Here is a 72,089-nt window from a genome sequence, read left to right on the forward strand (position 1 = left end):
TAGTAACGGTGACACTGTCATTGTCACATCATATTGTCTATGCCATGTGGCACAATATCACATTGACACGTGTCAATTTTTATTTTAAAAAACAAATCTAAAAAAATTTAAAAAATAAATAAATAAACCATGTGTTAACACGTAACACATAATTAACATCGTTAATGTAATATCAACGGAAAGGACCTAATTGTAATGAATTTTTAAGAATAAAAACTCAATTAAGTCAAATAAAAATTAAGAAAATTATTTGAAATTTCACAAAAAAAATAAAACCTTTAGAATGATTTAATCTTTTAAGAAAAGAATAAATAAATTCCAACAAACAGTAGGAAGTATAATATTTATTTCAAAATAGCAGTTACTGTAAAAAGAGTCAATTAACAACAATTATATTGTCAGGTATAAAATTGAAATATAAAATGTATACATAAAAAACAAGAGAATTTTCTTTATATATTGATATAAATATATAAAAGATATTTAAATATAGATAATTATTTGATAAAGTGTATTTAATTTAATTTATATTTATATAAATTTTATATGTTTGTAATTTTATATTTTTTATTTATTTGTATAAATATTATTTATATTTATTTTCAATTACACATAAATTTTATTTATTTTAATTAATTTATTTATTTATTTATATTTATACTTAATAATACATTAATTTTATTTATTTATTTATATTTATATTTAGTCACATAAAAAATTTTATTTGTTTATATTTTTTTTACTTCAACATTTACTGTTTTAGTGTTTTATGATAAATATGATAATAATAATTTATTTTTTTAACAATAATAAAATTTATAATATACAAATATTTGAGAACATTATCATGAGATCTTATCTCATATCTTACTATTATAAATAATAATCAATACAAAGTAATTATTTTTCAAATTATAATTATATTAGTGTTGTGTTTGTTGTGTTTGTTTCTAGATAAGTGTTGTTCACCGAAACAAAAAAAAAAATTATCGACGTGTTTAATTTCATTGATTTGTGATCTGAGTTGTAAATTTTAACCGTCTCTATAATAAAGAGAATTATAATGAAAAGACACATCATTACGTTAAAATTACTAAATAACTATGTGTTTAATCCATTAAAATTCGATTATATATATATATATATATATATATATATATATATTATAATAGTAGTATATATTATAATATATATTATAACGATAATATATAATAATTATTATATATATAGATATTATAATAATTAAATATATATTTAATTAATATTTAAATTTCGTTTTGTAAATGAATTAATTATAACATACTCTATGGAATTTTTCTTGAAATTGTAGCTCAATCACATTTCCTCATAATCCAAATTCCTACAATTTCACCACTCATGCTATCAATCACAACAATCCAAGCATATCATAGGCTAATTTCACATTTTGACATTCAAACATATAATTTTATCTATTAAAACAGAGAATTGCATTGGTTCTCGCTCAAGCTAGAAGATTTCGTCCCGAGCGAGAGACTATCTCGCTTAGGTGGATTATTCTTGTCTAAGCGAGGTTTCAAACAGAGAGCAACTCAAAAATTTGAGCGAATTCTCGGTCAGGCTAAGCCGTCTCACTTAGACGAGAGTGTCTCTTGCTCAAGCGAAACCAACTCGCCTAGAGAACAATTCGCGCAGGAACAAGGATGAGTTTTTTGTGTTTTCACTCAGGTGAAAATATTAGAGTTTTTGACCTGTTCTCGCATGCAAATTCAGTAATCAAGGGAAATTATCAAATCAACACATGCATCAACAAATAAAAAAACAATTCATCACTCAATTACAGAATTTACAACCATCAGAGAGGTGTTTTGTGCAGAAATTCAAGAAATTAGGTTAGTTTCCCTTACCTCTAAGCAATCACTGGCTTAGCAGAGAAGAAGCTCCAAAAAGGGACACCATTACTGCTTAGAACCTAAGGAAGGGAAATGCAGATTCACAAAGCAAGCGAGACTCGAAATTCTAGCTCGGAAATGGTGAAATTCTGGTAATTTAAAGTTGAAGCTAAACTTACGGGGAAGAGGAGGAAGCTCAACTGAAATGGAGGGTTCTGCATTGGTCCCAATTATGCCTACTGCACAAGGAAGAAGTGGGAGTGATAAGGTTGATGGTAGAAGTGGCTTCTGCTTTCAAATAGAGAGGAAATTAAAAGAGAAGGAAGGGGTCTCACAGTAATTATATAATTTAATCTTACAACAAAATTATTAAATTTTTATGATCACATCATGTCTAAATTTTTATAAATTTTACACTCATATCCATTCAAATCATATTATTTTTTTCTTTAATTCAAACAATCCCAATTTTACCTACAAACATTGGCGAAAGATAGTTGGGACTAAGGAGAGTTATGGCTCCCCAAAACTTTTTAATTTTATATTTTATATATAATTTATAATTTATATATGTATTTTATATATTATTATATTATATTATATATATATATATATGTTAAGTTTTGAAAAGTTTTTTTATCATTTAAATTATATATTATTTATTGATGTTTTTTTTATTGTTTAAAAAATAAAATAAAAAATAATTTGATAGAAGTTTGTTAATAAAAAGGAATATAATTTTGTTTATGTATATAAGAAAGTATGAGAGTACAAAGAAAGATTAAAGAGATTAAAGAACAAAGAGACATTATTATAATATATCTCATAAATCAATATTAGTATTCTATTATGATTTATGTATCTTAAATTTATGATTCTCCTGTTCTTATTATTATGTTTCTCCCAAATTAAGTTTTTTCCATATTAGTATGAACTCTAATCAAGATTTTAGGAATTCTTTTATAAAATTAGCATGAACCCTGATTATAGTTTTTCTCATATTAGAACAATTATAAATTATGAAATTTAAGGATTTTGTGTTTTTGATTTAAATTTGTAAAATTTTATGAATGTATCTGAGTTGCATTACGAATTTTGTTACACATAATAAATTAATTAAATAGTATTAAATTTTAATAGAGTGAATTAATGTGGAAAAATTATTTAAGTAGAGAAAATGAAAAATTTATTCATTTAATTAAAAATATTATATATAAAAATTTTTAGTTTGATACCCCTGAAATTTTTATCCCAGTTCCGTGGGTGCCTACAAATCAACTCAAAGGAAATACACTCTTCCAACTCTGCACCGCATGCCAAACACAAGTCAAACTATATTATTAAACATGAACGTTAGTGAATGTTAAAGTTTTTTCTCTAAAAGTTTTCTTATTAAATTTGTGTCCTTAATTATAGATTAAATGTGAAAAGAGGGGACCATGCTTGCATCAAATATGCAGTGGCTATAAAAGGAGAGAAAGTTTGTGTGTATTCTCATCCTTTCTCACTCAACACAGATATACGCCAATGGTCGGCTGAATTGAGTATGTTTCTTCTCTATTTCTATTTCTAATTCCTTATTCATTTGTATCTTTTTCTTTCTCCCAACAATTTTCTATTGCTTTTCTTTTATAAGAATGTTTTATTTCCATTCTTTCGTACATAAGCTTGTGTAACAAGGTTAAAATTCCAGTTACCTCGATTTAAAAATTGAAAACCTACTGAATAAACCATCACAAACCATCACAAGATTTTTTATATTTTTCAAACCATCACAAACCATTATCTCTAATTAATTCTATCGGTTTGATTTTAATTATTATTTTTTATAATGATTTACTTGTAATATCACTGTCTACGATTTAAATTCTCTATTGATTTTTTTTTGTTATTTTTCTGTTGTGCTTTTAAAATACGCTGATTATCATTAATTTTAAAATTTTAAAATATTAAAATTATTTTCAAAGTACCAAAACAGTATATTTTTAATGCTCAGCACAAAACAACACAACAAAACTCAACAAAGAAACTTGACTCTTACATTTTGTGATATCTATAATTAAGATAAAATTGATGAAGTTTTAAACAATTTAATTAAAACATACAATATCAATGAATTATAAATTTAAGTCACATTTAAAGTTGACATTATTTTCAACTTAAAATTTTAAAAGTAATAAATGAACAGAGAATGTTAACCAGTGTCTTAAGAACATATTTAAGGTGTAATTAATCAACATTTAATTTTGTAAAAGTTCATAAATAAATATAATATTAAATACATTATGACCTTAATAATTATTAGTGCATTCTTATTTTATTTAAAAGACAAAAATGTCTATATAAGTCTGTAACTAATAATTTATTTGATACATAAAAAAATTAAAAAATAATAAAACAAAAAAATATTATATTTTAATGTTATTAAAAATTTAAATGTAATTAAATATAGAAAAATTAATTAACAAAAAATAAAATATTATTTTTTTATACAGACAATGTTAATTATTTTGTATCTTCTTTATTAAAAAAACAAACAATATTTTATATTTTGTTAATTTAATTTTTTTACGTTTAATTATATTTTAATTTTTAACAACTTTGAAATATAATTATTTTATTACTTAATTATTTTATAACTTGTTTTGGTTTGTAATAAATAAATAATCAATTAGAGTTATATAATGGTTATGACAGTTTTGGTGTGTAATAACTTTATTAAAATCACACTTTATTACTAACTTTTATAAAATACAATAACTATTTATAATAAAAATTTACATTCAAAATAAATGTAAACTATCTACAATAAAATTATAAAAATATTTATTTATTTTTAATAGTTATAAACTTATTATCCTTTTTATCATAAAAAAAAAACACATCACATCTGTCAACCACAACAATTGACAAAAAGAAATCAATAATCTAAACATAAAAAAATCACAAAACCAACCTTTTAGCACATTTAATTTTGCTTGGAAAGCGACCCGTTATGCATTAGTGAATAATAATATATATTAAAATTACTTTGTTGTGCAGATTAGGATGGTGTCTTCTTATTAATGTATATGTCTATATGTTTGTCTTTACTTTTTTTAACATTATTGTTTCTGTTTTTCATTCCCAATTTGCTATGTATAAGACTTTATGAATACTTCTATTTACAATTTCAATTCTGCAATGTGTTTCAAATGCACACTTACTATAGTATGTTAATAGTAATAAAGTTAGTGGCATTTCACATTTGCTAAGACATTAAATTTACTCACAGGTTGAAAGAGGTTGAACACACATTCATCGTTTTTGTGAAGATTACTAAAGATGAAGACTTTAGGGTTGTCGCATCTCCTACAAATTCTTATATGCATTCTGCTACTCACTCCGTCATTTTCTAAAGATGATCGAAAGGTAAATAACATATATGCAATATCCTTCTGCAATAAATTACTCTTCTTGCAAACATATATATCCCATATACTTTTGCAAACATATACTTCATCTATATTTTCTAAGTGTGTACAATACTTCAGAAACTATATCTTTCCATAAATTACTCTTACGATCTTATATTATTATGATTTTTTAAACAATTATATGATTCTTTCAAGTTAAGAAGAGCTTTGGATTATTGGTCCGCAACTTGCTTTCAAGTACTAATTTATATATCCTACACCAAACTCTTTGCTACTCAAACTTTATCCTCCAAATGCTTTATCTTTTAATTTTCCTTTTATCAGTTACCTCAAATCGTAAAGTTTTTAAACATTTATAGGTTCCAATCCGAAATGAAAACTCTCACATCTAGTATTTTATGTATCATCCATAACCAAACATTTGATTGTGTTATATTAAAACTTCGCAATTACTTCTATCCATTATATATACTTTCCAACTTTACTTTTGTTTTTCATTTAAATTAAATATATAAAAAATGCCAAAAATGTACACATAATGATCTACATAACTAACCCCTACCCAATTATCACATAGACCCTAATCTGACCTAACATACAATTAACGTTTTCTCTATTTGCTTACATAAATTATACAAGTTGCTATTCCACTCCAATCTCTTTATGGGTTAAATTTAGCTTTGTTTGGATTTCTTTGATCAACGCTTTGCATTTAATTTATGTTGTTGGTACTCTAATTTAATACAGATTTACATAGTCTACATGGGGGAACATCCGAAGGGCATGGAACGCATAGAGTCCCTTCATACTAATATGGTTCAAAGTGTCATCAGCAGGTCATATATTATTACACAATTCTTGCTCCCCTTTTTCAATAGAATATTCATCTAAATGACTACACTACATGTATTCGCTTCTAAAATACTTTTGTTAAAATTCAAAACGGTATCCATGTAGCAAAGTTGCAGCAGATACTTTGGTGCACAGCTACAAGAGTTTCAATGGATTTGTGGCCAGGCTGACCAAAGAAGAATCAGAAAGAATGAAAGGTAGTTTTAATATGATTGTGAATCTATAATTATGATGTATACATTTTTTGAAAAATTGGAATGTTTGGCAGGAATGGATGATGTGGTTTCTGTTATTCCAAACAGAGTCCACAGTATCCAAACATCAAGGTCCTGGGACTTCATTGACTTCCCTGAAAATGTGCAAAGATCAAAGGTAGAAAGTAACATAATCGTTGGAGTACTGGATACTGGAATTTGGCCTAATTCCTCAAGCTTCACCGACGGAGGTTTTGGTCCACCACCACAGAAATGGAAAGGAACATGCCAAAACTTCACTTGCAATAAGTAAGTTATGTTTGGTATAACATGCTACAACACATATAAATAAGAGTATGTCTGGTTTATTAAAAGATAAAACTAACCATTGATTCACTGATGATGAATACTTGCTCCATGATTTGTTTATAGCAAAATATTTTCGTATTGATGGTGATTTCGACAAAGAAGACATCATATCTCCGATTGATACGATTGGTCACGGGTCACACACAGCATCCACTGCTGCTGGAAACTCTGTTAAAAATGCGAATTTGTTTGGGCTTGGCGCAGGAACAGCAAGAGGAGGATTTCCATCAGCTCGCATTGCTATGTATAAAGTGTGTTGGAAGAGTGGTTGTAAAACCGCTGACATTCTTGCAGGATTTGATGCAGCCATTATCGATGGTGTTGACATTATTTCTGTTTCAATGGGACCTAGTGACGTCACATTCATCAATTATTTTGAGGATGAATTTGCAATAGGAGCCTTTCATGCAATGAAGAGAGGCATATTAACTTCTAAATCTGCGGGCAATGCGGGTCCAAAGCCTTCCACAACTACAAATACTGCACCCTGGATGATTTCTGTGGCTGCCACCACTATAGACAGAAAGTTTTTCACCAAACTCCACCTGGGCAATGGCCAAATGTTCCAGGTAGTTAACCCTTTAAATTATTTATTTTTTAAAATATTAAAAGAGAAACATAAAAGATTTCCCTCAACATATATGCAGGGATTGTCATTGAATACGTTTAGTCCAACAAAAAAAAGTTATCCTTTAATTTATGCGGGAGATGCACCAGCTGCTGGATTTAATAGTTCCACATCCAGGTACCAACATTTACCAATATGTCTTTTTAATTATAGGGTTAAATTTCTTTTGGTTTTCTTTCTTTATTTATAAAATTTTGTTCTGGGAAAGAAAGTTGCAATTCTCCTCGACCAGTACAAATCTTCAGAATGAACGTGAATTCTTTAGGCCAAAAAAATATGTCCTCCCTAGCCATGAGAGTGTGTTGTTTATTTATAGAACAACAAAATGTACAAAGGATATTTCTTCCCTAAAAAAATAGGGATATCCATGTGGTTAGGATTTCGGTTGACCTTCTCTCTGCTTTTGTAATGTGGTGATATTTATCTCAGGGTACAGGCTTGTTGATACCTTCAATCGATTCCTCTATGATGGGTTGCTGGACCTCGGTTACCGACGAAGGGATGTTGAGTGAGATTTAGTCTACGTGAATACCTTGTCCTCTAACCTAACTGTTTTCTAAGCAGCTTGTTCTTTGACCTAACTGCCTTCTGGGCAACATGTCCTCCGACCTAGTTGTCTTTTAGGCAACTCGTCCTCTCACCTTATTATTTGAGTAGTTTTGTTAGTAATCTTCCCCTCTATCACAACTCAAAACTCCATTCCATCAGCATTGCTTAGGTATTGCCGTGGAGATTCTTTGGATACAGCTAAGGTGAAACGGAAAATTGTTTTGTGCGATGGCTATTCTTCTTCTCCATCTGTAGGATTTGCTTCTGGCGCTGCTGGTCTTATATTCAGTAGTACATTGTCTTTACTTACGGGAGCTATATTTGCATTGCCAGCAATTCACATTAGCGCAAGTGATGGGAGTTCCGTATCTTCTTATTTAAAGTCAACACGGTACAAAACTTTTCTTCAAGATCATACATAAGTGCTGTGTAATTTTGTCCAATTAGTCTTCAATTATCTGATTTATATGTCATGACACCGATTATTGTAGTAATCCAGAGGCTACCATATTCAAGAGTTTCGAAGAAAAAGATTCATCAGCCCCTTACGTTGCTGCTTTCTCTTCAAGAGGTCCCAATATTGTCACTCCAAACATTCTTAAGGTAACATCGTGCATGCTACAATGTAACATCATGCATATATTTGCTTATATCTAAGTTCTGTGTTGATGGTGTAGCCTGATATAGCAGCTCCAGGAGTTGACATTTTGGCTTCATGGTCTGCGCTTTCTTCAATTTCTGGTGTTAAAGGAGATAAAAGAGTATCCAATTTGAATATAATATCTGGAACTTCAATGGCATGTCCTCATGTTACTGGAGCAGCTGCTTACGTCAAATCTAATCATCCCAACTGGTCTCCTGCTGCAATCAAATCCGCGTTGATGACAACTGGTTATTATATAATATAATGTACTTATCAACCTCTGCATACTATAACCCTTCAAAGAATTAATTAATTTTAAATTTATAAACATGAAGAGAAATTATGATAACCTAAAACCATTTGCACTAACAACACCTTAAACATTTCTGTCGGGAAAAAATAGATTAACTTCAATTATTTTATTGTACAACTTAATTAATAGTTAAGGACCAAATTTGTTGGTTGATTATTTGCAGCTACCCCTATGAATCCTGCACGTAATCCAGACGCTGAATTTGCTTACGGTGCGGGCCAAATCAATCCTTTGAAGGCGGCAAATCCTGGAGTTGTTTATGATGCTGGTGAAAATGATTATATTCGTTTTCTGTGTGGACAAGGTTACAATTCATCATCGCTGCAAAAAGTTACAGGAGATAACAGCACTTGTACATCAGCAAATAAAGGATCGGTTTTGGATCTTAATCTGCCGTCTTTTACTCTATCAACCCCTCGCTCAAGCCACAACAATGTCACTTTTGGTAGAACGGTCACAAATGTTGGATCAGCTACATCCACATATAAGGCCACAATAAGTGCACATCCATCTTCTTTAAACGTGGAAGTAGTGCCAAATGTTTTGACCTTCTCATCGTTGGGTCAGAAGCTGTCCTTTACCCTTAGGATTGAAGGAAGCATTAATGCAGACTTTGTTTCTTTTTCCTTGATTTGGGATGATGGCACTTTCAAGGCAAGGAGTCCCGTTGTTGTTTATGTTCCATAAATTTAACAGCCTAATAGTGTAATGAACTATCCAACAACGGTTTATTGAGATTGCGATACGCTATACATGATTCATAGTCCATAATCACGAAATTTAAAAACTAAAACAGCGTCTTACATATTCAAATTGGCCATTGATCACACTATGTATACAAAACTAACTGTTAAAAAACAGAAATCTACAAAATAGGAATTAAATTAGTAATAGAAGACAGAAACGTTTCATACTAAAAACCAAAAAAAAAATGACAAAAGCTTTTCTGTCTATGCTCCTGAAAACCCCATCAACATTAGGAAATGGCTTCATCAAGAGTGATAGAATTCGTTTTATATTATAATAATGTATATATTATTTATATCTGTATTACAATAATAGTATATATTAAAATATATATATTATAACGATAATATATAATAATTATTATATGCATAAGGATATTATAATAATTAAATATATATATATATATATATATATATTTATTTATTTAATATTTATATTTTAATATTAATAATAGTTATTATTATAATTATTATAATAATTTGTATTATATAATAATAGTATTATTATTATAATATTTGTATTATTATTATTAATGGAAAATACAAATTTAAATAAATTTGGTAAATGAATTAATTATATAAAATTAAATAAATTTAAATAGAACTAAAAATATTTTGTTTATTAAACTATATTTTTCTGATTTTAAAAATAATTTTAATTTCATTTTAATATCATTTTTTATTTATATTAAAGGATAAAAATTGTAATTAAATAATTTAATTATATAAAAAAAATTTATTAAATTTTTTCGATGACATCATATTTAAACTTTTACAAATTTTAACTCATATCCACTGAAATCATATTATTTTTATATCTACAAGTCAACAGAAATTCATTTCCCAACTCTACACTGTATGCCAAACACAACATAAAAGTCAAATAATTCAAATTATATTATTAAGCATGACCGTTAGAGAATGTTAAAGTTTTTTTGTTTAAAAGTTTACGAAATTAATTTTTTTTCCTTAATTATAAATTAAATGCGAAAAGAGTGGACCATGGTTGCATCCTATGATGTACAGACACGATACGTGTATAGGATACGACACGTATCTCGTGGATATGTTTATTTTTAAAATAATAGGATACGATACGATACGTGATAGATACATGATATATATGAATAATGAAAAGTGTACAATAATTCTTACAAACATAATAAATATATGATTGTTAATGTGTGAATCCAAATTTTCTAATTAGAAACCAATTATTTTGGTAGTCAAAACCTTGTAGCTAATGTTAATGACCAATTTAATAATCAATTCATCATTGAAACTATTTTAGTTATCAATTTAGAGACCGATTATAATTTTTTGAAACTATTTTAGTTGTCAATTTTGTCACTATATAGTGACTAATTATTTTTTGTCACTAAAATTGGTCATTATTCAAAAATTTTATTGTAGTATACTACTATATAAATGAGATACTTTATTGATAAATATAGTTAAAGTATCATAAAGTATCAGATACAATACATGTCAAATACAGATACGTGACACAAGTTGAAGTATCGGTGTATCAAAATTGTGGCTATAAAAGGAGAGAAAGTTTCTGTGTATTCTCATCCTTTCTCACTCAACACACATATACGCCAATGGTCGGATGAAGTGAGTATGTCCCTTCTCTATTCCTATTTCTAATTCCTTACTGCTTTATATCTTTTTCTTTCTTCCAATAACTTTTTATTGTCTTCTTCTTTTATTTATAAGAATGCTCTACTTCCCTTCTTTCATACAAAAGATTGTGTAACAAGGTTAAAATTCCGGCTACCTTGATTTAAGAATTGAAAACCTACTCAATAAACCATCACAAACCATCACAAGATTTTTTATATTTTTCAAACCATGCAAATCGGTTCAGTAAGTGGTCTTACTTGAAAAGTGACCCAAAACTGTAAAATCTATAATATATATTCTTATATTATTTTTTATTCAGTATTTTAATTATTTAATACAAAGTTATTTAACCTTTAGCATAATTATTTTATTACGAATTTGTAACTATAATTATATAATATTTGACAACATTTAATAGGAAATATTTTAATTTAAATTCATTTCTTATTAATTCTTAAGTCAAAATAATTGTTCAACAGTACATAATAAGATTATTTTGATTTTAGAAATAATGACATAAAATTGCAGACATTTTTTTTATTAAAAACTTGGACTATTTTCATTTCAAAATGAATCAAATGATATATAATAGCTTACTCTTAATTTGGGTAAACATTAAGCGTTAACATTATCCCTAATTAATTTTATCGGTTTACTTTTCATTATTATTATTATTTTAGAATAGTTTACCCGTAACATCACTGTTACTCTACCTGTGCTGTGCGTTATTGTCGGTAGAACCGTCAAAACCGGTTATCGAGTCCCGTCCACTAATGCTTAGTTTAGTGAGAACCTAATTTGGTTCATTAAATAAAAAATATTTAAATTTAATCTGGTTTTTATAGATTAAAGGAGTTAACTCACTCACTCACTTAATCGTAAAAAATACAATTTATTTTTTCTTTCATTCCAAAAAAACTAAATTTTAATTGTAATTAAAATCTAAATAAATTTTATTAAAATTCAAATACAATTCAAAATAATGTTCAACCCCAAATACAAAATCATAAAAATATTATGTTTGCATTTGTCAACCCAATATATTTGTTAAAAAAAGATAGTACATATTGAACTACGAATTCAACTCAGATAAATCAGACCAAAAATTAATTCGTATTAAAATTTTAAAAAAAAATTCAACTAAATCCAACTCGAACCAAACTAGACCACAAAGACCCATTTTGATAGTTTTAACAGTTGATTTAGTCCTTTGTTATGCATTTAGTATTAAATTTATTGTTCAATATACCAAACATTGAATTTTGTACTTTTGAATGCACTTCCTTAATACCATACTTTAATAATACCATGTTCTGCTTTAATTTATAACTTTTATTTTTGTTGTAGTTTTATATTTATGACAATTAAATTTTGTGATATCTAATTAAGATAAAATTGATGAAGTTTTAAGCATTTAATTAAAACATACAATATCAATGAATTATAAATTTAAGTCACATTTAAAGTTGACATTATTTTTAAATAAAACTTTATAAATAATAAATATATGGAGATGCTAACCGGTGTCTTAAAGACATCTTTAAGGTGTAATTGATTAACATTTAAATTTGTAAAAATTCATAGATAAATGTAATATTTAATAGATTATGATCTTAATAATCATTAGTGTATTTTTATTTTATTTAGAAGATAAAAATATCTAAATATCTAATTGATAATTTCTTTGATACATAAAAAAAGTTAAAGAATAATTAAACAATAAATATAATATTTAATGTTATTAAAAATTGAAATGTAATTAAATATAAAAAATAGAACATTGTTTTTTTTAAAAAAGAAAACAATATTATGTTAATTATTTTGTATCTTCTTTATTAAAAAGAAAACAAACAAAATGTATTTTTTGTTAATTTAATTTTTTTTACATCTAATTATATTTTAATTTTTAACAACATTAAAATATAACTATTTTATTACTTATTTTTTAATTTTTTTTAGTGTGTAATAAATAAATGATCAAGAGTTATATAATGGTTATAGGCAATTTTATTCTCCGAACAAAGCAAAATTGTATTACTCATATCAAAATTTATTTAATATTACATTTCTCTAACAACTTTTACAAAATTCAATTTTCATTGATTTCACTTTAAACGAGACCTAAATGTATATTAGTTCAACTTTTTATCTATTCTATATTATAAAGAGGATTCTTCATGATGTTGTACATATTATTTTTCGAAGTTTATCTTTTATCAACTTTACCTTTTATTTTTATTTAAATTTAATTAATATTTTTAAATTCAACGATTTATTTTTAAATTTAGGGTTAAATATGTTTTTGGTCCCTCAAGTTTCAGTAAATTTTCGAATTAGTCCTTCTATGAAACTTTATGGCAATTTAGTACTTCATCTTTAGAAATACGTGGATTTGGTCATTTTTACTAAATTTTGTTAGGTTTATTTGACATTTTAAACGTATTTTATGATAATATTTAAGTTAATATTGAAGCGAAAATGTGTCAAACGGTATAAACAATTCAAATATTATCATGAAATGCGCTTGAAACATCAGATAAACTTAACAAAATTTTGTTAAAAGAACTAAATTCACGCATTTTTAAATATGAATGACTAAATTGGTCAAAATTTTTGAAGAGGGACTAATTCAAAATTCCACTTAAACTTGAGGGACCAAAAACATATTTAATCCTTAAATTTAATCAGTTTTAAACTAAAATAACTATTTATAATAAAAAATTGCATTCAAAATGAATGCAAACTATCTACAATAAAATTATAAAAATATTTATACTTTTTTAATAATTATAATCTTATTATTCCTTTTTATCATAAAAAAAATAAACACATCACATGTGTCAACCACAATAATTGACAAAAAGAAATCAATAATCTAAAAATAAATAAAAAAATCACAAAACCAACCTTTTAGTACATTGTAATTTTCTTCGAAAGCGACCCGTTATGCATTAGTAATTTGTAATATATATTAAAATTACTTTTTTGTGCAGATTAGTATGGTGTTCTTCTTATTAATGTATATGTCTATATGTTTGTCTTTACTTTTTTTAACATCATTGTTTATGTTTTCATTCCAAATTTGCTATTTATATGACTTTATGAATACTTCTATTTACAATTTCCATTGTGCAATGTGTTTCAAATGCACACTTACTATAGTATGTTAATAGTAATAAAGTTAGTGGCATTTCAGATTTACTAAGACATTAAATTTACTCACAGGTTGAAAGAGGTTGAAAACACATTCATCGTTTTAGTGAAGATTACTAAAGATGAACACTTTAGGGTTTTCGCATCTCCTCCAAATTCTTACATGCATTCTGCTACTCACTCCGTCATTTTCTAAAGATGATCGAAAGGTAAATAACATATAAGCAATATCCTTCTGCAATAAATTACTCTTCTTGCAACATATATATCCCATATACTTTTGCAAACACATACTTCATCTATATCTTCTAAGTGTGTACAAACTTCAGAAACTATATCTTTCCATAAATATTACTCTTAGGTTCTTATATTATTATGATTTTTTAAACAATTCTAATGATACTGTCTTTTTTAAAAGAATGTTGGATTTCTTTCAAGTTAAGAAGAGCTTTGGATTATTGGTCCGCATAACATGCTTTTCAGTGTCCCTTCTAATTTATATATCCTACACGTAACTCTTTGCTTCTCTAACTTTATACACGCAACTTTGCTTCTTTTATCAATGTACTCAAATCACAAAGTTTTGAAACACTTGTCGGTTTTAATCCGAAATAGAGAATGTCACATTTAACATTTTATCATTCATGCATAACCAAGCATTTGATTGTGCTATACTACAAATTTTCTCAGTATCAATCTTATCTTGTTTAAATCTTGTGTTATTTCTATGCTTTCAAGCATGTCCATTACTTATCCATAATACTTTTTAGACTTTATTTTGTTTTTCATTTAGACTAAATAGATAAAAATGTACACAAGATAGATTATGATCGACAAAACTATAATACCTACCTACTTATCACATAGACCTAATCTGACCTAACATATTATTAACGCTTTTCCTATTTGCTTACATAAATCATATAAGTTATTTATTTCCACTCCAATCTCTTTATGGGTTAAATTTAGCTTTGTTTGGATTTCATTGATCAGCACTTTATATTTAATTTATGTTGTTGGTACTCTAATTTAATACAGATTTACATAGTCTACATGGGCGAACATCCGAAGGGCATAGAACGCACAGAATCACTTCATACTACTATGCTTCAAAGTGTCATCACCAGGTCACATATTATCACACAATTCTTGATCCCAGTTTTTATTATTCGCTTCTAAAATAAGTTTGATTAAAATTCAAAATGGTATCCATGTAGCAAAGTTGCACCAGATACTTTGGTGCACAACTACAAGAGTTTCAATGGATTTGTGGCCAGGCTGACCAAAGAAGAATCAGAAAGAATGAAAGGTAGTTTTAATATGATTGTGAATCTATAACTATGATGTATACATTTTTGTGAAAAATTTGGAATGTTTGGCAGGAATGGATGATGTGGTTTCTGTTATTCCAAACAGAGTCCACAGTATCCAAACATCAAGGTCCTGGAACTTCATTGGCTTCCCTGAAAATGTGCAAAGATCAAAGGTAGAAAGTAACGTAATTGTTGGAGTACTGGATACTGGAATTTGGCCTAATTCCTCAAGCTTCACCGACGGAGGTTTTGGTCCACCACCACAGAAATGGAAAGGAACATGCCAAAACTTCACTTGCAATAAGTAAGTTATGTTTGGTATAACATGCTACAACACATATAAATAAGAGTATGTCTGGTTTATTAAAAGATAAAACTAACCATTGATTAACTGATGATGAATGCTTGGTTCATGATTTATTTGTAGCAAAATAATTGGAGCAAAATATATTCGTCTTGATAGTGATTTCGACAAAGACGACATCATATCTCCAATTGATACGATTGGTCACGGGTCTCACACGGCATCCACTGCTGCTGGAAACTCTGTTAAAAATGCAAATCTGTTTGGGCTTGGCGTAGGAACAACAAGAGGAGGAGTTCCATCAGCACGCATTGCTATGTATAAAGTGTGTTGGAAGAGTGGTTGTAAAACCGCTGACATTCTTGCAGGATTTGATGCAGCCATTATTGATGGTGTTGACATTATATCTGTTTCAATTGGACCTAGTGAAGTCACGTTGATCAATTATTTTGATGATGTACATGCAATAGGAGCCTTCCATGCAATGAAGAGAGGCATATTAACTTCTAAATCTGCGGGCAATGCGGGTCCAAGGCGTTCCACAACTACAAATACTGCACCCTGGATGATTTCTGTGGCTGCCACCACTATAGACAGAAAGTTTTTCACCAAACTCCACCTGGGCAATGGCCAAATGTTCCAGGTAGTTAACCTTTTAAATTACTTATTTTTTAAAATATTAAAAGAGAAACATAAAAGATTTCCCTCAACTTATATGCAGGGATTCTCATTGAATACGTTTAGTCCAACAAAAAAAAGTTATCCTTTAATTTATGCGGGAGATGCACCAGCTGCTGGATTTAATAGTTCCACATCCAGGTACCAACATTTACCAATAAATCTTTTTAATTATCGGGTTAAATTTCTTTTGGTTTTCTTTCTTTATTTATAAAACTTTGTTCTGGGAAAAAGTTACAATTCTCCTCTACCGGTACAAATGGAAGAGAGTTCAGAATTAACGTGAATTGTTAAGGCCAGAAAATATGTCCTCTCCTAGCCATGGGAATGTGTTGTTTATTTATAGAGCAACAAAGTGTATAAAGGATATTTCTTCCCTAAAAAAAAAGGATTTTGCCCTTATAACAATCTTCTACTCCTATCCATGTGACTAGGGTTGCGGTTGACCTTCTCACTACTTTGTTGAATGCTGATATTTATCTCAGGGTACGGGCTCTTTGATACATTCTGACCCTAGTCTAAGATCTGCTATGATCGTTCAATAGATTCCTCTATGATGGGTTGCGGGACCTCGGTTACCGACGTAGGGATGTTGAGTGAGATTTAATCTACGGGAGTACCTCGTCCTCTAACCTAACTGTTTTCTAAGCAGCTTGTTCTTTGACCTAACTGCCTTCTAGGCAACATGTTCTCCGACATAGTTGTCGTTTAGGCAACTCGTCGTCTGACCTTATTATTTGAGTAGTTTTGTTACCAATCTTCCCCTCTATTACAACTCAAAATTCCATTCTAACATCAGCATTGCTTAGGTATTGCCGTGGAAATTCTTTGGATACAGCTAAGGTGAAACGGAAAATTGTTTTGTGCGATGGCTATTCTTCTTCTCCATATGTAGGATTTGCTTCTGGGGCTGCTGGTCTTATATTCAGTAGTACATTGAATTTACTTACGGGAGAAATATTTGCATTGCCAGCAATTCACATTAGCGCAAGTGATGGGAGTTCCGTATCTTCTTATTTAAAGTCAACACGGTACAAAACTTTTCCTCAAGATCATACATAAGTGCTGTGTAATTTTGTCCAATTAGTCTTCAATTATCTGATTTATATGTCATGACACCGATTATTGTAGTAATCCAGAGGCTACCATATCCAAGAGTTTCGAAGAAAAAGATTCATCAGCCCTTTACGTGGCTCCTTTCTCCTCAAGAGGTCCAAATATGGTCACTCCAAACATTCTTAAGGTAACATCGTGCATGCTACAATGTAACATCATGCATATATTTGCTTATATCTAAGTTTTGTGTTGATGGTGTAGCCTGATATAGCAGCTCCAGGAGTTGACATTTTGGCTTCATGGTCTGCGCTTTCTTCAATTTCTGGTGTTAAAGGAGATAAAAGAGTATCCAATTTGAATATAGTATCTGGAACTTCAATGGCATGTCCTCATGTTACTGGAGCAGCTGCTTACGTCAAATCATTTCATCCCCACTGGTCTCCTGCTGCAATCAAATCCGCGTTGATGACAACCGGTAATTATATAATATAATGTACTTATCAACCTCTGCATACTATAACCCTTCAAAGAATTAATTAAGTTTAAATTTATAAACATGAAGAGAAATTATGATAGCCTAAAACCATATGCACTAACACCTTAAACATTTCTGTCGGAAAAAAAATTAGATTAACTTCAATTATTTTATTGTACAACTTAATTAATAGTTAAGGACCAAATTTGTTGGTTGATTATTTGCAGCTACCCCTATGAATCCTGCACGTAATCCAGACGCTGAATTTGCTTACGGTGCGGGCCAAATCAATCCTTTGAAGGCAGTAAATCCTGGATTAGTTTATGATGCTGGTGAAAATGATTATATTAGTTTTCTGTGTGGACAAGGTTACAATTCATCATCGCTGCAAAAAGTTACAGGAGATAAGAGCACTTGTACATCAGCAAATAAAGGATCGGTTTTGGACCTTAATCTGCCGTCTTTTACTCTATCAACCCCTCGCTCAAGCCACAACAATGTCACTTTTGGTAGAACGGTCACAAATGTTGGATCAGCTACATCCACATATAAGGCCACAATAAGTGCACATCCATCTTCTTTAAACGTGGAAGTAGTGCCAAATGTTTTGACCTTCTCATCGTTGGGTCAGAAGCTGTCCTTTACCCTTAGGATTGAAGGAAGCATTAATGCAGACTTTGTTTCTTTTTCCTTGATTTGGGATGATGGCACTTTCAAGGTGAGGAGTCCCGTTGTTGTTTATGTTCCATAAATTATATAGTCTAATATATATATATATATATATATATATATATATATATATATATATATATATATATATATATATATATATATATATATATATATATATATATATATATATATATATATATATATATATATATATAGTGAAAGTGAACTATTTAATAACGATTTATTAAGGTGGCGATGTGATATACATGATTTAGAGTCCACATTCACAAAATTAAAAATAAAACAAAGTCTTACATATTCAAATTGCGCACATGATTTAGACTTTTTTTCTTTTCAATTGGTTTGTAGAGACAGATTTCATTTTCTTTTGGTGTTTGGCCTAAGTTATGTTGGTTATAGATGTATCGTTTGTTCTCAACTTATTCACAGAGGATTATGATTTTTAACAATTTTATTTTTTTCGACAAAATTTATTTTTTAAGACGTCAAACTTTTATCAACTCCTTTATAATTGCATTTATTAAAATATTATTACGTATACATTATCAAAAAATAATTACCAAAGCCTTGTTAAAAGATAATTAAAAATATTAAAATTGCCAAAAACCGACCCAAATGACAAAAAAACTCTACAAGAAGTATATCTGAAATGCCATCTCCTCCAATTTGGTTTTACAATTACGGCGCACACAGATAAAGCTGCTGGTATGGGGCATGGTCAAAGACTCACGCATGACGGACACATTACACTCGGTTTAACACTTTCGAATGGGTTTTAATGGAACTCTAATAATATCTTTTCTTTTTCTGCCTGTGAAACCTATACTAAATACTTAGTATAAATATTAATTAATTATGTTTTAAGTTAAATTAAATATTAACAAGCCTAATGTTTTAAGTTATGTCACCAAAAACTAGGTTAAGAGACTGACACCATAAATTAATTATTAACTTAATTAATTAATTATTAACTTAAGTTAAAATCTTTTAATTGAGTCTATATTAAACTTTTTTTTATGTTTTCTGAATTTTCAAAAATTTATAACCTTTTCATTTAGTCGTTATGTCTATCAATAGTTTATCTCTTTTAAGAAAATAAAATGAAAATTTATCTATTCTAATTGAAAAATAAATAAAAGTTAGAAAAGCTTTTTTGCAAGTCATTAATGCTTACAGTACCCTGTAAAATTCAGATATTACGTAGATAATTGTAATGGATATATTTGAATAGTAGCTACGATTATTTTAATTATGGTGACGACAATATCACGTTTTCCTATCTATAGTTATATTAATAATTACTAATATATTTTATTTTATTTATTTTTTAAAAAATAATGATCAAAATAAAATTATATGTGAAAGAGGTAATAATTATAGAAGAATGGTTTAAAATTTAATTTTATATACTTTTATTTTTTTTCTTAGATATATGCTGATGAAGCAATTTTGTAAAAGTTATTTTTATAAAATGTGTATTTTCAAACTACTCATTAATATTTTATTTTTTAGAAAGATCAAATTTATTTCTATTAATATCTTACTGAATAATTTAATTTAAATTGTATTTTAAAATTAATTTTTTAAACTAAGTTTATATTTTAAAGTTTATTTTAAAATGATTTAATTTAAAATTTAAAAATTAAAATTTAAAAATATCTATATTTATTTATTGATATTTACAAATTTAAAAAAAAAATTGATATTTTCTCACGTATATTTAACAATAGGCAATAGGTCGATTTGGGTCGGATTCGGGTTTAAGGAGACAAATCTCACCCAATCCGAGTTTAATGTTTGGGATTCATATCTGACCATTTTGCTTCTCGGTTTAAGTGGGTTCGGATTTATTCGGATTGGTTAAAAACGGATGGATAACAGATTACCCGAATAAATAAATAAAAATGTAAGATTGATAGGGATAAGTAATTTCCAACCTAGTTTCAGAGACCAAGTAGACGCCACTGCGCCGTAACCCACGAACCAGATCGACGAAGATCAGACCATATCACAGCAGATCGAACCAGATAGAAGCATAGTAGAGCAGATCGAGCAAGATGGAAGCAAACCAAAGCACATCAGAGCAGATTGGTCCACCGCACGCACTCACCTGACACGTCGCAAGCTTCGACTGCCTTCTAGGCACCCCTTCAAAAACAAAATCATTTCTGCAAAATTATTTTTCAGAGTTAAGAGAGGTACTTACAGGTTGAGATGAAGGAAAGGATGAGACGAAAGATGAGAAAACGATAGTACTTATGGTGTTCCCACAGGACCAGAGGGATTTGGAAGTTCCTTTTGGATTTCAATCATATTGGAGATGCAGAAGAATAAGGAATGGCAATAGGAAATTAGCAAATTAGGGTTTGAAAATTTAGAATTAATGATACTGGGTCGGGTTGGGTATCCACGAATGTTTAATTTGATACTCGTATCCGACTATCTGTATCCGTATTTATCCAAATATTTTTATCTGTTCAATTCGAACCCAAATTCATCAAACCGAATTCATATTTTCTCTCTCGGATTTAACAGTTTCGGACGGGTCGAGTAATTTTGCTCGGCCTAGTTAACAAGTACAAGTAATGACACTAACTTGTTGAAACGAGACAATGTGAGATAATGGGGCAGGTAAAACGAAAGAAGAGGGTTAATTTGTTTTTTACATTATCCAGTCTGTTTCTTAGAAAATAATGGATAAAGGTTAAGTTGTGTTTTGTGTACACGACTTCATTTGAAGACTTTTTTTTGTCAAATGTTAAATACCAGTGTCCTGGATCAGAGGAAGTCGGTTTAAGATAGAGAGGAGGAAGAGGAGATGTTGCCTCGGTATGGTGCCGAGAGTGGATACGGTATTAGGAGGAGTTGGAGTCAAACCGAGGGCATGAGAGGCTGGCATCTCGGTATTTCGTCTCGGTATGATGGCGAGGGGGAGGCATCGATCAGTTTTATATTTAGTGATATCTTTTGTTAGTAGAGTGGTTATTATATTTTTTAGGTGTAGAAGATAGAAGATAATGCCGTTTCTGAAGAAAAGTGGTTATTTTTATGAAATATCTTAGAATTAGATAAGGGGGGCTTTTTAGTTATTATTTGCTGAATCTTGGAGATCAATATTTTGTAACTGATTATAATATAAATAAGAGTATTACTCTCATGGTCAAGGGACAGAGTTTTTTTGGCCTAAGCAAGTCATAAAACTTTCTTTTTGTTTTGGTGAGGAATTATCCCGTATTTTTCTGAACCAGAACAACCAGGGGGCGGGTACGGGTATCATGATCCCATCCCCATCCCCATAATAAAAATTCATCCCCATCCCCAAACCCAACGGGTATACAACTTTTGACCCATCCCCATCCCCACCGGGTAACGGGTATTTTCTTATACCCATACCCATACCCATTTTTTTATTGTTCCATATATCAATTAAATATTTTTTATAAAAAAAATTTAAAAATCACACCAACGGAATCATGATACTATCAAAATATTCAATATTAAAATAACATACTCTTTTTGATTTTCATGATGTCAAATATTAAGAAAAATATTATAATAGTATAAATCTCAAATTAAAGTATCAAATAACAACTAAATAAAATTCAAATAATTATATAAAAGCTAAAAAATTACACATTACTAAAATTTTATAATAACCAAAATATTTATTAATTTTACAAATGATCAGTAGTTTCATTTGCATTCGATCCACCTACACATAGAAAAAAAATGAAAAATTAGATATGATATAATAATTGAAATTGAAAATTTTAATTACTAGAATATAATGTACCTTCTTCATCATATTCATTTTCACTCATGAGAACATCTTTTCCTTTTAATTTTTTAACACCTACAAACACCAAATGTAGAATATTAGATGAGAATTCACAAAAAATACTAACAAAAAATATTAATAAATTTGAGTAACTTACCTAGATGGTTTGAGTTCCATATCCAACTTCTTGTACACATCAAAGCCTCTATAGTAAATAATTAAACATTATCATGAAACAAAAAATAAATAATAAATAAAATTATCATAAAGGAGTAAAGATAATTAAATGTGTGACCCAAATTTGAGAATATCCATTTGAACATAACATAACGGAAAAAAAAATGTATAATTAAGATTATGATAAAAGGAAAAGTACCTTGAAGATCTGCTTAAACCTTAAAGAACAAGCCAAACAATTAAAAGAGAGTCAAAAAGTGTATAACCAAAGTAACAAAAAGAAGAGCTACAAAATAAGAGTCAAACATTTTCATGAAAATAAATAAATAAATAAAGATAATCAAATGTGTAACCTAAAAATTATTTCATAGAATGAAATTGAGGAACACCTATTTGAACATAACCATGTACAGAGAGTAAAAATTATGTAATAAGAAGAAGAAAAATTACCTTCAAAATTAAATCTTGAAAAACAAACCAGACAATTGAGAGAGTAAACAAAGTGTATAACAAAAACAAAGAGAATGAGAAATATGTTATATATATATATATATTATATTATATTATATATTATATTATATTACTATGTATATATATATATTATATGTGTGGATATCTTATGTTTATATATATATAATTATTTATATATATTATATTATATTATATATTATATTATTATTATTATGTATATATATTATATGTGTGGATATCTTATGTTTATATATATATATATATATATATATATATATATATATATATATATATATATATATATATTTTTATAGATATATATTTATTTTAAGTATATATTATATTATATTATATAATAATATAAATATAATAATATATATTATATTATTATGTATATATATTATATGTATATGCGTAGATATTTTATGCTTTTATATATATATATATATATATATATATATATATATATATATATATATTTCTTTTAAATTTTTATAAATTTGTTATGTTATAAATTTGTTTATAAAAGATCTCACTAGTTAAATGATTAATTTGTTTTATACGTATATATTATATATATTATATTATATTATTATGTATATATATTATATGTATATTATATTATATTATATTATATTACATGTATATGTGTAAATATATATATATATATATATATATATATATATATATAAGTATATTTTATTTATATGTATATATACTATATTATATTATATTATATTATATTATATTATATTATATTTTATGTGTAAATATATTATTTATTTATATATATTTTTTAGATTATTTAATAAATTATAAATAGTTTAGTAATTTAAGCGGGGACGGGTATTTGGGCGGGTATATATATATCCCCATCCCCATCCCCATCCCCAGTTGAAAATTTCGGGTATTACCCATACCCAGTCAAAGCGGGGATTCCCCGTCAAAACGGGGACGGGTTCGGGTGATACCCACGGGCACGGGTAGAGATGGCAAATAAACCCGTCCCCGTGGGTATTGCCCGAACCCGTCCCCGTTTTGATGGGGAATCCCCGCATTGACTGGGTATGGGTATGGGTATGGGGAATCCCCGACTTTTTCAGTTGGGTATGGGGATGGGTATGGGGATGTACATATACCCGCCATAATACCCGTCCCCGCCATATCTCCATTCTCGTTTAAATTATTAAAATATTCACAATTAATTAAGTAACTCCTATATATATATATATATATTCTATTTTTTTTTCTTTTAATTATTTCATTTGTCATGAAACTCATTCTCATCTCCAATATATTTTTTATCTTATCATAACCTTTATGTAATTATGTTAAAATGATGTATGTTAATAAAAAAAAATATTATGCCTCACATTTGAATATTTATATTATTTTTTAATATTTTTATTTATTATAAATTTTCCTTTCACATGAGAATGTTTATACTCTCAATTTAAGATAATATAAAAAAATTCTTTACTTATTATTATTATTATTATTATTAATTTTTGTTTAATTTGAAGAACTCTTTTGTTTCATTGAAATAATTTTCGTTATTTTTCAACCATTAAGTATATATGTTGATATTTGAAAAGTTTTCTTAGTTCTCTAAGATATTTTTCATCTTATCATACCTTAGTTATACATTTGATTTCCTTTGTGTGATTTTTTTCGATAGTCTCTCAAATTATTTCTAAAACACACATTTGTTAGTTTTTTAATATTTTTATTTATTGTTTTTATTTTTATCATGTAGAATAATATTTCGATATATTCTATCTAATTATTTTTTATTTTATAACTCATTGTTAATCATAATGTAATTTTTTCACTTTCAATTCTGTTTGAAGTGGTTAAAATTATATATATATATATATATATATATATATATATATAATGATATTTAGGAATAGTATATGATAATTCACTACAAGAAAAATATGAAATGGTGACTGATTTAGTCAGTAACCCATATCAGTCACTATTTTTCATCATTGGTGGTAGTAGTTGATTTATTGTCTGAATCAATGACTAAATTAGTGACTGATTCAATGATCGAATCGATACTTGATTTAATGACCAATTTAATTACTAATTTATTTGTAATTTAATGACAAATTTTTTTGTCACTAATGATATTTCTATTTAATTTTAACCACTTCAAACATAATTTAATAAGTAGTTCTCTAATGTATTTTTTATTTTATCATACCTTAATTATACATTTGATTTCCTTTGTGCGATTTCTTTCGATAGTCTCTCAAATTATTTCTAAAACACACATTTGTTAGTTTTTTAATATTTTTATTTATTGTTTATTTTCATCATGTGGAATAATATTTCGATATATTCTATCTAATTATTTGTTATTTTATAACTCACTATTAATCATACTGTAATTTTTTTCACTTTAATTGTATAAATAGCTTTTATTTACTACAATATAAAAATTTAATGTAATTGCTATGAATATTTTTTTGTCACTATCCAACATATATTGAAGTTCAAAAGATACAAAATCTATGTCAAAATTTTATTATTATGTTTATTATTTGTTCTTTGTGTCATTTTGATCAAGTGATGTATTATAACTTTTATTAGTGTATAAAAAAGAGATTTATTATAATTTAAAAAATTGAAGTAAACAAACATTTAAAATATATTTTAATTTGAATATTTTTTTTCCTTTTATTATTATGTTTATTATTTGTTCTTTGTGTCATTTTGATCAAGTGATATATTATAACTTTTATTAGTGTATAAAAAAGAGATTCATTAGAATTTAAAAAATTGAAGTAAACAAACATTTAAAATATATTTTAATTTGAATATTTGTTTTCCTTTTATATTTTTTTGAAATATTTTTTAATTTTATCAACTAAGTTCATCAATGTTGTAGTTTGCAAATTTAATAAATGTTTTGGTTCACATGAAATTTTATTTGGTATTCTAATATAAAATGTAAACAATTATAATTTATTTTAAGGTATTTGGCATCAAAGAAAATCCTCCTAATATTGAATATTTCATAATATTATGTTTTCTTTACCGTAATTTTTTTTCTTTTATAAAAATTAATAGTGAAGTAGTTAGAACACGGGTACGGGTATGGGTACGAGATTATACCCGTTACCCGGTGGGGATGGGGATGGGAAAAAAGTTTGATACCCGTTGGGTTTGGGTATGGGGATGGGGATGAATTTTTTATGCGGGGATGGGTATGGAATAGCGAAACTCGTCCCCGCCCCGCCCCGTTGCCATCCCTAGGCACGAGTTTATTTGCCATCTCTAGAAGTGGCCAATACTAAATACAATTTTAGTATTTTTAAGATTGGTTTCTTTAATGACATTGAGGATTACAAAATATTGAAATTGTGTACATAAGGTACTAACTTAACCGCTATATGTAATTTTTAAAAAAGTGGACCCCAATTAGTAATAAAGAAAAGAAATGAACCTCTTTTAGTAAAATATCCAAAGAAGAGAGATAAACATAAGAAAAATATGGAAAAATCAAAAAGAAAAGAAGAAAAAGAATTATAATTTATATTTTTATTTAATTACAATGTAGAAATGTAGGAAGCATTGGTATTGCATTTAGTATTTTATTTATTTTATTGATTTATTTTATAATTATCAATGAAAAAAAAATTGTGTAAATGTGTGTTTACTCATTTTTTCATAATAAAATTATTATTATTATAAATAAATTTTTATAATTTTCTTGAATAATTTTTATTTATTTTGTACATAATTTTTAATTAAAAAATTTCAATTCAAAAAAATGGTTAAATTTAAAGAAACAAACCTTTAAAATATAAAATAATTAATTTAATTAAAAAATTTATTTAATAGATAAAATTAAAAAATAAATGTAGACTATATATATATATATATATATATATATATATATATATATATATATATATATATATATATATATAACTAATGGAAATATAGGTGTATCCTCGCATTATTTTATGTTTAGAGTAAAATAGTTTGAAAGTATCGGTAAAAAGTAATTGAATATTAACTTAGATACTATAAATATAATAAAAAAAGAAAGGAAAATAATCTATGAAAGTTTAATATTTATTTTCAATTACACATTAAATTTATTTATTTTTATTAATTTATTTATATATTTATATTTATCATTAATTGTACATTAATTATATTTATTTATATATATATTTAGTAAAATATAAAATTTTTATTTTGACATTTACTGTTTTGGTGTTTTATGATAAATATGACAATAATAATTTATTTTTAAGAATAATAAAATTTATAACATACAAATATTTGATAACATTATGATGAGATATTATCTGATATCTTACTATTACAGATAATAATTAATACAAATTAATTATTTCTCAAACTATAATTATATTAAAAGTAAAACTATATTATTAAACATGGACTTTAGAGAATGTAAAAGTTTTTTCTTTAAAAGTTTACGAAATTAAATTTTTGTCCTTATTTATAAATTAGATGTGAAAAGAGTGGACCATGGTTTCATCCAATGCAGTGGCTATAAAAGGTGAGAAAGTTTCTGTTTATTTTCATCCTTTCTTGCTCAACATAGATCCACGCCTATGGTCGTCTGAACTGAGTATGTCCCTTCTCTATTCCTATTTCTAATTCTTTATTCATTCATATTTCTTTTCTTTTTTCTCCAGTAATTTTCTAGTTTTTTTTTTTTTTTTGTATATTTATAAGAATGCTCTATATCCATTCTTTCATGCATATGCGGGTATAACAAGGTTAAAATTCCAGCTACCTTAATTTTAAAATTGAAAACCTACTGAATAAACATTGTCAAATTGTATTGGATTTCTTTTTTTTTTTTCAAACCATGCAATTCGGTTCAGTCAGTGGTTTGACCTGAAAAGTGACCCAAAACTGTAAAATGTATAATATTTTTTTATATTTATTCTTTATTCAGTACTTTAATTATTTAATACAAAGTTACTTAACCTTTCAGCATAATTATTTTATTATGAATTATAATTATAATTATATAATATTTGTCAGCAGTTAATAGGAAATATTTTAGTTTAAATTTATTTCTTATTAATTATTCAAGTTAAATAATTTTTCAACAGTACATAATAAGATTATTTTAATTGTAGAAATAATCACATTTTGTTTTTATTAAAAATTTGGAATATTTTCATCTCAAAATGAATCAAATCATATAGAATAGCTTTCTCTTAATTTCGGTAAACGCCAAGCGTTAACCTTATCCCTAATTAATTTTATTAGTTTACTTTTAATTATTTTGTTAGAGTGGTTTACTCGTAATATAACTGTTACTCTACTTGCGCCGTTACTGTTGGTTTAGTGATTTATATTTGTTATGCAACTAGTATTAAATATATTGTCTTATATACCAAACATTGACTTTTGTACTTTTGAATGCACTTTCTTAATACAATACTTTAATAATACCATGTTCTGGTTTTATTTGTAATTTTTATTTGTAGAAGAAGGCTAATCAGTGTCCTAAAGTGTACCTGTTAAAAAATAATAAATGTATTTTGGTATCATCATTTTTATATTAAAAGTTGAAATAATTAAATACAGTAATTAAAATAGTATAAATACACATAACAAATTTTATAAAGACAAAAATATTTTTTTAATTTTTTAGACAATAACATACTATTACAAAACAAGGACTTTGGAATTTGTAAGGTCTTTACTAAAAAGAAAAAAAAATTAATTAAGTTTCAAATTGACACTTTAATTGTTCTTTTTCTTTTTTCAACATTTGTAGATGTTTAACAATAATTTTTTTGTTAATTTATACTTTCTTATGTTTTTTATTTTTAAGTTTAACACTATTATTTTTGTTGGTTTTTCTGTTAATTTAAACTTTCTTATATTTAATTATATTTAATTTTTAGCAACATTAAAATATAGTTATTTTATTAAATAATTAGTTTTTAACTTTTATTTGTGAACATTAAATAAAATATTAAATACAGATGTACAATATTTATGGGTACTTTTGTTCTTTAAAGAAAATAAAGTTGTATTAATGATTATTAGGTCAGATTTTATTTAATATTACACTTATTTATGTACTTTTGTAGGATCCAATGTAGATTAATTATCCTTAACCAGTACCCTTAGGACACTGGTTAGCAAGACCCTTATTTTTATTGTAGTTTATATTTATGACAATTAAATTTTGTGATATCTAAATAAGGGTGTTGCTAACCAGTGTTCTAAAGATACTGGTTAAGGATAGTTAATATACACGAAATCTTACAAAAATACATAATTAAGTGTGATATTAACTAAAATTTGACCTAACAACTATTAATATAATTTTATTTTAATTAAAGGACAAAAATGACCATAAGTATTGTACATGTGTGTTTAATATTTTATTTAATATTCATCAATAAAAATTAAAAAATAATAAAATAAATATATTTTAATGTTTAAATATAATTAAACATAAGAAATTTTAAATTAACAAAAAAAATCAGAAAAAAATAGTGTTGAACATGTAAAATTATAAAAAAAAGAAACAACTAAAGTATCAATTTTGAGTAGAGACTTTAAAAATTCCAAAGTCATTGTTTTGTATTAAAAAAATAGTCTAAAAATTAAAAAGATATTTTTGTCTTTAAAAATTTGTAATATGCATTTATACTATTTTAATTAATGTATTTAATTATTTCAATTTTTAATGTAATAATTATAATACCAATGTACATTAATAATTCTTTAACCGGTACCCTTAAAACACTAATTAGCATTCTCCTTAAGATAAAATTGATGAACTTTTAAGCAATTCAATTAAAACATACATTATTAATGAAATATAAATATAAGTCATATTTGAAGTTGACATTATTTTAACCTTAAAATTTTTAAAGTAATAAATGTACAGAATTATTTTTTAAGGGGTGTTTTACTGTTAAGATGTAAACAATGAACATTGAATTATGCAAAAATTAATAATTAAATATAACATTAAACAGATTATGACTTGAATAAGAATTAGTGTGTTTTTACTTCATTTAAAAAACAAAAATATCTATATAATTGATAATTTATTTGATACACATAAAAAAAAGTTATAAAATAATTAAAAAATAAAGTAATAATATTTTAATGTTATTAAAAATTAAAATATAATTAAACATAAAAAAATTAATTAACATAAAATAAAATGTTGTTTGTTTATCTAATACATATACAAACAATATTATGTTAATTATTTTTTATCTTCTTTAAAACAATATTTTATTTTCTATTAATTTAAGTTTTTGTATGATTAGTTATATTTTAATTTTGGGCAACATTAATATATAGTTATTTTATTATTTAACTCTATTAATTAATTACATTATAAACTCATATAACAAATTTTACAAAAACAAAATTACTCTTTAAAATTTGTATGCAATATCTCTTATACACAAAATCATCACTTTGAAATGTTGAAGGTCTATGCTAAGACGCAAGTAAAAATATCTATTTGACACTTAAGTGTCTTTCACTAGGAGCTTGAAACATGAAAATTTGAAACTTTTAAAAGATATCATTTTTAATTCTCTTTTAAATCTTTAGTAATATTAAAATATAGTTATTTTATTATTTAACTCATATTTTAATTTATTTTTTAACTTTTTAGATGTTTAACATTATTTTTTGTTGGCTTTTTTGTTAGTTTAAACTTTTTTACATTTAATTATATTTTACTTTTTAACAACATTAAAATATAATTATTTTATCATTTTTTAACTTTTAGTTAATGTGCATCAAATAAAATATTAAACAAAGTTGTATTATATTTATGACATTTTTGTTCTCTAAATAAAGTAAAACTGCATTAATGATTATTAGATCAAAATTTATTTAATATCATAGTTAATTATGAACTTTTTTATAATTCGATAGATGTTAATTATTCTTAACGGACACTGGGGACACCGGTTAGCAAGACACTTATCTTTTATTTATTTTACATGTAACAAATCAATTATCAATTACAACTGTATAATATTTATGGACACTTTTATTCTCTAAATAAAATAAAATTGCATTATTAATTATTAAAGTCAGAATTTATTTAATTACACCTGAGATGTATATTGATTCAACTTTTTATCTATATTGTAAAGAGGATTCTTGGTGTTGTTGTACACATTATTTTTCCAAGTTTATCTTTTATTAAGTAATAAATTAACAATTCAAACGTTTTCTTTTTAAATTTAATCATTTTTAAACTAAAATAACTATTTTTAATAAAAAATTACATTCAAAATAGACGCAAACTATCTGCAATAAAATTATAAAAATATTTATATTTTTTTAATAATTATAATTTTAATATTCATTTTTAAAATAAAAAATAAACACATCACATCATGTGTCAACCACAACAATTGACAAAAAGAAATCAATAATCTAAAAATAAAAAATCACAAAAACAACCTTTTATTACATTTTATTTTGCTTCGAAAGCGACCTGATCCAAATTGTTATGCATTAGTAATATATATTAAAATTACTTTGTTGTGCAGATTAGTATGATGTTCTTCTTATCAATGTATATGTGTATATGTTTGTCTTTAGTTTTTTTTTTTTTAAATCATTGTTTCTGTTTTCCTTCCCAATTTGCTATGTATATGACTGTATGTATACTTCTATTTACAATTTCCATTCTGCAATGTGTTTCAAATGTACACTTACTATAGTATCTTAATAGTAATAAGGTTAGTGCCATTTAACATTTACTAAGACATTGAATTTACTCACAGGTTGAAAGAGGTTGAATACACATTCATCGTTGTTGTGAAGATTACTAAAGATGAAGACTTTAGGGTTGTCGCATCTCCTCCAAATTCTTACATGCATTCTGCTACTTACTCCCTCATTTTCTAAAGATGATCGAAAGGTAAATAACATATATTCCATATCCTTTTTTTTATCTCCAAAAAATTACTCTTATTGCAAACATATATATCTTCTAAGTGTGTACAATACTTCAGCAAGCTATATCTTTCCATAAATTACTCTTATTTGTGTTTGGATAAAGTATTTCAACAATACCGAGAAATTGAAATACATTGTATTTGAATTGTTTGCAATTAAATTCCCTTAATTTTCTAAATAACTTGTTTGGATAAAGAAATTAAAATACCTTACATTTCAATTTCTTATTTGGATAAAATAATTGAATTTCTTGTGAGATAAAATTTCATTTTTACAATATTTATTTTAGGCTTAATTATGTTTTGAGTTCATGATAAATTTGGAAACGGGTCTCAAGCTTGTCGGGTCAACAGGTCAGTCGAGTCGTTGGGCCTGCTCGACAAGTTTGCGTCGTCAAGCCCGCCCGACACCTTTAGGTCATCTGGCCCACCAAACCCGTTTGGGTCGCCGGGCTCGCTCGTCCTGCTTGAGCCATCGGACCCGCTGACCCGTCTTGGTTGTCAGGTCGGTTCAGACTATCTCTGTCTTCGAGCCCACCCGACCCGTTGGGTTGTCAGTCCTATTTGGATCGTCGAGCCCGCCTGACCTGTTTATGTTGTAGGGCCAGTCCAGTCCGTCTGGGTCGTTGGGTCAGCCCGATACATCTTAGTCGTCGGGCCTACCTGGGCGGTGTGGGTTGTGGGGCTTGGTCGACCTGTTTGAGTTGTCAAGCCCGCACGACCCATATGTGTTATCAAGTCACTCCGTTTGTCTTGGTCGTCGGGCCCGCCCAACTCGTCTTGGTCGTCGGGTCCGCTTGACCCGTTTGAGTCGTCAAGCCCACCTGACCCGTCTGGGTCGTCGGGCTCACTTGACCCGTTTGGGTCATCAGGCCCGCTCAACCCGTTTGTGTCATTAGGTTGGTCCGATATGTCTGGATCGTCCCAACCTGTCATGGTTGTCAGGTTTGTTGGGTCTGTTTGGAATTGAGTCCAGAGTGTGAGATTGAGTGAGAAGAATTTCAAATTTTACCTTTTTTTAGGGTATTTGAATTTCTTCTAATTTAGCTTATTAAAATACTTTTAAAAAGTGCATGCATTTTAATTGCTTTTTAATTTCTTTATCCAAACAAATCATTTCATTGCAAAAAATTTCAAACTCTTCAAATAAATGAATCACCCTTTTGAATTGTCTCATCCAAACACACCATTACGTTCTTATGTTATTATGATTTTTTTTAAACAGTTCTAGTGATACTTTTTTTCTTAAAGGAATGTTGGATTTCTTTCAAGTTAACGAGAGCTTTGGATTATTGGTCCGCAACTTGCTTTTCATTGTCCCTTCTAATTTATATATCCTACACCAAACTCTTTGCTTCTCTAACTTTATCCTCCAAACGCTTTGCTTCTCTTTTCAGGTCCCTTCTAATTTAAACTCTTTGCTTTCACAAAGTTTTTAAATACTTGTCGGTTTTAATCCGAAATAGAGAATGCCGCATTTAATTTTCTCAACCACAACCAAACATTTGATTGTGCTATACTAAATTTTCTCAGTATCAACCTTGTTTCGTTTAAATCTTGTGTTATTTCTATGCTTTCGAACATTCCAACTATTCATATTTAGACTTTATTTTATTTTTCATTTAGACTAAATAGATAAAAATGTGAAAAATGTAAACAAGATAGATTATGATCTACAGAACTAAAACCTACCTACTTATCACATATAGACATAAACCTAAATTGACCTAACATATTATTAACTAACGTTTTTCCCTTTTGCTTACATAAATCATATATAAGTTGCTATTCACTCCAATCACTCGATGGGTTAAATTTAGCATTGTTTGGATTTTATTGATCAGCACTATACATTTAATTTATGTTGTTGGTACTCTAATTTAATACAGATTTACATAGTCTACATGGGCGAACATCCGAAGGACATGGAACGCACAGAGTCACTTCATACTAATATGGTTCAAAGTGTCATCAGCAGGTCACATATTATCACACAGTTCTTGATCCCCAGTTTTCATTATTCGCTTCTAAAATAAGTTTGATTAAAATTCAAAATGGTATCCATGTAGAACATTTGCACAAGATACTATGGTGCACAGCTACAAGAGTTTCAATGGATTTGTGGCCAGACTGACCAAAGAAGAATCAGAAAGAATGAAAGGTAGTTTTAATATGATTGTGAATCTATAACTATGATGTATACTTTTTGTGAAAATTTGGAATGTTTGGCAGGAATGGACGAGGTGGTCTCTGTTATTCCAAACAGAATCCACAGTATCCAAACATCAAGGTCCTGGGACTTTCTTGGCTTCCCCGAAAATGTCCAAAGAACAAAGGAAGAAAGTAACGTAATCGTTGGAGTACTGGATACTGGAATTTGGCCTAATTCCTCAAGCTTCACCGACGGAGGCGGTGGTCCACCACCAGAGAAATGGAAAGGAAGATGCCAGAACTTCACTTGCAATAAGTAAGTGATGTTTGCTATAACATGCTACAACACATACACATAAAGAGCATGTCTGGTTTATTAAAAGATAAAACTAACCATGGATTTACTCATCCATGAATGCTTGCTTCATGATTTGTTTATAGCAAAATAGTTGGAGCAAAATATTTTCGTCTTGATGGTGATTTCGACAAAGAAGACATCATATCTCCGATTGATAATCTTGGTCACGGGTCTCACACTGCATCCACTGCTGCTGGAAACTCTGTTAGCAATGCAAATCTGTTTGGGCTTGGCGTAGGAACAGCAAGAGGAGGAGTTCCATCAGCACGTATTGCTGTCTATAAAGTGTGTTGGAAGGGTGGTTGTAAAACTGCTGACATTCTTGCAGGATTTGATGCAGCCATTATGGATGGTGTTGACATTATATCTGTTTCACTGGGACCAAAATTCGTGACATTCATCAATTATTTTGAAGATGAATTTGCAATAGGAGCCTTCCATGCAATGAAGAGAGGCATATTAACTTCTAAATCTTCAGGCAATTCGGGTCCAAAGCGTTCCACAACTGCAAATCCTGCACCCTGGATAATTTCTGTGGCTGCCACCACTATAGACAGAAAATTTTTCACCAAACTTCAACTTGGCAATGGCCAAATCTTCCAGGTAATTAATTACCCCTTTAAATTTCTTATTTTTTCAAATATTAGAAAAGTAGAGTAAAAGATTTCCCTCAACATATATGCAGGGAATCTCACTAAATACGTTTAGTCCAACAGAGAAAAGTTACCCTTTAATTTATGGTGGAGATGCACCAGTTCCTGGATTTAAAGGTTCCTTGGCCAGGTACCAACATTTACCAATATCTCTTTTTAATTATATGGTTAAATTTCTTTTGGTTTTGCTTCTTTATTTACAAAATTTAATATCGTTCGTCTAATTCTTTTTTGTTTTCGATTTGGAAATTAAATTTTCTGATGAATTTTTTTGTGTTTGTTTCTCCGTTATATCTATACACTTAAAGATTTGAATTAATGAGTTAATACTTTGTAACGATTTCAAATCTTAGTTTACAAACTATGTTAGGAATCCAAGTGTGACTCTAAGTCCCACATTGACCAGAATTGAGAAAGTAGAGTACCATATAAGGATCAAGGCCCATAAATCCATTGCCTTAAGGTTTTGGGTTGAGAGTGGTGTCACTGGCTCAGATCTCATTGGTGTTGTTCTCCCTAGTGAAATCCCCTCTGTAAAACCTAACAAACTAGTTAAGATTTAAAAAATCATGACTATAATAATATTATAATTTATTTAAAAAAAACACGATGACTTTTTAAAATCGGTTACTATAATAAATTGTAACTATAGTTTAAAAAAAAAAATTCAAGTTTTATTTTTAAATATAATATAACTATAAAACTTTCATCTATTTTTTAACACATGATATTAGTGTATTAAAAAATAATAGCGTTTAAATGGTAATACCTAGTAATATATTTATATTAATTAGTGTACACACATGTGTTGTTGTGTTTGTGTGTACACATTTTTTAAATATACATATGATATTATATTAGTAAGTGATGATAATGTAATATTATTAAGTTAATATATAAAATAACATTATATTTATTAAAAATAAAGTGAAATATATAAAAAAAGATGAGAAAATAATTGTTGATAAATAAAGAAAAAGAGAAAAGCAGAAATAATAGACGATTTTATAAAAAAAATTGTAAAAGTAATGGTTAATTTTCAAAAATTTAATAAATAATTATATTTTAAAGAGTAAAATTTGTATTTTGAAATATAAACACAAAAGAGAGAATATCTTTACATATCGTTATAGATCGTTTGATTAACGTAATAATTTAATAATATATATAGTATCATATTTCTACTGTTAATAGTGCAAATAAGTATACTATTAATAAAGAATTTATTGAAAAATATATAATTTTAATAAATAAAACATTATTAAATAAATATTGTAGTGCTTTAGTAATTGCATCTATGTATAGTTTAGATAGTAACAAATTATAGTTTAGCATATTCTTGGTCAATCAACTGGATGGAGAAGACAACATTTGATTTTTGATTTTTGTTAGAAAATTAAGTGATTAAATTAAACATCTAGAGAGGGAAATAGACTTTTATAAATAATTAAAGGAATTTAAAAAAAAAAGTAATTTAACCTTATTATTTGGTAGTTTGTTAGTTAACTTCCCTCTATTACATTTCAACACTCCATTCTAACATCAGCATTGCTTAGGTATTGCCTTGAAAATTCTTTGGATTCAGCTAAGGTGAAAGGAAAAATTGTTTTGTGCGATCGCTATTCTCCTTCTCCAAATGTGGGATTTGCTTCTGGGGCTGCTGGTCTTATATTCACTAGTACACTGACTTTCCTTACGGCAGATATATTTGCATTGCCAGCAATTCACATTAACCAAACTGATAGGAATTCCGTAACTTCTTATTTAAACTCAACAAGGTACAAAACTTTTCTTCAATCTATAAAATATCATACATAACTGCTGTGTAATTTTGTTCAATTAGTTTTCAATTACCTGATTTATATGTCATCTCACCGTATATTGTAGTAATCCAGTAGCTACCATATCCAAGAGTTTCGAAGAAAAAGATTCATCAGCCCCTTACGTTGCTGCTTTCTCTTCAAGAGGTCCCAATATTGTCACTCCAAACATTCTTAAGGTAACATCGTGCATGCTACAATGTAACATCATGCATATATTTGCTTATATCTAAGTTCTGTGTTGATGGTGTAGCCTGATATAGCAGCTCCAGGAGTTGACATTTTGGCTTCATGGTCTGCGCTTTCTTCAATATCTGGTGTTAAAGGAGATAAAAGAGTATCCAATTTGAATATAATATCTGGAACTTCAATGGCATGTCCTCATGTTACTGGAGCAGCTGCTTACGTCAAATCTAATCATCCCAACTGGTCTCCTGCTGCAATCAAATCCGCGTTGATGACAACTGGTTATTATATAATATAATGTTCTTATCAACCTTTGCAGACTATAACCCTTGAAGAACGTAGGAAAAATGAGGCTGCGAAAGAATTAATTAGTTTTAAATATATGAACATGAAGAGAAAGTAAAGTATGATAACCTAAAACCATATTCCCTATACCACCTTAAACATTTCTGTCGGGAAAAACTATTTTGTGATACAACTTAATGGTCAAGTATACATGTTAATGATCAAATTTGTTGGTTGATTATTTGCAGCTACCCCTATGAATCCTAAACGTAATGTAGACGCTGAATTTGCTTACGGAGCGGGCCAAATCAATCCTTTGAAGGCGGCAAATCCTGGACTGGTTTATGATGCTGATGAAAATGATTATATTAGTTTTCTGTGTGGACAACCAGGTTATAATTCATCAACGCTGCAAAAACTAACTGGAGATAAGAGCACTTGTACATCAGCAAATAAAGGATCGGTTTTGGACCTTAATCTGCCGTCTTTTACTCTATCAACCCCTCGCTCAAGCCACAACAATGTCACTTTTGGTAGAACGGTCACAAATGTTGGATCAGCTACATCCACATATAAGGCCACAATAAGTGCACATCCATCTTCTTTAAACGTGGAAGTAGTGCCAAATGTTTTGACCTTCTCATCGTTGGGTCAGAAGCTGTCCTTTACCCTTAGGATTGAAGGAAGCATTAATGCAGACTTTGTTTCTTTTTCCTTGATTTGGGATGATGGCACTTTCAAGGTGAGGAGTCCCGTTGTTGTTTATGTTCCATAAATTACATGGTCTAATAGACTAAGTGAACTATTGAACAAGGGTTTATTGAGTTGGCGATGTGCTATAGATGATTTAGAGTCCATATTCACAAAATTGAAAATAAAACAACGTCTTACATATTCAAATTTGCCATTGATCACACTATGTGCACAAAAACTAACTGCTAAAAAACAGACAGCTACAAAATAGAAACTAAACTGGTAGAAGTAATAGAAGACAGAAAGGTTACTAAAAAGCAAAAAAAAAAAAAAGAGAAAGTTTTCCCTGTCTATGGTCCAAAAAACTCCATTACGAGTAGCAAATGGCTTCATCATGATAGGCGTGTCCAGTGACGTACCCAAGATCCTGAGTTATTGAGAATAATAAATAAATATATTTTGTCAGTAGTGATACAAATGGAAAGGGTGAAGAAAATTGATAGAAGTTTTTTTTCTTTGAGAACAATATCCCTGAAGAATAATATCGATATGAAAGACTCTATGCGCGATTTTCTCGTCAGTGACTTTTTATCTCGAGAAATATTAAGTTAAAACAAATCACGATGAGATAAAAAGATTAATGATAATATATATGTTTGGAGCAAGATAAAATTGAGACTTTCATTTTGATAAAAAAAATATTGTAGAAATACCAGAGAAGAATAACCTATTTGAATACACAAAACACGAATTATAAGATAGAAAAAGAATTGAAGCAAAAGTTATAAAAAAGAAAAGTGTGGGAGAACAACTTACTACACGTACATTCATAAATGATAACGAGTAAACTGTCAACAAATTCTAAAGTAAATTTTTAAGGGAAACACAAAATTGGACAAATAAAATGAGTTTGTTCTTATATTTTTATTTATTTAGTGGCCTTTTAATTTGTACGAATTTTATATAAATATATCAGAAACCCCAAAAATAGATATAACTGATGTTTTTATGCTCTTAATACACTAAGTAATTCTGAAATGTTTGCATTGAATTTTTATATTTTATGTAACGTTATGTTGCACAGAAATTGCAAAGTTTCAAGATCATTAGTCTAAATAAATAAAAAATTCATAATTTATAATTTCTTTTGAATTAAATAAAATACTAAATCTAATTTTCACCTAAAATAATATTATTATCATATAATACATAAATTGGCCACATTGGCCAACAATATCTTGGGCTGTCAATATTCAAGTCCAAGTCCAAGTCCAAACTCCGTATTCAAACTAACCCAAACAGTGGCAAACCCACGCGAACAATATTATATATATATATATATATATATATATATATATATATATATATATATATATATATATATATATTTTGCACTTATTATAAAATTTATTCTCATTTCTAAGATTTTTTTTATTTTATCATAATTTTTTACAATTATATTCAAATGATGTATGTAAGTTAAATAATTTTTATGTCTCATATTTGAATTTGTCTCTCTTTTAATATTTTTATTTTCTTTTTACATGAGAATGTTTAATACCCTTAATTTAAGTGTTTAATAGCATAAATCATTAATTTATTAGGTAATATAAAACAAGGCTTAATTAGTGATTTAGTCTTCTAGTTTGTTGATTTGGTTCATTTTGGTTCTCTTATTTTTTTTCAGTTCAATTTGGTTTTCTAATTTCTTTAAAAAATGTTCAATTTGATTATTTCCGTTAAGTTGACATTAATGTCAAATGTCATTTTGAGAAATTTTCATTTCTTTTAAGTTTTTTAAAAAAATTAAAGTACCACGTATCAATTCGTAATTTTTTTTCTATTTTTTAATTTCTTTTAATTAAAAAATATTTTCACGTGATAGGTCATGGTTGTACCACGTGTTAGCCTAACAATGATTATTTGCAATTTAGTCCCCTATTTAAAATTTTGATTCAATTTAGTCTCCTTTTTTTTTAAAATGATTCAATTTTGTCCTTTTCAATTTGAGACTAAAATAATAATTAAGCTTAATTACAACTTATATGTAAATGTTAAAAACTCTTAAGAATTTATACATATCAAATTACTCGACCTAAATATTCAAATTATTTTTGTTTTTTACATGTATAAAAAAATTAAAGCGTAAGAAATAAAATAACATGAGTATTTAGGGAGTGATTTGATGTATAAATGATAAAATTATTTTAATATAAATTTATAAATTATAATTAAGCTTAATTACTAATTTAGTTACAGTTTTAAAATCGTTGAAAACAAAATTGAATTAATTTAAAAAATAGGTGATTAAATTAAATCAATTGTAAACCAACTAAATTAAAAATAATTATGGTTAGTGTGACACGTGTACCAACCATGACTTGTAATTAGTATAATAGTATAACTTGTAATTTTCAATTAGATATTATCTTCTTTAACTTTAAATACCTTTTTGGTCCTCATTTTCGTAGTGTTTGTTGCGGATGGTCCTCATTTTCATAGAATTTTTAAAATGGTCCTCATTTTTACCGAATGTTTAGAATGGTCCTCATTTTCGCAATTCGTGTTTTATTTGGTGTAACGTCGTTTAAATCATTAATGGAACATCGTACAGGTGGCACGTTTGTATTAGGGTGTGTTACGTGTACTGTAAATTAACGTTAATTTTTTAATTTAGGGGAAATTTAGCAAATAGGGAAATTTTTTTATCTTCGTCTTTCTTGAGTTCAGATTTGCAGAGGAAGCAGCTAATACTTGTCATTTCATCATTGGATTGCAGTTGTACTCTTCATTTCAATTTTTTAGTTAATCATCATCAACGAGGTTAGTGGGTTCAGGGTTTTCTGGGTTGTGTTTGCTCGTGGGTTAGGGTTTTCGTAATTCTATTTTTGGGTTTGTTTGTCTTTCGATTGTTGTGATGTTCTGCATGGTTTCTAAATTACTTTCATGATTTTGTGTAGTTTGTGTCTGTAGGTGGGTTCAGTGGGGTATTATTTTAGTTGGTTTGTTTGTCGGTTGTCGATGTTGGTGTAATGGTTCCCATTATTTTATTTGTAATTGATTGTAGCACTGGTTCCTCAAAGTAGGCTTAATAATACATCTTTTTTATCTGTTTAATTTACTTTAGAGAAGATTGCAGCAATACCAATCGGGAATGGAGGAACAAGATTGTCAAAACTCACCAACTGCCCAAACATTCCCTACCAAAACCCTAACTCACTTATTTATCCTCAAATATATAATTAAGCCACCTGTACAGTACACATAATACACCCTAATACAAATCGTGCCACATGTACAATGCTCTGAACGGCCTTACAGAAAAGGACCAAACTAAACCTTCAGTAAAAATGATGACCATTTTAAACTTTTTGTGAAAATGAGGACCATTCGCAACATACACTACGAAAATGAGGACAAAAAAGGTATTTAAACCTTCATATTTTATTAAGCTATAAATTATAAGTTTTTCTTTTCATTTTTTTTGTCAAATATCCATATCTCATTTCATCATATTTCTTAATAATTATAATAATAATAATAATAATATAATAATAATAAAGATAATGATAGTTGATAATAATAATAATAATAATTATATAATAGTTATAATAATAAAAATTATAACTGATAATAATAATATAATAACTGATCATTAAAACAATAATAATAACTATAACAACTATAATAATTATAACAATTAATAACATAATTATAACTATAATAATTGTAGTAGTTAATAACATAATTATAGTTATAATTATAATTACAGTTATAATAACAATAACTATTATTATAATAATTATAGTTATTAATAACTATTTAAATAATTATAATTTTTAATAATTATTATTATTATTGTTGTTGTTATAATCATAATAATAATATAATAATTAAAATAATTATAATTAATAATAATAATAGTAGTAATAATTATTGTTTGATAATAATAATAATAATAATTATTATTATTATTATAATTTTTGATAATAATATAACTTTTTTTGGAATAATAATTTTTTAAATTAGGTATGATGGTAGGAATATATTATACGTGACACTTTTCTTGATTATTTAAGTTGGTAGAGATACTTTTGTCATTTTAATAATAGTTGAAGGTAAAATTACAAAAAGAATTAATGGAATTGACATGTGTTAAATAAATAAAATGGATATTTTAAATATTTCAATAGGGTATTACCTTTTTATTTTAGTAGATTTAGTCATGTAATGGGATTCCTAGCTATTTAATTAAGGCACGTGCATTCTAAATAAGAGTCCGGCGGCCACATGCAGGAACCGTGGAAAGGCACAATTCCAACATAATTGAAAGAAAAACAAAGAAATGGAATAATGTAGTCTCATAGAGTAAATTTTCAATTGTTATTTACCAAACTTTCAATTAGGATTCTAACAAAATAAATAAATAAATATGAATGGAGAAGCACCAATATTAAGGAATCTTAAATTTCATTTCGTTTTCTGAAGTCTTAAAAATAATAGTAATTAGAAATTTGTAATTATACTCATTTGTTACTGTACCAACTATATAAAGTGTACATACCCTGCCAATAAAGAGTTTTTAAAACCATTAAAACTCGACAGTTTCACAATGAGAATTTAAGTCTTTTGTTTCTTCTCTTTTATGGGTGATTATTTGTCATTGATTTCATATGCTTCATAAACAAATACTTCACACAAACATTATAAAAAGGAGTTCGACGAGGGCAATTTACTACTTTCTATCATAGCTTTTTTTTCCTTTCTTATTGGTTTGAACGTTGAAGAATTATATGCAAATAGATTTTTCTCGTCAACATCAACGTGTTGCAAAGCCATTTTGTGGATCTTGTTACCTGCCCTACAAATACCAAATCAATAAAATTATCAAGAAACCACTTTATAACTAATGGGCGCTATCCTCTCACAAGTGTTTAACTATTTTTTAAATATGCATAATATTATATTAGTAATGTACAAATATAATAAATGTATTAGATACAACAAATATATTTAATATATCGATAAACTTATTTTAAAAATAATATGATACGATTACACAATATGAGAATGAAAAATATATAATAATTCTTAAAAATACAACAAATATATAATTGTTATTGTGCGAATTCAAATTAAAATATTGTTAGTTAATGTTAGTGATCAATTTATAAAATAATTTATAATAGAAACTATTTTAGTTAACAATTTAAAGATCAATTATAATTTTTTGAACTATTTTAGTTGTCAATAATGTTTAGTTTATAAACTGATTATAAACTAATCACTGACTACTTATTTTTTGTCATTAAAATTTGTCATTATTCAAAGATTTTTTTGTAGTCTAATATGACTTTATAAATTAGATACTTCGTTGATAAGTATCAATAAAGTATCTTAAAATATCGGATACGGATACATGTCGAATATGGTTACGTGATCCAAATTGAAGTATATATATATATATATATATATATATATATATATATATATATATATATATATATATATATATATATATATATATATATATATATATATATATATATATATATATCATGGTTAGTAAGTGATGATGTTATTAAATTAATATACAAAATAAATTTATATTTATTAAAAATCAAGTAAAATAAATACAGACAAGATAAGAAAATAACCGTTGATGAATAAAAAAACATAAAAAAATAAACACTTTTATAAAAATATGTAAATATAATTATTAAATCTTTTAAACTTTAACAAATAATAATACTATAAGGAGCAAAATTAAAATTATGAAAAGTAAACACAAAAAAACACTATTTCTCTTTATGAAGTGTCAAGAAACTGCTATAAAAGGGTACCGATATCACCCATTTGATGCAGAACAGAACACATTCTCGGACTACTTGGGAAAAGATTGAAGTTCACATTACCAAGTACCACAATCAATTCTGTAACATGACGAACAAAATGAGTGCAGTGTTTGTGATGGGATTTGTCTTCTTAAGCCTTATCTCAATTACATCTGCTATCTCTGGAACTGCAACTAACTACAAAGTTTACAAACGTAAGTAGCAGCCACTATTCGTTATGCATTCTGCATAATTCATTCATTCTGTCATATAAAATGCATCTTAACCATGAACTTCTGTATAAGTATCAAGAAAAAAAAAAATTACTCTTGAAACTTCACTTTGCAGTATAAAATGCATCTTAACCATGAACTTCTGTATAAGTATCAAGAAAAAAAAAATTACTCTTGAAACTTCACTTTGCAGCATTATTTTTTTCATATGGATGGTCATTAAGAGATTGTGATTCTGTATAGTGTTAGGTTTTTAAGGAGAAGTATCACTAAAAAGAACAAATACTAATGAGATCTGAGTCCAACTACATAAAACATTTGTACCACTCTTAACCCAAAATCTTAAAACAATAAATTTATGGATCTTTATTCTTATATAGTACTCTACTTTCTCATTTTTAATCAATGTGAGACTCAGACTCACACTTGAATTCCTAACATCTGGCCACTTGATTTCTGTCACGTAACAATTGATGTCATCCGCAACATTCAGATCAAGATCACTCAATTGTTAATAAGAATTGAATTCAGAACCTCTCTCAACTTCCCTTCCAACTCTTACCATTAGATGAATCTTAGAACTCCTCACTTTGCAGCTTCTGCATGCTACGGCAATCAAGACGAGGGAACGATGATAGCTGCTGCAAGCGACGCAATGTATGCGAACGGGGCTGCATGTGGCCAAATGTATAAGATCTCGTGCACAGGTGCCACCAACCAAGGTGTGCCTCAGCCATGTAAGGGTGGCAGTGTTACTGTGAAGATTGTTGATCGTTGTCCTTCCCCAGGTTGCCAAGCCACCATTGATCTCTCTCAAGAAGCTTTCTCTGCAATCGCTGACCTCAATGCTGGAAAAATTCAAATTGAATACAACAGGTAATTGATTACATCTTAAGTGATTTGCATCTCCTTGTGTTAATCTTGTTTATTTATGCATACTACTAAATAACTTTGTTTCTTTATCTTTTGTTAATTATGTTCAGGGTGTAACACTCCTTCAAGATCGAGATCAATAAACGTGCAATTGCAGGAATTGACATTATCACCGAATAAATTTGAATATTATATATATATATATATATATATATATATATATATATATATATATATATATATATATATATATATATATGGATGGGAATAACTTGCATCAATATGAGATGTACATTCCGTGATGGAAAATAAAACGTATTCCATTGCAGTTGTTGTATCAATAAGGTAGTATCAAAATATTGTTTCGGTGATCATGAAAGTATCTATCGTCGTATTCAGTTTTTTATATTTCAATATTAATTAATGGTTTAAATACATATTTGGTCCCTATTTTTGTCAAAATTATTCAATTTGGTTCATATTTTCGTTATTTGTTCAATTTAGTCCTTATTTTGGTAAAATCGCATTCCATCGAGTCCTTTTGACAAACAGAGTTAAAATTCTTAACGGCACAGTGATACAATGTAACTGTTTGGGTTACGTGTCAATTGTTTGAATACGTGATGGCACACGTTGCCACAGTGTTTCATTAAAAAAAATTGGGAAAAAAAGGTTGAATAAAGTAAAATGTTAAAACATAATAAAGTGAAAAAAATAATTAAAACGACGAGAGCAATCAGTTGAGGGTTTACGGCAACGAGAAGCGAGAACTGAAATTGAGCAATCAATTGAAGAATTAAAATTGTGCATTAGAGAGGTCGAGAGCATTCAAGAGGTCGAGAGATGGGGAAAAATTAGGGTTCGTGAGAAAGGGGAAAACTAGGGTTTTTGGGTGCATCATTAAAGATAACATCAGTTAGGATTCGTGAAAACGTGGTGGGAGAGTGATTTGCAAGTGAAGCTTCGACATTGCGCTTCGAGATTGCGCTTGGAGGTCGGCATTCGAGATCGAAGCGTCAAGATTCTTCCCCAACTGGATTGGCCACAGTTTTGCTTCAAACCTCTCAAACCCTAAATTCTTTCCTCAAATCAATTTCACTAGCTTTTAACCTTACAACGGGCATAAAATTTCACTGTGTCAACGTCACTGCCAAAAGATTGACACGTAACCCAACCCAAACAGTTACACTGTGTCGTTAAGAATTTTAACTCTATTTGCCAAAAGGACTCGATTGAATGCGATTTTACCAAAATGAGGATCAAATTGAACAAATAACGAAAATAGGAACCAAATTGAATAATTTTGACAAAAATAGGGACCAAATGTGTATTTAAGCCTTAATTAATTAAATTTTATAAAATAATTAAAAAAATAAAAAATAAAATTATCAAAACAATGTATTATATTTTTTTTAATATCAAATATTTATATTAAATATTAAATAAATAATTTATATTATTGAATAGTTAAATCGAGATTAAATATTATCCTGTAAAAATTAATAAACAATAAATAAGAATATTAAAAAGAGTAAAAGTACTACAAAACTAAAGATTAAGAGTAACACACACTAGCTCTTTTACTTTTTTAATATTTTTATTTATTGTTTATTAATTTTTAATACACATAAGACGATTTAATAGATTATGAATATTTTAATTATTTAAATAATATTTTAATAATTAAAAAAAAAGAATGAATGTTAGGATAAATTAAAATGGATATGTACATCCTCTTTCTATACCTAATTAAAAATTTCGAATATTATTCGATATACATATCCATACTCAATTAATAGAAAAATTTTCTAAAAAACAAAACAAAAGCAAGTTTAGTCAATATTCACGATAGCATATTTATTTGTCATCCCTTTACTTAAATAACTACACCAATGTATTATGAAGCATATGATATTGTATGTGACATCAATTGTCTCGTGAAATATGCTAAATATATGTTTAATGATTTTTTGACTACTAAATTTTGATAACTTTCTCTTACAATTTTAGGTGTCATCATCTAAGTGGTTTTTCATTTCACCTTTTTCTCATTCTCAATATTTCAAAACCACTTACAAGATGACACCTCATGTTATAAGAGAAATTGTCAAAATTTAGTAGTCAAAATATTATTATTCTACATCTTATATATTTTATCGACTACTATAGTTCACGGGATACATTTTGCACGAAAAAAACAACCAGTAATTTTCTACAGAAATAATTGAATACATTACCAATTTTAAGTTATTAAATGTATTTATTCTTTTATTTATAAATATTTATAGATAATGTTTCATTTTTCATTTTATCAATATAATTACAAAACATTAATATTATATATATATATATATATATATATATATATATATATATATATATATATATATATATATATATATATATATATATATTGCATCCTTATACGTTCTTTGTAATGCATTTATTATTTTTTTGAGAGTTGAATTCTAATGCTCTTGTCTTTTACCACATAAAAGAACATAGAGAAAATTAGAACCCCCGTTTTGTGTTCATTTTTGCCTTTATGAAATTAACACACGTTTAATTGAACTTTAATATACAAAAAACATAGACAAGCATGCTTCAAAATACGATTTCAACGTAAGATATAGGTTGATATAAAAATCGTGTTTTCTAAAACGCGATTTTTTTCATCGTGTTTCCAAACACGATTTTTTTAGTGTTTTCACTTATTCTTTGGTTATTCTTGTAACTTTCTTCAAATTTATTCTTATTGATAATTTAAAAAACAAAATAACACCAATGTCTTTTTTAAAAAAAAAAAAAACTTGTTTCAACGCAATAACCAAATTTAATAATGTGCTTATTTGCATTGATTTTTCTTCATGAACTTAGAATTAACCAAATTTAACATCATTAAACTTTTATTTCAAATGATTCCATCTTATTTCACGCACTTAGAATCGATCAACCTACGATCCCATACACTACAATTGGGCTTCTAACTTGATGATTTCCATCATCCCAAATCAGAGAAGCAGAGAGTATTGCCACATTAATTCTCCCTTGAATTATCACATAAAATGACTTTTTCTGGCCAATAGATGTGAAGGAAAGAGTCCTGGGTTTCACTTGAATATTTAACAAAGATGGAGCAATTACTCTGGCTTTGTACGTAGATGTTTTGGATCCCACGTTTGTAACGGTTCTTCGATAAGCACTACTAAAATCTGAGCCATTTACAAAGAGAGAAAATGATGGAAGGTTTAATTCATACACAGCTTTCTTGCTTGCTTGTCCTTTGCAACTACTGTGATCTTCAGTTAGGACTCGAAGCTGTTTATCTGTGAACCCTTCTCCACACAAGAACTTAACATAATCTGCTTCATTAATATCATACACTAAACCAGGATTTGCGGCCTTAGCAGGATTAATAAGCCCAGCTCCGTATGCAAATTCTGCTTCAGGGTTAAGAGTACGACTCATTGGTGTAGCTGTCAATAGTGTGCAAAAGAGTTGGTCAATTTCACTAACTAAAGAAAATCATACTCTTTGTATAATTCATTACATATCACACGTATGTTTGGTTCGGCGTTAGAGAATTGATTTAGCAACTGAATCAATTATCAAACGCAGAAGTAACAATGAGTTGTTTCTCTTTCGACGTGAATTTTTAACCTTATAATGGATTTTGAAAATCAAACACATATTGATTCTTAGAAAATCAATTCTAACCGATTTTACATCATTTTGATACAGAATTATGTGATATTTATAGTAGCAAAGTGATTACCGGTGGTCATCAATGCAGACTTGATCATGGCAGGAGACCAATTGGGGTGAAATGATTTGACATATGCAGCTGCTGCAGTGGCATGTGGGCAAGCCATTGAAGTGCCTGAGATTACATTATATTGTACTTTTCTTTTGTCACCTTTAACATCTGAAATAGGGTCAATTGGAGACCATGCAGCTATAACTTCAACTCCAGGAGCAGCAATGTCAGGCTACAATATCAGTTATTAGTTCCAATGAGAAAATGATATTGGAAAATATGTTAGATTGATAGTATATATATAGCATACAATATGTAAGGTTATACCTTTAGAGTATTTGGTGTGATTGGATTTGGACCTCTTGAGGAGAATGAAGCTATGAAAGGAATTAGTCCATCGTTTACTTCTTCACTCTTAAATATTGTTGCTGTTGCATTTCTAGTAATTGGTAGAACAATAAATGAGAAAAGGTTTTAATTCAGTAAATTTTAAAAATTATTTTGAATCAGTGCTGTTGCATTTCCTTCAATTAAAGTATATATCTGCATTTTTTTTATCTAATCAATGAGAGAAAGAAACTTGTCTTGCTTTTTATGTATGTTTTTTATTTTTTTTGAGTTCAAAAACCTTTATAGGGAGGATTAACTGAGTTTCAGAAACTTGTCTGTTAATCTCCAAACACATTACAAAAAGTCAGGTTGAACCTTTTTTCTTGAAAGAAAAAAGTTAGGAAGGATTAACTGAGAGAAATGGGAATTGTCAAGGAAGATTCCACCAAAAAAAGAGAAAGAATAATGTATCATTAGGTTTCATATTTTACATCTTTAACAACTAAAGCATCTCGAGTGGATAACCTATGAACTCTTTTTGTTGGATTATCCAAAACTTTGGATGTAGTGAAAACCCAATTTAAAAGTAAAATTTCAACTAAAATATTTGATAATATGATAATTTTCTATTTAGTATTATATTTATCATTCACTTTTTGAAAACAATAAAAGTATGTACACAAAAGTCTATAGATTCCTCACATCTAGATATATACATTTTAAGTATAAAATTAATATATGGTTTGATAGCAGATGAAATAATATGTCTAACAAATAACAAATTTTATTATAATAGATTCTAATAATAACTTTGATACGATGTTAAGAAATAAATTTTAAATTTAATTCAATTTTATAAAATTAATTTGTAAAGTAAAGTTGACATCCATTTATATATTTTAAGTTGTTCTTGTATTTAATCCATGTGGGATTTCTAATAATTTTAGGAGAGAAAAGTGTATGTGTTGTGTGTGACATGTTAGTGAGAAATATATAGTTGAGATGATAATAATACAGGGAAGACAAAAGTGGATACAATCATTGTTAGCATAGAAAAGTATATGGCTGTGGCATGAGGTTAATTAGTGACAAATATATTTATGGTCACAATGCATTATCTCAAAAACATAAAGGGTTGAGTTTATGTGTGTCGGTAAGACTACTTTATCTTACTCCATCGGAGAAACTCTTGGAGTAGGCTTAAATTTATTTTCCAAAAGAAAAATAAAATAAAACATATGTAGAATAATACCTGTTTGACTTCAAATAAGAATGTATGAGTCTTTGATCCCACTGAGTAATCTCCAAAGCAGGCAATGCATATGCTCCAGGCAAATCTTTAGGGTAATTATTTCCAAATATAACACCAGCTGCCCCAGATAAAAACCCTACATCTTCAGAACTCTGAATGCTTTCACACAGAACAATCTTTCCCTTTACTGAATGTTTATCCAAAGAGTCCTTTTCGCAAAACCTGACCAACAACCAACGTATCGAATAAAAATCCAATTTTTTCCATTTTCCTTAAAAAACTTAGAATTCATCTGTTGATTATACCTGGATGTCGAGCTGTTATGTCCACCAGCAACGTTAGGTACATCCCCACCATACACAAGTGGATACGCTTTTCCCTTAAGATCAAATGTGTTGATCGAAACCCCCTGAACATATATAAAAATACTCACTCATCAATAAAACTGAAGCATTTATTTGAATATTTCGAGTTAAGATCAATTTAAATACAGAAATGATACCTCATAAACCGCGCCAGTGCCCAACTTCACCTTGGTGATAATCTTTCTGTCGAAAGCGCTAGCAGCCACAGAGAGTAACCAAGGTGGATAATTTGTCATCGAGTAAAGACCAGGACCCAAATTATTGGCAGAATTTGAGGTTAGTATCCCTTTTTTCATTGCATGAAAACTTCCTATGTTATTTGAATCTTGGAAATACGGAATGTGGACTATTCCTCCGAGTCCTGTTGAAATAGAAATAACGTCTACTCCATCACTAATAGCTTCATCAAATGCTGCAAGCGTGTCAGCATCGCCACAACTCCCTGTCTTCCAACATACTTTGTACATGGCGATTCGGGCAGATGGCACTCCCCCACGGGCAGTTCCCGAGGCTAACCCAAATACACTCACTGAGTTAACCGAGTTTCCGGCAACTGTGGATGAACAATGCGATCCATGACCTTCTGCATCTCTTGGAGATATTATATCATCTTTTGCAAACTCGTTCTCCAGATTGAAGTACTTTGCGCCAATTATTTTGCTGCATAAAAGTATTGACTCTCTTTAATAAAGAATCTACCTTTTACCAAGTAAACATATCTAATTACTCTACGCCGGAATATTCAAGTCGGAATATGAGATTGTAGTGAAAGTGGAGAAAAAATAGTAAAAAATGAGTCTTTTTACTTGTTGCAGGTAAAGTTATGACATGAGCCTTTCCATTTGGCTGGTGGAGGACCAAACCCTTTGTCACTGAAGCTTTCAGACTCGGGCCAAATACCACTGTCTATGACTCCCACAATTATGTCACTCTCCGAGGTTTCTCTGTTAACATTCTGGGGAAAATTTAAGAAGTTCCACGACCTTGTTGTGTGAAGACGATTCTTGCCGTTTGGGAAAACAGAGACAACGTTCTCCATTTCTGTTGCAATTCCAAAGTAACAGTATTCTGTGATTTATCTTCCATGAACATATTAATCATGAATTTTAGAGGGGTAGAAAGGAGATTATATATCACCTGCCATTCTCTTAGCCTCCTCTTCTGTTAACTTCATCACGAACGCATTAAAGTTCTTGTAGCTGTGGATTACAGCTTCGGGTTTGAAATCGCTGGAAGCAAACATGTTTGAGAATAGTTAATTATTAATCTTTCCGTTTATTACCAACAAAATCAATCTAACTCTATTTATTGCAGTGAAGTTACTTTGTTCAGTAGCAAAGATAATTAAACTGTGCTATTTTCAGAACCTGCGAACTAAGGTTCCGACAGAAATTCCATGTTAATGTTGGAAGTTATTATTGGAGCAGGAGTTGTCATGAACGAGAATATGATCATCAAACATGGATTAGAAAATAGACATAATGTTGAACCTGCCAAGGACTTTTTGAGCCATGGTGGAATGAAGAGAAGGTACGGAAGTGAGGTCCACGCCCTTAGGGTGATCACCCATGTAGACAATGTAAGTCTGTGCGGAGAAAAAAGATATATATCATATTAAAGGAGTTGAAATTCATGCACCATTATCGTCTAAACAAGGTAGATAGATACTAAAACAAAGATATAAGAGGATATTTGCCTTCCTATCATTGTTGGAATGTGCATGTTCAATAATTGTGATGCAGAGAAGAATGAAAAGAAGGCATAGCCTTAAAGAGACCATGTTTGTGACTCCTATGAGATGAAATGCGTATGTTCCAGCAAAGAGTATTTATGGTAGAGGAAAGTGAAGTAGTATTGGGTCATGGCTACTTTAACAAAAATCCAATACACACTGGGCACACTTCATTTCACTCGTGAAACATTCCCACCACTATTTTACCAACCATTGTGATGTTTACTTTAATGACATGTACATTTTGTTAGTGGGAAAAGATAGATAGCACCAAATGAAAGAGAAAACTTTTTTTTTTTTAAGAAAAAATATATGATATATATTTTTAAAATTAAAATATGAGAGAAAATTTTGACGTGATTTGAAAAGAAGAAATTTTTAAAATTTGTCAAAGTATTAGAATCATAATCTTTATAAGTGTTGATGAGTGAATATAAATAATAATATGAAAAAAAATGTTAAGGATGAAATTTAAAATTAAATATTTATAACAATTAAAAACATACTAAGTTTATAAATACTAGGAACTTGTTTACATAAAAGAATATGTAATTGTAAAGATAAATGAAAGTAGTTTTATTAGTTATTTTAAAATTGTTTGTGATTAAATAATATAAATAGAAGTTATATTTAACCACAGTGCTCCTCTTTCAAAAGTACATTTTTCGTCAACGAGTGTGTGATTCTATGCTATAAGAGGGATGAATGCATCATGTTGGTGCGGAATGATAAATTAAATGTATAAAGTAAAATTAATAATTAATATACATAAGAAAAGTTTGTGTTTCTTATACTTTCGATAAAGAAAATGCACGTTTTGTATGTGGAATACACATACCCATGAAAGAGTGTTGTGAATAGTGTTATAGAAGGTACAAGATGTTTATATTATATAGTCCAGACAGACTGGCATGTCTGCCGTACGGGGCACAGGATTTTAAAAATTTAAAAGTATAGCATATTTTAAATTAATTTGAAATTATGAAAGTATGACTATATTTAATACAAATATTTTATTTATAGAATTAAATAATTATTTTATAATAAAAATTTATTTAAGTTATTTATATATTTTTAACAAAATATATTATATATAATTATTTTATATAATATTAGTGAAAACACATGTTCGCAATTTTTAAATTTTATATAAATTTGAGTTAAAATTAATAAAAAAATATATAATTGTTAAAATTAAGAAAAATAAAATATGTATAGAAAATATTTTTTTTTAAATAATTGTTAATGAGAAAAAAGTATTTAGAATAACGGTTAAAAATAAATTATTTATAAAATAATTAATTTTTAAAATATTAATTAAAAATAAAATTGAAATAATAAAATGTATTTAAAAAAAAGAATATCACTTTTTATATTGTTATAAATATTAAGATTAAGTTAATTAAAATTAAGAAATTAAATATAAAATAAAAGAAAATACTGAATAGACGATGTAAAGAAATATAATAGTAGATTTTTTAATAATAAACATAATGAATAATATAGAAATTGTTGAGTAGACCATATTAAAATATAAAAATTAGATAATACAAAAAATGTAAAAAATAAACGATATAAAACTAGAAATGATATAATGTGAATATAAATTTAAATAATATATTCTTTAAATAAATAAATGTTAGATTATACAAATAAAATATAAATAGTAAATTATCGAAAACTATAAAATATAGAATGAAATATAGACCATACAGAAAAAATATAAAAAAGTAGACTTTGCAAAAATACAAACGTTAAACATACGGTGAACTCCTCTATTGATGTCGTTTCTCACATTTTTTGGATTTTAAATTTTAAATTTAAACCTTGTTATCATATTTTTATAATTTAAAATTTAAAATTCAAACTTTATTACTTTACATTTTAAATTTTAAATTTGGCAATATATATTTTTAATTTAAAAAAAAATTATTGAAATTGAAATTATTAATGATTTATATATCTTTAAAAATTTTAAAAATTTATAATTTTCATTTTATAATTATATACGAATGTATATGTTATAAAAATTATTTTTAAATTATTATTTAAGCTTTTTTGAAATGTCAAATATATAAAAGTTGCTTAAAAACATTTAAAAATTCATTAAAAGTTTATAGATTTTTATGCTAAATTTTAAATTTAAACTTTGATATTATAATTTTTACTAGTTTTTTTTATTTTAAATTTTAAATTTAAACTTTGTTATCGTATATTTATTTTGAATTTTGAATTTTCTATATCATTGACAATATAAATGTTAGTTAAAACAAAGTTCATTATACCTTTTTTTATATTTTAAATTTTAAATTGTAACTTAACTTTTAAAATCGCTATAAAATGTAATTTATCTTTTTTTCTATTTTTTTATATTATGTAGTCTAGATAACATTGTAAGGAATTTATATACCAAGACATTTCATATAATAGGTAGACTTAGTATGCTTATGGGTCTTATTTCAGCTTATATAAATTTGTCCTTTTGTTATTTTTTCTTCTCTGGGTAATAATGAGATTTAGGTTTTTTGTACCAATTAGTTTATTCACATAAGTTTGGTTTCATCTTTATACTTATGTTCTTTTATTTTACTTTTATAAAAAAAAATTATATAGTGAATGTTTGAGGTGTTTTGAGATCTTATTTTAATTGAGATGTCAAAATAATTGGAAAATAATATTTTAACCTATTTTTTTATTTATTTTTAATTTATTATTTTAATCATTATTAGATTATCTTTTTTAATTTTTTTAGTCATATGATGTGATAATCTAATGATGATTGAAATAATGAGTTAAAAGTGGGTAAAAAAAATAATTAAAGTACCATTATCCTATATAATAATACTTAATCTAAATTTGAAAAAAGAAAAAATTGTCGAATATAAAATAATTAATTTATACTTATAAATGATAAAAACAATGACATGAATATGATTCTTTAATAAATTTGTTAATAACTTTATTTAGTACTTTTAAAAGTACCTTCTTTTGAGATTTTTTAAAAATGATTTTAGTTCTAAAAAGGATTCCTTTTGTTGAATCATAATATTTAATACACAATGTTTTTCGAAATACAATATCACATAAAATGGGGTCACCGAAAGAAACTTTCTTTTTCATAAAAGAAATCATAAATAAAGGCCAAAGGACTAATTTAACTATTGTTCCTGACAAGCCATTATTACTTTTCTTTTGATAGTCATTAAAAAAAACAGCGGAGTAATCTTGCATGTTCTTAAACTTAAACTATTGTTGTTTTTTATTTTTGTTTTTGACAAATCTAAGACCGTGTGAAAACCCCCCATGTGCTACTTTTGCTTTTGGACAAAAAGAAAAGTTAAACTTTAGCTAAGAAACCTTGTTTATGTTTTTGTTTCTATTGAAAAAGTAATAATATTTTCAAAACTAATATTAACTATATAAAATCAAATATTATCATTCAATTTGAATTTAAATATTATTATTATACTTAAAAAATAATTTTCGAGAACTTTATGTCCCACTAACGATACATCATTGAATATAAAACATGAAAGTGAGATCGAAATGATCATCTTTGACTGTTTATTACATCTATCATTACAATAATGAAAAAAGAAAATAATTGAATTTTATAAAAAGAATAACAGTATTTAATTATAGATTAACTATTATACATTTTATTTATTTAAATTTACTTAATTATAAAATCATAATATAAAAGTTTTATTTTTTTTAAAACCTTCTGTCTTTGAATATCTAAAATAAAAATTGCTTAAATAAATATCTTGCTAATAAAAATAACATATCGTAAATATAAAATTCTTAAAACTAAAACCATATTTTATATAAATATTTTTCTTTAATTTTAGATAACTTATTTTATAATTTTTATTTAAAATATTATTTTTTTGATAAAAAAATCATATTTTCTTTCATTAAGTATATTTGAAGTCTTAGAAAACAAAATTTATAAATTTATCAAAAAAAATTTATTTATATGAATTGAATCAAGTGTAGAAATAGAAGAGACTTGAATAATAGATGACACGATAAATCTTAGACTATATTAAAATAGTAAAATTTATGTCTAATTCAATATTATTAAATTGGTTCAATAAGGTGAGATTTTTTCTTATTTATATATTGTAAATTAATATTATTTTTTGTTAAAGTGGGATTTCCAATACACCCTTCACACTGAGGATATCAATCCTAGGAATCAAGAAAAACCGATAGAGGGTGATACCATAGGTCAAAAGCTTAACTATAATAAATTGATATTTTTAATGATTATAATATCACATTAAGAGAATGAAATTTAAACATAATTGAGTCCTACTAAATTGACTTAAGGTGGAGTTTGTGGTCACTTGTATATTATAAATTATTCTATTATCTTTAGTCAATGTGAGATGTCTAACACATTCTAAAAAACATTCAACATTAAAATTGAGAGAGACTTGATAAATTCAAATCTCGATTAAGTTAGACTATGAAGACTTTGATATTATATTAAAGTAATAATTAAATGTAATCATCCTTATTACTGACTAAAATTATATTTATTCTCATCTATATGTTCGTTTATCGAGGAATTTGATTCGACGTTTTTTACAATGTTATTCAATGAATCTAATCTACTCGATGTGGACTCACTTATAAGTTAGCAAACTTATAAGCTTGTCAATATGTTTTAAAGTGTTTGAGTGTTTTATGCATCCATTATTTGAATAACTTTGATAAATAATTCACTTATATCATGGATCAACGTCACAAAGATCTTTCAATTGTTGAATACTCGTGTAATATTCATTTCAAGCAATAGTTTGTACATTTCTTTTCAAAAATCACATTTTGTGTTTTTTTATTTATTTGTCAACAAGTGGGATGATGGATGCATACAAAAGATAAAACCAAGAATGATAGGTGAAGAAGAGAAAGGTGATAAAAAGTTTGCACGAATTTAAATTATTAAGGGTGGAATAAGAATTTGTAAAGTAAATAAATGAAAGTGGTAATCAAAATTGTTACGACTGATACTAAATTTGTCATTTCTTTTTGTTTATAGCGTTTACAAAATATTTAAAATTGTAACCATAATTTGTCATTCCTTTTACATTTGAACTATATATTCATTTTTTTTCATTTTTTGACAATTACTTAACTAAAATATAAAAAAAAATACTTAAATTGAAATAATCAACTACCTTAAATTAGCCATGTAGTCTCAAATATTTCATTAACACGTTCTATAACTTTTCTCGATTTATCTTGGCCTATGTTTCAATTACCCTTCTCTTAATATTTTTCTACCTCAATCAAGTTTTTCTTTGTCTTTTATCTCAATTTAGAGTTGTCAAAATGGGTAATCCGACTCGACCCACCACAGATTTATCACTTAATGAGTCAACCTAACCCAGCTCATTTATTAGCAAGCCAAAAATACTTAAACCCGACACGGCCCACCGCGGGTTGATGGGTTAAACGGGTTGGCTCACAGACTCACTTAATTAAAAAATATAATTTTTTTATTTATTTTTCAGTCAAAACTAAATTATAATTCTAATTAAAATCTAAATAAACTTTAATACAATCCAAATACAAACTAAAATCACAAAAATACAAATTATTTATGTGTTAGCTAAAAAAAACAACCTAACATGATCAAAATTCAAAACCCAACTTACCTTTTATTTGCGGGTTGGTGCTCGACCTACTACAGGTTCAACCCGGGTGAGCTGGGTTCTAAGTGAGTCGGATAAAAAATCAACCCGTATTGAAATTTGTAAAAAAATCCAACCTGAACTCGTGATGAGCTGGATTGACTCACAGATTCCAACCCATTTTGACAGCTATATCTCAATTATGATTCTTTCGATATTTTAACCATACCTTTTACTTGGCTCTTCCTCTCGATTTTATTTAATTTAACATATTTTTCTTTTCTCGATTCGATTCATTTCTCGATGTTCTCGACAATACTATAATTGTTTTCTTTAATGAATATAAAATGTCCAATATACCTCAAACTCGAAGAAATGTGTGAAGTGTGGCTAAATAGGTCCACTTGAGATAGTTACAACTCTTCAAATCGAAGAGTCTGTGGTTTTGGAGACTCCGAGGTTGACATGGGGACGGACAAACCATTTTGACTAAGAGAGAGAGTGGGAAAACTTTGTAGTGGGGCTAGTTAGACTTTTTTCATACCAGCCAAAACAGATAAAGATAAACTGCACAAAAACCTTATAGCTGGGGCCGAAACAGAGAAAGATAACTATGGATTACGTAAGATAGATTAGCAAAATGTTACGTCACATGGGATAAAAATAGAAAAGTATTTCTGGTTGGAAATTCAATTTCAAATTAAATTATGATTTATAAAAGAATAAAAGTATTATTTCATAAATTAATTTTTAAAAAATTAAGTTATATATATATATATATATATATATATATAAATATATATTAAAATAAATATTTTTAAACTCTTAAATTGAGATAATTATTTTAATTTTAAGTTCTTATAATTAAAAGAAATAATTTAGAAATGACAGTCAAACACCGTTAGAGATTAAGGCTAATTAGCTTGGTGGAGGTCAAGGTGAGTCAACCAAACCAAGTTTGGCATAAGTCGACTAGGACTAATTCAAGTTGAGTTGACCTTTAACTATGTAAAGCCTAGTCAATTCGAGTCTAAATCAAGTCAAGTCATCTTAGACCCAATCAAGTTAGTCCAAGCAGGATATGGTTAGGAAAACTCATATCAAGTTCAATTTAGTTGAGCCAAATCAAATTAGACTTGTGTTCAACCAATTCACCAAACCTAGTTAGATCAGGTCACTACATCAGACCCAAAATTTATTCAAAATGACAAAATATATTTAATTTAAATTAAGCTAAAAAATACAAATGAAGTTAATCTAATTAAAATGGGTGTAAATATAAGATTCAATTTATTTTATTGAATTTAGAATCGATTTTAAAAATATTTAATCCATGATCATCCTATAGTCTACTAAGATATTCAAACTTAATATCACATCCTTCAAGAAATTATCTTCTTTCATCACAACTCACACCAAGACAATTCATTAAAGATGCTTCTCTATTCTAATACTCAATTGTTCTAACCTTTAATAATACAAAGAGGAAAACCTTTTTTCTTTTTCCTTTTTTCATGTATAAAACCTGTCTCTGCCCAGCATTAAGACCCAACAAAAACTCGAAACCAGTTTATTCACGCTTTCTACATTATTCAATACTTACTGTTTTCACTCCTATTCTTTAGTTAAATTTTAAAATGAATTCATTCACATACCCCACATGCACATTGCAATTTAATTAAAATTTAACATATAACAAATTAAATTTCCTTTTTAAAATACAGTCCTTACACCTTTTCTAAACAAAAGAAAAAAAGTGAAGGCAATTTTCTTTATGAAATGTAAAAGAATCTAAGGAGGGTAAAATGACACAAATTTGTGAAAATAAAGAAGTGGTTTCAAGTGTAGCTAGAAAGGGGTAATGATGAATGTAATATATGTGGGTGCCAATGATGATGTTTGTTTGCTTATTGGTATTATTGTATAATGGATGTCATGTCCTGATTGTTGTGTTGTTGATAAGTCTCTTCCACTAGGGTTCACATCTTAGAAGGAGGCCAAACAACAATGGAATGAATAATAGTGGGTGGAATTTTAAATAGTTTTCCCATTAAGAAAGTGATTGGGAATGGAAGTTTTGGATAAATGTAGAGAGGGACATCACCTTTTTTAGCCATAAGACTTGTGACTATTCATTTCACTATTGTATGACTTTTAATTTTAGCATTTGAGAATTTTTGCTATAGGTTTTCATTTTCATTACTCATGACTATTATTTTTGATGCAGAGCACTTTTTGTCATTATAAGGAAAGTTGTATATGTTTACCTTTCAACTTTCCTGTAATTATTTAATAATTAATAAACAAAATAAATTTTTTATTTTTGTTTAATTCTTTTTAAATTATTTTATATTTTAAAATAAAAGTATAACTCTATTAGTGTTAAGTAAGCGTAGAACAAAAAAATGGAGTGTACATATATATCATTCACCCTAAACCTATTTGCTTATTAAAAAAGTGACATGTTATTTCCTCGTAAATATGCTTTTGGAAGACAATCATTTCGAAATATAGTCTAATACTATTAACGTGGTAAAGGAGGATTCAAACAATATATTAAATTATCTTTTTAGTATATTAATTATAAATATTTGTCATTTTTTTAAATATGAAGAATTCATTTTTTTTTCAAATTATTGCAAACTATATTGACCTATTGATAAGTAAGTTTTCCACTTTCCGATGCAAAAGAATATAGTTATAATATTTAACAAGTGGAGTTCCGACAAATTATGAATTTATGTACTAAATACATGTCACATGTTAAAAAGAAATTTCATATATAAATGTATAAGCTTAAGATCCTGAATTATAAAAGTAAAAAAATATTTTTCTATTTTAAAAATATGTATATCATTGTCAATAATTAAAAAAATATTAATTATAATATGTGTTTTATACATACAAGTTACAAAAACATCTTAAAAAATTTATGAATCATAATTAAATTCACAAAAATTAAATTAATATATCATATAACTCTTTAACATTAGTTTTATAAAATTATAATTGTTTTTATAATATTTTAACATTTTTAATATTTTTGTAAATTACATTTTAAAGTTCTTTTATTTTAATTAATAAATATATAGATAGATAGGGTTTTTATAATTGATATAAAATGTGCTTTTACACTCGTTGTAAATATAATTGTATACATATAAAACTATCACTGCTTTTCTTTTACAATGGCTAACGAATTATTTTTAAATAAGCATTATAAGATGTGTTTTTCGTTTTACCAGTATGATGAGTCAAACTAAAAATGTTAAACAAGGCAAATTTTTTTTTTCTCAAACTGAATTGTTCTTATGATTTCTTAAAAAGTAAAAATAAATCATTTTGTCTATTTTATTTTAAATATAGTCGATTAATGGTCCCTTCCGTATATTTCCAAACTTAATTATTATCATATGTTTGCGAAGAAAGTTTGTTTGTATTTTAAGGATAATGATAGAATGTCCCCTTTTTTTGACCCCCAAAGTTAACCGCCTACGTGGCACTTAATATTTTAATAATTTTTAAGGAAATGGGACCAGAAACGCGTGAGAGAAGTTGGAGTGAATTGTGAGGTTGTGATACACGCGCAAGAGAGGAAAAAGGAAAAGTTAGAAAAACAGAACTTTCACTTGCGGTTTAAACTAAAGGCGAGAGTGCGGCTTGAGTGTGGCGAGAGTGCGGCTTGAATGCGGCTTGAGTGCGGCAAGAGTGCGGCAAGAGTGCGGATTGCTGCCATAGCTTCGTGCGTCGAATTGGAAGCCCTACTTTGAAGTGTTCTTGTTCTGCAAATCAAAGGGTGCTCTGGTATGTTTTACTATCCGATTACAAACCCCTATTTTTATGATGTTCTTCCCCAAATGAAACCACTATTTTTGTGATGTTTTTCTGGAAATGAAACCCCATTATCGTATTTTCTTGTTCGATGATTGAAATGGCATTTTGATGAGTTGTTCCCCAAATTGTTCCTCAACTTAACAAAATCTATTTTTTTGCAGGTTGTAAGTTTAATGAATATCACATTTTTTGGTGGATATGACACTACACATTCAACTCCGATGACATTGACAAACACATTCTCAGCTTTGTGGTTGTTGTTTGTGAATGACATTTGATGTTTTTTGCAATGAGCAACAAAACCAGAATTGTGTAATTCGTGCAGGATTTGCCTATATTGGATTCAATATGTTTGTTGTTCATCAACATTTTTTAAAAACCAACTTTTCGAGTTCGATAATCAAGTGTCCTTTTGTTAGTCCATAAGTGCCTTTTTACGTTTTACGTTTTGTACACGCAGTACTCCAACTGCTTTTAAACTGTATAATTACGTGAAATATGGTTTGGACATAATCCAAAGGTCGTCCAAATAATTCCATCACCATCAATCATCAGCAAAAAACTTCAATAAGTATTTGAAATTGAAGATTGAATTAAAAATAAAGTTTTCTGGTTCGAGATTTAAGTGTCCTCTTGTGACTCCATAAGTGCCTTTTTACGTTGTAATTTTTGTACAGGAAGTACTGCAACTGTTTTTCTAGTCTATCATTACATAATTTGTGTTTTGGACACAATCCAAAGGCCATATAAATATCTCCATCACCATCAACCATCACCATAAAACTTCTTTAAGTATTTGAAATTTAACATTGAATTAAAAATAAAGTTTTCTTGTTAGAGATTTAAGTGTCCTTTCCTGACTCCATATGTGCCTTTTTACGTTGTAGTTTCTGTACAGGAACTACTGCAACTGTTTTTCTAGTCTATCATTACATAATTTGTGTTTTGGACACAATCCAAAGGCCATATAAATATCTCCATCACCATCAACCATCACCATAAAACTTCTTTAAGTATTTCAAATTGAAGATTGAATTAAAAATAAAGTTTTCTGGTTGGAGATTTAAGTGTCCTTTTCTGACTCCATAAGTGCCTTTTTACGTTGTAGTTTTTGTACAGGAACTACTGCAACTGTTTTTCTAGTCTATCATTACATAATTTGTGTTTTTGTACAGGCTGTACTGGAAGTTTACTAATACAATCGAAAATAGCACAATTGCCTTCCCAAATTAAAGTATATTGATGTTTATATTACCATGTCATCATGAATGTATCTGTCAATGTACAAACTACATATTAACTCCAACAAATGATTAAACAATATATACAATTGTGGCAACATAATTGACTTTGTCTACCTCAATCTAACTATCCTTATGTAAAATTGTCTCAAAAATCTTGTGATGGAATTATAATTTCTACATTCACAGTAGCTATTTCTTCAACAACAGATCGTAGTGCTGAATAACTTCATCGCGAAGGACATTATCTTCATTTAAAACCCAATCACAAATGAATTTCTGCCTAATTAATTGCAGCTCCTCCTAAAAACATCAACACAATGTTACCAACTGTAATCTTCAAAGAAAAACAATAAATAATAAAACATATTATAACGGTCAACTTACAGTAGTGTAGTCAGGCAGGGCTTTGCCATTAAATTGACTAACACCATCCCACATCTCTATGAATTTCAATACTAGGACCCCACAGTCATGACTGCGAAATTAAATACAACACAATATTCAGACATCATTAAGCAGTGCTAAATTACACTCATTGAACACACAAAATGTTAGAAGTTACCCATTAGGTTGAATTGGAGTGTCCACACACTACACTTCAAAAGATGGCTTCTTGTCCGATTCACAATTTAATAACATACCCAAAACACTTACTCGTTCCTGTTCTAAAACTTTATCTTTCCTACTCTTTCCAGCCATGATTCATCAACAACCTATAAAAATTTAATAATAATACAATAAGGAATCACAACAAAACAAATTCAACAAAAAATACACTTCACAAATCAAGGAATCATAAATTACTTCACAAATACAACAACCTGTTATGACGGGAATCAAAAATAAACTTCACATGTCCAATTGGAGAAATTACTTCATATGGCTAATTACTTCATATGACGGGAATCAACAATCCAACAAAGGCATCATCAACAAATTGTCATATTACAAAAGAATATAACACCAAATCAACTAATTTAAATTTTGAACTTCGGAACAAATACTTGGACAACCTCACAGACGAAATGAACAGAGTGCATTATAGGGTATTTCCACTTCAGAACACCTTATGTGTGCGAGGGACATATGGATCATCCCAACCCTGACAAAACCATCAATATTAACAATGGACGAGTAGATAAACCAAAAGAACCCTATACGCACATTTTGGGGTTTCACTGTAGTTATCAATTCTAATGGCAAAATGGCACAACATGCTAAGTAAAAAAAAAACCACATTAAATCTTCGAAAAGGGGTTTTCCATGATAACCTACCGGAGAAATCTTCGTTCCGTCAATGACCTTAATCAACCAACAAATACGCCAACAAGAGAGCGCCCAACCAATGAATCGAACGGTACCCACCACTTTTCGCGGAAGCCGCCGCCTCCAACAACCCAAACCACTCTCCACACCTCCGCTATCCGCTTCCACTGTGACCCACAACACCAATCTTTATGGAACGATAGCTTTTTTGGGAAGACAAAGCCTTGCGATTGAAATGCCTTTCTGCGTCTCTGCTCGAAGAAGAAAGTTGAGGAGAAGAAGAAAGTTGACGGGAAGAAGAAAGTTGAGGGGAAGAAACGAGGGAAAATAGAATGCCCAATGTGTTTTTTTAAAAAGTTTGTCCAATCAAAGCGCGTGCACTTCACGCTAACTTTCCCAAACCGCTGCCTCCATTTCCCGTCTGCTTTAAAAATATTAAAATATTAACTGCCACGTAGGTGGATAACTTTGGGGATCAAAAAAACGGGGCATTGTATCATTATCCGTATTTTAAATGGTAAGAACTCACGAAATACTATTGTGTTATAAAGTTGTGCTATTATTTCTTAATAATCAAATATGTGTGATAAAAATCATATTAGAAATTTTTTATCAAGTCTATTACGAATAGGTACATAAATAAATACCCTGTAGAAGAGAAAAACTGAAAAATAAATAACTGTTATAACCAAAGTCAGTTCCAAAGAAAATCTAGTATGTTAATAATATATTAATATTTTTTTATTTTTTTTATTGACTTTCAACTAATACGGTTTGACTATGAGGGAAGAGTATATATATATAGGGATGTCAACGGGACGGGTAGGGTACGAGTAGTACCCTACTCGCTGGATAAATATTTGTCTCGTACCTGTACTTATATCCGTCAGGTATCCGTTATACGGGTACCCGTCTATTTTTTTATATCCGCGGGTATCCATGGGTATCCGCGAGTATTTACAAAATTATTTCTAAAATAAATGTTTAATCATAAATTCAAATAAAATAAAATAAAATACACCACTGTTATAAATTTTAAATAAAGTTCAAACAAACTCAAGTCCATACAAGTCCAAATAATTATAAAAATAAATATAAAATGACATTGAACAAATGAAAATTCTTTAATTAGTGTTTTGATCAACGAGCCCATCTTCTCCGATTGATTTCTGAAAATTAATCAAATAATAAACCTCAACTGACACGTGCCAAATATTCTTATTTTGATTCCATCATTTGACAACAGGCATACTATAAACGTTACTGTCTATATAGGGTTTGATGTATATGTCAAATTTCAAAGAAGGGAAAGAGAAGAATGTCAAGAAGTGCACTCGAAAGAAGACAACGTACCAATACTTAAAGCTGGAAGAATGAAAATAGAAGATAAGACAAGATGTGCAACTTAGAAAAGATTATGTCAGAATGTTGTTTACTAATTAATATATATATATATATATATATATATATATATATATATAAGGGTATTTTTGTGAATTAAAGTTTAGCGGGTACGGGTATCCACGGGTACGGATACTATGATACCCATACCCGTCCCGTTAACATGCGGGTATAAAAAATACTCGTACCCGCAGATAGCGGGTATCCATTTTTAATATCCGTTTCCTACCCATTACGAATTTTATTTGCAGATACCCGTGAGTACGGATATTTTTGACATCTCTATATATACATATACTTAGTACACTTCAGCCTTCGGGAAGGCCGAGGATATTTCAACATGCACCAAGAAGCTATAAGGACATATATATTACTCTTGTGATATGAATCCACGTATACATAAAGGACGAATCACATAAGGATTAAGGATCAGTAAACACATTGAAAAATCCTAAAATAAGATAATTCTGTAAAGCCTAAACCCAACAAGCAGAACCATCCAAAGAACCATCCAAATATGATAAATAGTCATTATTCATGGAGTAGGTTAATGGTACCATTTATTGCAATTTCATTATCTTGTTGTCAGTAACTAATTTGAACATTCAAGTGTCTTTGTAGACTCCCTGGCAGAAGTCATACTATCCACACCAGAAGAGAACTCTTTAGCACCTGTACTTGAAGAGAACTTATTTACCGAAGAAGTGAAAAGTGGACACTAAAATTACCTAATACATTAGCTTAGACAGAAAATTAGTGTAATATGAATATATCTCGGTCGACAAGAACTACGAAAATAAAGAAAATAAAACACAGTTTTTTTATTAATTCTTTCACTATATTTAAAATATTTAAAATGACATTCTTGTATAATCAACAACATATATAACTACTAAAATAAATAAAACCATTGGCTACTTAATCATTGTTCTACATATACATGTGATCACAAGCATGTTATGTCACGAAAGTGCTGCATGTTGGTTTTCTTCCTCTTATTGGTTACGTACCTACAAGCAATATAAGACGAGTGACTCTTGCACTTGATGGCAAACATGAATGATGATTTGGCCAGAAATGAACACAAACATGAAAAATTATTTGAGCAACAATCAATACACTAATAAGTATGTGTGTGGAAAAAAAAAATTATATTATGTCCATATAATTTTGATCCAGTATCATCTGTTGTAAAGTAATATTAGGAATTAAAAACGATGTACTTCTTTCATATATTTATTCAGATAAAAGATAAAAGAACGTAATACGTGTGTAGGAGAAAGATAAAGTAAAATATCACAAGCTTATTACATGAAGATTAAAGATTAAAATTATACTTACTTTAAATATATTTTGAAAATTATTGAGATCGGCTATTTATTTAATTATTGTTTACTTACATGATTAAATGTAATAAACTCAATACTATTAGATATATAATAACTAATTTTCTAATATTACTGAGTTAGTTAATTTAGTCTGGTAAAGGACACTAATAAATATTTTAAAAACCAAGTGAAATAGAATATAAAAATAATTTGATATATTTTAAAAAATATTACTTCTGAAAAAATACTGTAAACTATTCAAACATGAAATATATTTTACTAATTCATGGCAATCAAATCACATTATGTAACTAATCATGTTGCTCACTGTGTGATGGAAAATGACAACCATAAAATGGGGCACATTTGTTAACCAGGAACTGGTGTTGTTTGCATCAAAGATCAACATTGCATACGAAAAAGAAGAGTCACGCATACGTTTAATTTTAAAATCAATATCTTATATTGAGCCAAAAAAAAAGTTCAGTAACAAAATGAGTAGAAATACTAAAACTAAGCTGAAAAAATGTAATTAAACCAAAAACTAATTATGATGAGATACGAAACATAAACATGATATAAGATAATTTCATCGTTAAAAATGAAAAAAGAAAAAAGAAAAAAAAAACATAATGGAAGATAAAGTAGAAAACCACACACTCGAGTTAAGCTAATTATGTTTTTAGAAGTCAATATTAATTATTATAGGTCTGGAGTAAAATTAACATTTTTAAATACTTTTTCATACACTCTAGATCTCCCTATAAACTATAACATTTAATATTTCATATAATTATTAGTCAAAACTAATAACGCAATCTAAATCACCCAATAATTCTTTAAAAAATAAGGTATAAACCTAATGCATTTAATACTTATTCTTTACAAAGAAAGATAACTTAGAATCACGTAGTAATTCTTCGTATTATATAGTATTATATAGAACTATATTAGATTATCAGGATGAATAAGTGTAAACTGAAAAAGTTTAACAGTTGTAAACAATAAAGAACTCATAGGTCACTTTTACACAGGAAAGCTTATAGCCATTGTTGATTACTCCTGTGCAACGATTTTGAAAGCCACAGGCAAAGTTCACTATCCTCCACCATAAATAATCTTCGCTCGAACCGCCATGAACACATTCATCAACTCCTGAAACAATTTTAAGCTTCTCATCTTGATCTTCTGTGTGAACATGATTTCTTTAAGGCTTAGCCTTCTTTTAACACTCATCTTCAGTCTGATAATTAATCAGACATATTCCGAGAAAGATAGAAAGGCAAATACATATAAGCATTCTTTCGTTATATACTTTTTCCTATTATTTTTTAGCTTTGCATTTTTCACTTTGGTGTTCAAAAGTTCATCTCTTTAATTTCATATTTTCATTTTCTGAATCCAGACTTACATTGTCTACATGGGTGACCACCCTAAGGGCATGGACTCCACATCCTTACCTTCTCTTCATATGACCATGGCACAAAAAGTTCTTGGCAGGTTGAATGCTATAATTTATGTTCATAGTTTAATCATGGTTGTATGATAAACGCGTTCAAAACAAAAAGAAAATAATAACTCTCTTAAGGTACATTTTTCCAGCGACTTTGAACCAAAAGCTATACTTCATAGTTACAAGAAAAGCTTTAATGGATTTGTTATCAAGTTAACGCAAGAGGAAGCGGGAAGAATGGCAGGTACTATAATATCCCTTTTAATCTCAAATATATTACTTACGTTTTAGGAAGAAAAAACAAGGCGTTAATACTACCGTATTGTGACAGAAATGGACAGTGTTGTCTCTGTTTTCCCAAACAAGAAGAGTCATCCGCACACAACTAGATCATGGGACTTCATAGGCCTTTCACAGAAAATCCTAAGAACAAGTTTTGAGAGTGACATAATTGTTGGAGTAATAGACACAGGAGTTTGGCCAGAGTCGAAGAGCTTCAGTGACGAAGGATTTGGTCCTCCACCAACCAAATGGAAGGGATCATGCCACAACTTTACTTGCAACAAGTAAGTCCTGCTAATGATTTCAGTAGTCCTTATAAATAAATGCATTTTTTACTAAAGCTTGTTGGCACTTGTATATGCAGCAAAATAATTGGAGCAAAGTATATCAACATTGAAGGTGACTATGGAAAAGACGATATCATATCTCCGAGAGATGCACAAGGCCACGGGTCACACACTGCATCAACAATTGCTGGAAATTTGGTTAAGTCTGCGAGTCTACTAGGCTTTGCCTCAGGAACAGCACGTGGAGGAGTTCCATCAGCACGCATTGCAATATACAAAACATGTTGGCTCAAAATAGGTTGTCCCGCAGCTGAAACCCTAGCAGCATTTGATGAAGCAATTGCTGATGGAGTTGATATAATCTCCATTTCAACCGGCTACAACAACATAGAGATACATCCCTATTTCCAAAGTGCGTATGATATAGGAAGTTTCCATGCAATGAAGAGAGGCATATTAACGTCAAATTCAGCCAATAATTTGGGTCCTCGATTTTCCTCTATGACCACTTACCCACCTTGGATACTCTCTGTAGCTGCTAGCACCATTGACAGAAAGTTCCTCACCAAAGTGCAATTGGGCAATGGCATAGTTCTTGAGGTACCTTATTTTAATAATACTCCAACCTGCTTGAAACTGTTTTTTCTTATGAATGGCTCTGCTTTGTGTGCAGGGGGTTACAATTAACACTTTTGATCTAAAAAACAAAATGTTTCCACTGATATACGCCGGAGATGTACCAAATACTGCGGACGGATACAATAGTTCCGAATCCAGGTATCAGAATATTGATCCATACGTGATTTTTTATTTTTCCTTGTCTATTTAGAAAAAAAATGTGGATTTAAATTTAGAATTTTACTGGTCAGGTTTTGCTCCGACGGCACTGTGGATAAACATTTAGTAAAAGGAAAGATCGTTCTGTGTGACAGAATTACGTCTCCTAGCGATGTGGGGGTTTTGTCTGGGGCTGCTGGGATTCTTGTTGGAGCCACTGATCCAAAAGATGGGCCAACAACATATGCACTACCCGCAGCTTTCATTAGTCTAAGGAACTTTAACCTCGTACATTCTTACATGATTTCATCGAGGTATAGCTTCATGTGTTGTTATTTGTAATTTTTTTTTTCTTCTTCTGAGATCACTGGCTTATTCGGTATATGCTTCCCAATTCGCAGAAATTCAACTGCTACAATATTCAGGAGTGACGAAGACAATGACTCACAAACCCCTTTCGTAGTTTCGTTTTCATCAAGAGGTCCAAATCCAATTACGCCAAACACTCTCAAGGTAAATCTAAAATCTACGTGAAATCGTCATCTTCAACCTGAAAATGCTGATACGTATTATTTCATGATATTGTAGCCTGATCTTGCTGCTCCGGGCGTTAACATTCTAGCTGCATGGTCTCCACTGTATCCAATTTCAACATTTAAAGGTGACAAAAGAGCAGTGCAATACAACATAGAGTCTGGCACTTCAATGGCTTGCCCTCATGCAGCTGCATCTGCTGCATATGTCAAATCTTTTCACCCCAATTGGTCCCCTGCTATGATCAAGTCTGCATTAATGACCACAGGTAAAGTTTGTTCTGCATCTTCAAGATATTTTTCAATATAATTGTTTCAGAAAACGTATACATATTTGAAAAAAGGAGTATTTCTTCACCACTTTTTCTTGTTATGCTTCGAATTAATCGACCAAGTGTGACTTTCTCTGTTACAACCCCAATTAACAGCTACACCAATGAGTCCTACTCTTAATCCTGAAGCTGAATTTGCATATGGTGCGGGACAAGTTAATCCTATTAAAGCAGTAAATCCTGGTTTAGTGTACGATATTGGTGAAGCAGATTATGTGAAGTTCTTGTGTGGAGAGGGTTATACAGATAAAATGCTTCGAATACTCACTACAGATCATAGCAGATGTAGTAAACATGCCAAGAAAGAAGCTGTGTATGACCTCAATCTCCCATCATTTGCTCTGTACGTAAATGTCTCATCTTTCAGTCGTGTTTATCATAGAACGGTTACAAATGTGGGATCAGAAAGGTCTCGTTACAGAGCCAAAGTGGTATCACCATCTTTGCTGGATATTCAGGTGAAACCAAATGTTCTATCCTTCACATCAATTGGACAGAAGAAGTCATTCTCAGTGATAATTGAAGGGAGTGTTAATGCAGATATACTCTCTGCCTCTCTGGTTTGGGATGATGGCACTTTTCAAGTTAGAACACCAATTGTAGTATATACTGATCGAAAAGTTATTTCATTGTCTGCATAATATGTTTACCAAGGATCTCTGAAAAACTTTTAGATAAACCTTCAATTGTGTCCCTGAATACTTTGCGTTAGAGTTTCCGATCCATTGTAACAAATTCCAATTCAAAAGCTTCAAATAACACAAGAAAAAAAATATATTGGTTGCTTCAAATGAATCCAGATTTATCACAGAAAATGTCCATCTACACATATTTTGGAAAAATAAAAACTCATAGTAGTCTCTAAAGGCATAAAAGTAGCGACATTTAAAAGTTTATGAGATCCTTTTATCATTAAA

General features: G+C 28.2%; 4 protein-coding genes, 1 long non-coding RNA gene and 2 pseudogenes across 5 annotated transcripts; 5 read left to right on the top strand and 2 right to left on the bottom strand.

Annotated features, from left to right (window-relative positions):
* Window positions 1-6,034: 6,034 nt before the first annotated feature.
* Window positions 6,035-9,526, top strand: LOC114193005 (annotated as a pseudogene).
* Window positions 9,527-14,443: 4,917 nt separating this feature from the next.
* On the top strand, window positions 14,444-18,937 carry LOC114193896 (cucumisin-like). Its single transcript, XM_028083879.1, has 10 exons — window positions 14,444-14,569; window positions 15,399-15,487; window positions 15,578-15,669; window positions 15,743-15,977; window positions 16,101-16,620; window positions 16,699-16,796; window positions 17,465-17,686; window positions 17,787-17,898; window positions 17,973-18,186; window positions 18,414-18,937. Exons 1-10 carry the CDS (start codon window positions 14,483-14,485, stop codon window positions 18,935-18,937), a joined length of 2,193 nt encoding a protein of 730 aa, XP_027939680.1. The 5' UTR covers window positions 14,444-14,482.
* A 1,802-nt stretch (window positions 18,938-20,739) lies between these two features.
* LOC114193898 lies at window positions 20,740-21,522 on the bottom strand. Its single transcript, XR_003606314.1, has 2 exons — window positions 21,136-21,522; window positions 20,740-21,047 (listed from the first exon to the last, which is right to left on the bottom strand). It is a non-coding gene; the product is annotated as an uncharacterized LOC114193898 (long non-coding RNA).
* Window positions 21,523-34,172: 12,650 nt separating this feature from the next.
* Window positions 34,173-38,546, top strand: LOC114195128 (annotated as a pseudogene).
* Window positions 38,547-44,288: 5,742 nt separating this feature from the next.
* On the top strand, window positions 44,289-45,532 carry LOC114193068 (EG45-like domain containing protein). The gene is made up of 3 exons (XM_028082768.1): window positions 44,289-44,463; window positions 45,078-45,357; window positions 45,465-45,532. Exons 1-3 carry the CDS (start codon window positions 44,355-44,357, stop codon window positions 45,469-45,471), a joined length of 396 nt encoding a protein of 131 aa, XP_027938569.1. The 5' UTR covers window positions 44,289-44,354; the 3' UTR covers window positions 45,472-45,532.
* Window positions 45,533-48,233: 2,701 nt separating this feature from the next.
* LOC114195506 (cucumisin-like) lies at window positions 48,234-52,985 on the bottom strand. The gene is made up of 10 exons (XM_028086000.1): window positions 52,755-52,985; window positions 52,549-52,643; window positions 52,196-52,287; window positions 51,865-52,099; window positions 51,196-51,718; window positions 50,999-51,102; window positions 50,694-50,915; window positions 49,439-49,550; window positions 49,130-49,343; window positions 48,234-48,830 (listed from the first exon to the last, which is right to left on the bottom strand). The coding sequence occupies exons 1-10, from the start codon at window positions 52,836-52,838 to the stop codon at window positions 48,304-48,306; spliced, it is 2,208 nt and encodes a 735-aa protein (XP_027941801.1). The 5' UTR covers window positions 52,839-52,985; the 3' UTR covers window positions 48,234-48,303.
* A 15,616-nt stretch (window positions 52,986-68,601) lies between these two features.
* Window positions 68,602-71,947, top strand: LOC114194088 (cucumisin-like). Its single transcript, XM_028084139.1, has 10 exons — window positions 68,602-68,790; window positions 68,914-69,008; window positions 69,111-69,205; window positions 69,293-69,527; window positions 69,608-70,130; window positions 70,204-70,307; window positions 70,400-70,621; window positions 70,709-70,820; window positions 70,896-71,109; window positions 71,269-71,947. Exons 1-10 carry the CDS (start codon window positions 68,707-68,709, stop codon window positions 71,811-71,813), a joined length of 2,229 nt encoding a protein of 742 aa, XP_027939940.1. The 5' UTR covers window positions 68,602-68,706; the 3' UTR covers window positions 71,814-71,947.
* The last annotated feature ends 142 nt before the right edge of the window (window positions 71,948-72,089 follow it).

The sequence above is a fragment of the Vigna unguiculata genome, chromosome 8, assembly GCF_004118075.2.
Source record: "Vigna unguiculata cultivar IT97K-499-35 chromosome 8, ASM411807v1, whole genome shotgun sequence".
Taxonomy (NCBI): domain Eukaryota; kingdom Viridiplantae; phylum Streptophyta; class Magnoliopsida; order Fabales; family Fabaceae; genus Vigna; species Vigna unguiculata.

Bases quoted from the DNA above. Each gene is read 5' to 3' on its own strand.
- LOC114193896 (XM_028083879.1), top strand. From the start codon at position 14,483: ATGAACACTTTAGGGTTTTCGCATCTCCTCCAAATTCTTACATGCATT. The intron at 15,488-15,577 runs GTCACATATTAT...GTATCCATGTAG, and splicing joins CTTCAAAGTGTCATCACCAG to CAAAGTTGCACCAGATACTT. The intron at 15,978-16,100 runs GTAAGTTATGTT...ATTTATTTGTAG, and splicing joins CAAAACTTCACTTGCAATAA to CAAAATAATTGGAGCAAAAT.
- LOC114193068 (XM_028082768.1), top strand. From the start codon at position 44,355: ATGACGAACAAAATGAGTGCAGTGTTTGTGATGGGATTTGTCTTCTTA. The intron at 44,464-45,077 runs GTAAGTAGCAGC...CTCACTTTGCAG, and splicing joins TAACTACAAAGTTTACAAAC to CTTCTGCATGCTACGGCAAT.
- LOC114195506 (XM_028086000.1), bottom strand. From the start codon at position 52,838: ATGGTCTCTTTAAGGCTATGCCTTCTTTTCATTCTTCTCTGCATCACA. The intron at 51,719-51,864 runs GTAAAAAGACTC...ACTTTTATGCAG, and splicing joins CATAACTTTACCTGCAACAA to CAAAATAATTGGCGCAAAGT. The intron at 49,551-50,693 runs GTATTATTCTAC...ACCAATTACTAG, and splicing joins TCTTATTTGAAGTCAAACAG to AAATGCAACAGCAACAATAT.
- LOC114194088 (XM_028084139.1), top strand. From the start codon at position 68,707: ATGATTTCTTTAAGGCTTAGCCTTCTTTTAACACTCATCTTCAGTCTG. The intron at 69,009-69,110 runs GTTGAATGCTAT...ACATTTTTCCAG, and splicing joins GCACAAAAAGTTCTTGGCAG to CGACTTTGAACCAAAAGCTA. The intron at 70,131-70,203 runs GTACCTTATTTT...CTTTGTGTGCAG, and splicing joins GCAATGGCATAGTTCTTGAG to GGGGTTACAATTAACACTTT.